General features: G+C 47.2%; 1 protein-coding gene across 1 annotated transcript; it reads right to left on the bottom strand.

The window, feature by feature from the left end:
* Positions 1-14,195: 14,195 nt before the first annotated feature.
* Positions 14,196-50,199, bottom strand: znf653 (zinc finger protein 653). Its single transcript, XM_080216631.1, has 8 exons — positions 49,211-50,199; positions 46,043-46,092; positions 42,688-43,617; positions 38,022-38,106; positions 32,684-32,795; positions 28,216-28,330; positions 17,829-17,928; positions 14,196-15,064 (listed from the first exon to the last, which is right to left on the bottom strand). The coding sequence occupies exons 1-8, from the start codon at positions 49,471-49,473 to the stop codon at positions 14,887-14,889; spliced, it is 1,833 nt and encodes a 610-aa protein (XP_080072757.1). The 5' UTR covers positions 49,474-50,199; the 3' UTR covers positions 14,196-14,886.
* Positions 50,200-72,089: the final 21,890 nt, after the last annotated feature.

The raw sequence follows: 72,089 nt of genomic DNA, 5'->3' as shown, positions 1-72,089 counted from the left end.
AGAGGAAATCCTTGCAGACACAGGGAGAATGTGCAGATTCCCCAGTGCTACAACTCTCCCAGATCTCTGAGCTCCTCCAATTCTGCCCTCCCAATTTCCAGATCCCTGGAGCTGTGAAGGCTAACCACTGCGCCACCCAACTTTACACCCAATCTGTTGCCTTGCCCACTCAGCAAAGCTGTAGGCATCTCAAATCTCTCTGTGTCCTCCCTACGACACCCATCTGCTAAATTTTAACCACAGGCCTCAGCGAGAATTGAACTCACGACCCTTGGGTTTACAAAGACCAGCGCTCTAACCACTGAGCTATGGAGCCAGTTCCTTGGTGACTACCTTATGTTGGCAGCCTCTAGTTAGGCTCTCTCGGAAGAGGATACATCCTCTCTGCATCCTCTCAATGGAAACCTTTCATAATTTTAAAGACCTCTACTAGCTCACCCCTCAGTGTCCTCTTCTCAAGAGGACAGAGAGACAGTCTGTCAATCATTCCTGGTGTGAATAATCCCACTGAGAAGAACGGATACCTCAACGCGATGCAGAAAGCATCAAGGCAAAGACGACACAAAGGGCCTCAGTAACTGAAAGATAATGTGAACAACACAATCGAGTCCCTGAATATAGAATGTGAGGAGCATTCTGAACAAGGGGATTGAAATAGAGGCATCAGGACATTTCCAAAAATGCGCCGTTAAAATGGTGAAGGCGTTCGAAGAAGCAGGCACGGGGAACATTTCCATTACGTTCGTAGTCATGTAGAATCCCTATAAAGCAGAAAGAGGCCATTCGGTCCATCGAGCCTGCACTGACAACAATCCCACCCCAGGCCCTATCCCCGTAACCGCACCTATTTTATTTATTTAAAGCTTGTTTACTCACAAATAGGCTTACATTTACACTGCAATGAAAATCCCCTAGTCGCCACACTCCATTGCCTGTCCGGGTACACTGAGGAAGAATTTAGCACGGTCAATGCACCCTAACCAGCAGGTCTTTCAGACTATGGGAGGAAACCGGAGCACCCGGAGGAAACCCATGCAGGCACTTAGACAACCCACAGACAGCGCACGCAGTATTTACCCTACTAATCTACCTGACAAAAAGAGCAATTTAATATGGACAATCTACCTAAATTATGCTTCTTTGGACATTATGAGACAATTTAGCATGGCCAATCCACCTAACCTACACATCTTTGGACACTAAGGGGCAATTTAGCATGGCCAATCCATCTAACCTGCACATCTTTGGACACTAAGGGGCAATTTAGCATGGCCAATCCACCTAACCTGCACATCTTTGGACACTAAGGGGCAATTTAGCATGGCCAATCCACCTAACCTGCACATCTTTGGACACTAAGGGGCAATTTAGCATGGCCAATCCATCTAACCTGCACATCTTTGGACACTAAGGGGCAATTTAGCATGGCCAATCCATCTAACCTGCACATCTTTGGACACTAAGGGGCAATTTAGCATGGCCAATCCACCTAACCTGCACATCTTTCGGACTGTGGGAGGAAATTGGAGCACCCAGGGGAAACCCATTCAGACACAGAGAACATAAGAAATAGGAGCAGGAGTAGGCCATCTAGCCCTTCGAGCCTGCCCCGCCATTCAATAAGATCATGGCTGATCTGAAGTGTCTCAGTTCCACATTCCCGCTTTCTCCCCATAACCCTTAATCCCCTTGCCTACCAAAAACCTATCCACCCGTGACTTAAATATATTTAGCGAGGCAGCCTCCACCACTTCAACGGGCAGAGAATTCCAGAGATTCACCACCCTTTGAGTGAAGAAGTTCCTCCTCAACTCCGTTAGTCCTGAGCAAACACGCGGACTCCACATAAACACTGACCCAAGCCGGGAATCGAACCCGGGTCCCTGGTGCAGCGAGAGGCAGCGGTGCTAACCAACCGCCGTGCCGCCCTGACACATTCCACCTTCCTTCCGCTCTGAAGAAGTGCCGGTCAACTCGAAAACTCTCTGCGTCCCTCCGCAGACGCTGCCAGACCTGCTGAGCGCTTCCAGCCTTTCCGTCTTTACCTCGGGCTTCCAGAGGGCCCCGGGACTTTGCGTTTATTTAAGAAGATTGCGCTTTGTTTGGCAACATCTCGTTGACCTCTCTCCCTCAGCCCCTTGTCTTTGTTTCCCTCCCCCCTCCCCCCTCCCCACCCCCCTTCCCCCCCTCCCCCCCCGAGCCTGCTCAATGTTCTCTGTAAAAGGGTTGCTAAATTGCTTGTAATCGTCAAAGAAAAGGCCTCCTCTGACTGTACCTGCGCACACACAATAAAGGACACGCTTGTTTGAGCCATCTTGGCACAATGGCGCGGTGACCCAGGTCGCTGCAATTAACTAGTCGTTTGCCTATTTGCTTCCGCCACAATGGGCTAATGGGCAAACAGCCTGTCGCGGGCTCTCTGCCTCCCACTCCAACGCCAGCCCTTTTCAAAGATAGATTCTCGCATTTATTCACTCCAAATAAAACCTTTTATTAATGGCATCCCCGCCGCTCTGAATCCAACCTTTAATATTCAGCAGTTATCACAGGCAGCTGGGCTTTTAAAAAAAAAATCACTTTAATTGACATGCTAATTTACATCCTTCACATCAAAATAAACCACTATCTTCCGGGGAGTATTTGCATAATGTATTGAAGTGGTGCTTTCTGCTATTCAGATGTTATGGCAGTGGAGGAGCTGTGTGGTAGGGAGGTGGAGGTGGGGGGAGGGAGAAGGTGGGGGTTGACTGTGCAGGGAATCCAATCACGGTTGGATTTTTCTCATTCTACCCCCACCCCCAGCCCCGCCGTGTTTCCCCCCCCACCCACCTACCACCCTCCCTCCACACCCCCCCCCCCCCCCACCCCGGTTGCTCATTTTCGGTTAAAGTGACATCTCCCTCGCTTGTCCCCCTTTGTTCTTTTTTGATTTGATTTGATTTGATTTATTATTGTCGCACGTATTGGGATACGGTGAAAAGTAGTGTTTCTTGCACCCTTTGCAGACAAAGCATACCATTCATAGAGTACACAGGGGAGAAGGAAAGGAGAGGGTGCAGAACGTAGCGTTACAGTTTTTGATTTGATTTATTGTTGTCACGTATCGACGTGCAGTGAAAAGTATTGTTTCTTGCACGCTATACAGACAAACATACCATTCGTAGGGAAGGGAAGGAGAGAGTGCAGCATGTAGTGTTACACTCTTTGATTTGATTTATTATTGTCACATTTATTGCGATACAGTGAAAAGTATCGTTCCCTGCGCACTATACAGACAAAGCATACCATTCATAGAGAAGGAAAGGAGAGAGTGCAGCATGTAGTGTTACAGTCTTTGATTTGATTTATTATTGCCACATGTATTGGGATACGATGAGAAGTATTGCTTCTTGCGCACTATACTGACAAAGCATACTGTTCATAGAGAAGGAAAGAAGAGAGCGCAGAATTTAGTGTTACAATCTGATTAGATTTATTGCCACATGTATTGGGATATGGTGAGAAGTATTGCTTCTTGCGCACTGCACAAAGCATACAGTTCATAGAGAACAAAGGAGAGAAGGAAAGGAGAGGTTGCAGAGTATAGTGCTACAGTCTTTGATTTGATTTATTGTCACGTATTGGGATACAGTGAAAAGTATTGTTTCTTGCGCACTATGCAGACAAAGCATACTGTTCGTAGAGAAGGAAAGGAGAGAGTGCAGAATGTAGTGTTACAGTCATAGCTAGGGTGTAGAGAAAAATAAACTTAATGCGAGGTAGGTCCGTTCAAAAGTCTGATGGCAGCAGGGAAGAAGCTGTTCTCGAGTCAGTTGGTGTGTGTTTAGCGACGCCCACCTTGGCATTGAGCTGTCGCCATGGGTGATATATTTGAGATTTCCAGCGCCTGCAATATTTTGCCTTTATCTGGGTTGGGCCCAATGTCTGTTCTCTTTTTTACCCACAGCACCTCTCCTCTCCCCTTGCTCAAGATTCTGTGTGTCGCTTCAGACTGAACCTGCTGACAAGTGAGCTCCTGCGATACCCGTCTAACCTTCAAGGACTGCTGGCAGCCCACCCTGCTCACTCTGCCTCCAGCTGATGGCTTTGCAATGATTTGAGTTTTGTTTTGATTTGATTTATTATTGTCACATGTGAAAAGTATTGTTTCTTGCGCGCTATACAGACAAAGCATACCATTCATAGAGAAGGAAAGGAGAGAGTGCAGACTGTAGTATTACAGTCACAGCTAGGGTGTAGAGAAAGATCAACTTAATGCGAGGTAAGTCCTTTCAAAAGTCTGACAGCAGCAGGGAAGAAGCTGTTCTTGAGTCTGTTGGTACGTGACCTCAGACTTTTGTATCTTTTGTCCAACGGATGATGGTGGAAGAGAGAATGTCCAGGGTGCGTGGGTCCTTAATTGTGCTGGTTACTTTTCTGTGGGGACAGAGGAGGAAGAGGTACAGAATTTAAACCTGCTGGGTATTGCCCACATTAAATTTTTAAACTTCATTCATTAGTGTCACAAGTGGGCTTTAATTAAGACTGCAATGAATTTACTGTGAAAATACCCTAGTCGCCACACTCCGGCACTGTTCGGGTACACCAAGAGAATTTAGCACGGCTAATGCACACATCTTTCTAACTGTGGGAGGAAACTGGAGCACCCAGAGGAAACCCACAGAGACACGGGGAGAATGTGCAGAATCCACACAGTGACCCAACCCAGGAATCAAACCCAGGTGCTGATGCTGTGAGGCAGCACTGCTAACCACTGTGCTGCCGTGCCACCCATATTTATACCACTATTTGTAACATCTTTAGTCTTTAACACCAGCATGAACACTCCCTTTGTCGTGTGCTCTGTGTTATCTGTGTCCAATCTCTCCTGAGCTCCCATCTATCCCTGAACTTCTATTTCACTCCACCTCCTCGTGAACAGAATAAAACCCATTCCATTACTGCCTCGCTTACCTTTGAAGTAATGCAGACTTGAAAACGTTAACTCTGTTTCCCTCCACTGACCAACTAAGCTCCTCCAACATTTACTGTTCTACTACTCATAGAATCCCTACAGTGCAGAAGAAGGCCATTCAGCCCATTGAACCTGTACCAACTCTCTGACAGAGCACCTTACACAGGCCATTACCAAGGTGGTGTTCCATACCTGGTTAGTGGCTACAGGAACTTTAACCTTTTGTGTGAATATTATCTTCAGTTCCCATTTGGGATCTTGATCTGCTGGGCAAATGTAGCCTTTACTGAGCGTTTGTGTTGCCGTGTTCCTCTGACTGATGGTACCAGATCTTGTATGAATTGAATTGGTTTGATTTATTATTGTGTTGGGATACAGTGAAAAGTATTCGCAGAATCATAGGATCCCTACACTCCAGAAGATGGTCTTTTGGCCCATCCAGCGTGCACCTAAACCAACACCACCCAGGCCCTACCCCCCCATACTGGTAATACTGGGATTATCAGGATCTGATAATCCCTCTGACGCTAAGGGACAACATAGCATGGCCAATCCACCTAAACTGCATATCTTTGGACTGTGGGAGGAAACCCACACAAACACAGGGAGAACGTGAAAACTCCACACGGATAGTGACCCGAGGGCAGAACAGAACCTGGGTCCCTGGCACTGAGGCTTGTGAGTTGTTACAGACAAAACACACAGGTCATAGAGTACATACTTTACGTACTCTACTTTCTCAGGAGGCTAAGGACATTTGTCATGGTGAGTTGTAGCTCACCAACTTTTACAGATGCACCATAGAAAGCATTCTTTCTGGTTGTATCACAGCTTGGTATGGGCTCCTGCTCTGCCCAAAGCTGCAAGAAACTACAAAAGGTTGTGGGAAAAGCCCAGTTCATCACACAAACCAGCCTCTTACCCATTGACTCTGTCTACACTTCCCACTGCCTCGGAAAAGCAGCCAGCATAATTAAGGACACCACGCTCCCTGGGCATTCTCCCCTTAGTACCCAAAGATGTGCAGATTTGGTGGATTGGCTATGCTAAATTGCCCTTCAGTGTCTCAAGATGTACAGGTTAGGTGGATTGGCCATGTTAAGTGTCCAAAGATATGGTTAGGTGGATTGCCTAGGCTGAATTTACCCTTGGTGTCCAAAGATGTGCAGGTTAGATGGATTGGCCATGCTAAATTGCCTCTTAGTGTCCAAAGATGTGGTTAGGTGGATTGACCATGATAAATGTATGGGGTTACAGGGATTGGGCAGAGGGCTGGACTTGTGTAAGATACTCTGCCAACAAGTCAGCAGACCGAATGGCCTCCTTCTGCGCTGTAGGGATCCTATGTCTATGACCTGAATTGACACCTGCACAGATGTTACCTGGCCTCCTGAGTCTATTCGCCATTTTCTACTCATTACATTGACCACAAATTGGATAAAAACTTCAGATTTTTTTTTCCCTCAGAGAGAGTTTGGCCAACTTTAGGTTAGTTTATGATTCTCTTTAATATTTTTGATGTTCCTCTGTGAAAAGGCTGTTGGTGTATTCGCTGAGGACAGGCAATTAGCCTGACTCATTAATGGGGAATAATTCCTTACTGTGCAAGCCACAAAACAATACATTGAAGATGCAGATACATAATAGTTCTTTCATCTGTGCAATGGTTTGAAGGTGAGAGATGTTAGTTCCGTGGGAGGGAACACCTTTTGTACCAACTCCTCATCAACGCTCCAACATAAGGCACAGTACAGGTTGCAAAGATAATGGAGTCTGTTCAACTTAACTTCACACCAACCTGAGACGAGCAATTATTAAAGCAACACTGTAACATCAGTACTACCACTGGCACCACCAACACCAACACCCCCCCCCCCTCACCATCTTCACTGCCTCACAATTACACACCAAGTCATAGAATCCTAACGGGGCAGAGAGAGGCCATTTGGCCCAGGGAGTCTGCACCAACTGTCCGACAGAGCATCTTACCCAGATCTGTAATCCCACATATTCAACCGCTAACTCCCCTCACCTACGCATCTTTGGACACTAAGGGGCAATTTAGCATGGCCAATCCACCTAACCCACACATCTTTGGATACTAAAGGGTAATTTAGCATGGTTAATCCACCTAACACACAGATCTTGGAATATTAAGGGGCGATTTAGCATGGCCAATCCATTTAATCTGTGCATCTTTGGATACAAAGAAGCAACTTAGCATGGCCAATCCACCTAACTAGCACGGCTTCAGAACTGTGGGAGGAAACTGCAGCAGCCGGAAGAAACCCATGCAGATGTAGGGAGAACGTGCAAACTGCACACAGACAGTCACCCAAGGTCGGAATTGAACGTGAATCTCTGGTGTTGTGCTAACCACTGTGCAACCACGCCAGCCCAACAGTCCTCCCCTCCCCTCCCCACGTTGCTTTCCCTTTGTCAACATCTCTGCCAGTCTATTTTTCTACCGATAAGCTTTAAGAAAAGGGCAAAGTACTGAGGGTGCTGAAATTTGAAACAAAAACAGAAAATGCTGGAAAAATCTCAAAACGTTTTTGAAAAGCTCAGAAGTTTTTTCCCAGGGTGGAAGAGTCAATTTACTAGGGGTGATAGGTTTAAGCGGCAGCGGCAAGGTTTAAAGGAGACTATGAGGTAGCTTTTCTACACAGAGGGCAATGGTTACCTGGAACTCACTGCCGGGGGAGGTACTGGAAGCAGATATGACAGTGAGTTTTAAGGGGCATCTTGACAAATACATGAATAGGATGGGAATAGAGGGATATGGTCCCCGGAAGGGTAAGGGGTTTTAGTTTAGTCAGGCAGCACGGTCGGTGCAGACTTGGAGGGCCGAAGGGCTTGTTCCTGTGCTGTAATTTTCTTTGTTCTTTATTCAAACTACTCGATCCCGTACTGCATTGGAGCCAGTTACTGGATACAATAAAAATTGGCACGGTGGCACAGTGGTTAGCACTGCTGCCTCTCAGCGCCAGGAAACCAGGTTCAGTTCCAGCCTTGGGTGGCTTTGTGGAGTCTGCACATTCTCCCCATGTCTGCGTGGGTTTCCTCAGGATATTCCCGTTTCCTCCCACAGTCCAAAGCTGTTTGGGTTGAGTTGACCAGCCATGCTAAATTGCCCCTTAGTGTCAGGGGATTAGCAGGGTAAATATGTGGGTTATGGGGATAGGATGGAATTGTCGTCATTGCAGGCTCAATGAGCTCAGTGGCCTCCTTATACACTGTAGGGACTCCATGAATACTATGCCAAAGACACAGGGGAATTCATGGCACAGAATTTTATGACATAAGTGGCTCAAGAAAGTTAAATTATTAGCCTGGAACATCATGGAGGGAAGGCTGCAGTGTTGGAGATGCTGTCAGATATTAAGGGAAGCCCCCATCTACCTGTGGAGTTAGACACAAGGATCCCATCGTATCGGACTTCTAAGGAAGAGGCTGGAGTTTTCATAGAAGCCCAGAGTCTGCACCAACCACAATCCCACACAGGTCCTATTCCAGAAGCCCCACATATTTACCCTAGCTTGTCCCCCGACACTAAAGGCAATCTAGCATGGCCAATCCCCTTAACTTGCACATCTTTGGACACCAAGGGGCAATTTAGCATGGCCAATCCACCTAACCCGCACATCTTTGGACTGTGATTGGAACCCACGCAGACACAGGGAGAACGTGCAAACTCCACACAGACAGTGACCCAAGCTGGGAATCGAACCCAGGCCCCTGGCGCTGTGAGGCAACAGTGCTAACCACCATGCCACCATAGGTTTTGCTCCAGAAGTCTGGCCAACGTTGACCCCGCAATAGATGTAAGGGCGGATTATCTCAGACATCGAAAAATTGGCCGTCACAGACTAAGCTTCTGACCCTGGCGCTTCCCCAGCACCGAGGTGTCAGCCTGGATTAGGCTCCCGCGACATGTGGCCGGGTTTAAACTCATGACCTTCTGTCTCTTGACACGAGAACAATACAAACGGACCCAGCAAACACGGATACGACAGCTCGAAGCTCTTCAGGCAAAACCAATGAGGACATGCCGGAAATTTTATACCAGTTAAGTGATTAACACAAACACTGAATCAACCCTCTGCTGCAAAGATCTGAGATTTCACTGATATCCTGCAGCACTATCCGGCCCTGTTGGAAATCCTTGCCAAAGAGTGATATGATTGTGCCTGACAACTAGTTCTTGATGGGAACACACTGGGTTCAAGCACACTGAAGTTTCTCTTCAGTTTTTTTTCCTAGCAATCCACTAACTTGCACATCTTTGGACACCAAGGGACAATTTAGTATGACCAACCTACCTAACTTGCACATCTTTGGATACTAAAACCAATTTAGCATGGCCAATCCACCTAACCTACACATCTTTGGACACTAAGGGGCAATTTAACATGGCCAATCCACCTACCTTGCACATCTTGGGACACTAAAGGGCAACTTATTACGACCAATCCACTTAACCTGCACATCTTTGGAGTGTGGGAGGAAACTGGAGCATGCAGAGGAAGCCCATGCTAACATGGGGGATAACGTGCAAACTTCACAGTCACCCAAGACCAGAATCAAACCCGGGTCTTTGAGGCAGCACTGCTAAACACTGCACCACAAAACAGTTCAGCAAAACTTCCTTGCTCTTGTACTCTATGTCCCTAGTAATAAAACTCAGGATTCTGAGATGCTCTATTAACTGTTCTGTCCACCACTAATTTTACAGTAGCCTCATTGCAACGTTAACGTAAGCCTTGCTTGTGACTAATAAACTTAACGTGTCTTGCCACCTTCAATGATCTTTGCACATACAACCCAGGTCCCTCTGCTCGTGCACCCTCTGAAGAATTATACTCCTTATTTGATATCGTCCCTCCATGTTCTTCCTCTTACCTGCTTAGTGTTAGCAGGACTGCAGGTAATTCAATGCATAGAATATCAAAACTCTCTGCCTCCTATTTGACAACCAATCCTCTATCCACGCTAACACCCTACCCCCAACTCCATGTCCCTCGACCTTCTGCAATAACCTCTTGTGAGGCACTTTGTCAAACGCCTTCTGAAAATCTAGAAAGACCACATCCACCGGCTCTCCTCTATCCACCGCCCTAGACACATCCTCATAGAACTCCAGTAAATTTCTCAGACACGACTTCCCTTTAATGAAACCGTGCTGCGTCTGCTCTATCAAGCAATTCCCTTCAAGATGCCTCGCAATTTCCTCCTTAATGACAGATTCTAACATTTTACCTACCACAGATGTTAAACTAACCGGCCTATAATTCCCCGCCTTTTGCCTGGCACCCTTCTTAAACAACGGCGTAACATTAGCCGTTTTCCAATCATCCGGCACTTCCCCGGAATCCAGCGACGTTTGGAAAATAACCACCAAGGCATCCACTATCACCTCCGCCATTTCTTTCAGAACCCTCGGATGCATTCCATCCGGTCCTGGGGACTTGTCCACAATCAGCCCCTCCAGTCTGTCGAGCACCGTCTTTCTAGTAACAGTAATGTCATTAAGACCCTCCAGTCCTACCACCTTTCTATCGCTAACACCCAGCAAATTATTCACGTCCTCCTCCGTGAAGACAGAAACAAAAAAGTTATTCAATACCTTAGCCATATCCCCATCCCCTACCACTAGGTCCCCTTTCTCATCCTCTAAAGGACCAACATTCACCCTAGCCAGCCTCTTCCTTTTTATATATTTATAAAAACTCTTGCTATCCTTTTTTATATTAAGCGCTAGCCCAGCTTCATAGTTTCTCCTACCCTTCCTTATCAACTTCTTTGTCAATCTTTGTTGACATTTAAACCTCTCCCAATCCTCTTCTCGCCCACTACTCTTAGCTACTCTAAATTCCTCCGCTTTTAGTTTAACACTTTCCTTCACCTCCTTTGTTATCCACGGCTTATTACCTCTCCTCCTATTATCCTTTTTGACCATCGGAATAAATTTCCGTTGAGCACCAAGAAAGATCTCCTTAAAGATCCTCCACTGCTCCTCAACAGACCCTCCCTCCAACGCGCTCTCCCAGTCCACATTCGCCAATTCTTCTCTCATCCTACCGTATTTCCCTCTATTCAAACAAAGGACGCGTGTCCGGGAACCCACTTTCTCCTCCTCCATCTGCACCAGAAACTCCACCATACAATGATCACTCTCCCCAAGAGGATCCTTCACCACAAGGTCCCTAATTCTACCCGCTTCATTACATAGCACCAGATCCAAGATAGCTCGCTCCCTCGTCGGCTCCAACACACACTGTTCGAGGAAACTATCCCGGCAGCATTCCAAGAACTCTTCCTCGAGCCCCCCACGTCCAACATGGGTCGACCAATCAATATGCAGATTGAAATCCCCCATAACTACGGCCTTCCCATTCCTGCACGCCGCACTTATTTGCGCGTTAACAGCCCGCCCCATATCCAGATCATTATTCGGGGGCCTATAGACGACACCCACCAGCGTCTTCCTCCCTTTGCTGTTCCTAATCTCCACCCACAATGATTCCACCCTCTGCTCCTTGGCTCCAATATCATCCCTTGCTACCACCGTGATGCTATCCTTAATCAGCAGAGCTACGCCCCCCCCTTTTCCCTCCTGTCTATCCGCACCTGCGCAAAGATATTTTGGCCTTGGAGGGAGTGCAGAGGAGGTTTACTAGGCTGATACCGGAGTTGAGGGGGTTGAGCTATGAGGAGAGGCTGAATAAACTGGGCTTGTACTCGTTAGAGTTTAGAAGAATGAGAGGAGATCTCATTGAGACGTATAAGATGATGAATGGGATGGATAGGATAGAGGTGGAAAGACTCTTCCCGCTCAAAAAAGACAATAGGACTAGGGGGCACAGCCTCAAGATAAAAGGGGGGCGGTTTAGAACGGAGTTGATGAGGAACTTCTTCACTCAAAGGGTGGTGAATCTCTGGAATTCTCTGCCCGTTGAAGTGGTGGAGGCTACCTCGCTAAATATTTTTAAGACGCGGGTTGATGGGTTTTTGATAGGAGAGGGGATTAAGGGTTATGGGGAGATGGCGGGAAAGTGGAAGTGAGCAGCGACAGATCAGCCATGATCTTATTGAATGGCGGGGCAGGCTCGAAGGGCTGGATGGCCTACTCCTGCTCCTATTTCTTATGTTCTTATGTTCTTAATGTGGGTGGCTTCCGCACAGGAGGCGTGGGAATCAGGAAAGACTTTGGCCCCGACACTTCATCCAGACACAAAACTTGACTGCGTGGCCAAATTCCCCTCCAATTTGATTTTCAAGTTTGCCAATGACACCCCCGTAGTGGGTCGGATCTCAAACAATGATGAGACAGAGTATAGGAACGAGAGAATCTGGTGCGGCGACAATGATCTCTCCCTCAATGTCAACAAAACTAAGGAGATTGCAACCAAACGCAGGGATCTGTAAAGGAGAACATGCCCCTGTCTACATCAATGGGGACAAAGTAGAAAGGGTCGAGAGCTTCAAGATTTTAGGTGTCCAGATCACCAACCTGTCCTGGTCCCTCCATGCCGAGACTATAATTAAGAAAGCCCACCAATGCCTCTATTTTCTCAGAAGACTAAGGAAATTTGGTATGTCAGCCATGTCTTCCACCAACTTTTACAGATATACCAGAGAAAGCATTCTTTCTGGTTGTATCACAGCTTGGTATGGCTCCTGCTCTGCCCAAGAAACTACAAAAGGCCATGAATGTAGCCCATCCATTGAATCTGTCTGCACTTCCTGCTGCCTCAGCAACGCAGCCAGCATAATCAAGGACAGAATGTGCGGAGTGCCTGGGGTCCTTGATTATGCTGGCTGCTTTTCCCGAGGCAGCGGGAAGTGTAGACAGAGTCAATGGATGGGAGACTGGTTTGCGTGATAGGACTGGGCCACGTTCACCATCCAAAAGGGTAGTGAGAAACGAGGTGGAAACAGGCTAGGTGGAATTGGATCTGCTCCTGACCTCATGCCTTACCCGCCTGGATAGCTGTCAACTGATCATAGAATCCCTACAGTGCAGAAGGAGGCCCTTCAGCCCATCAAGTCTGCCCTGACCACAACCCAGGCCATATTCCAGTAACACCACACATATTTAACCTGTTAATCCTCTGACACTTAGGGTCAATTTAGCATGGCCAATCAACCTAACCTGCGCATCTTTGTCCTGCCGATCAGGTTTGACGAACGGCGCTACAGTTGGCAGCAGTTACACGTTTACAGGTAACAACTTGCAGCTTCCAGCAAACGCCCAAGTCAGGCCGCAAATCTTCCAGGGGATCACCCATCTGTGACTGCCCCGGGACGTGAGTCACTTAAGGGGGCTGCCGATGATCAATGAAGCTTGGTCAGGTTTTCAACTGCTGTGCTGACAGCTCCATCTGCTGGCGCACCGGCAGACACTGCGAAGGGGAGAAAGCAGGAAAACCTCACCCCACCCCCATTTTAGACAGGCTGGAACAAACGCTTTGTTATGTTAAAAGGTGGAAATATTAGCCCCAGGCATTTCCCTGTCACCTTCGCAGGGGAAAGAGAAAAAGATTAATGCCCCATAACTTCTGAAGGCTTGGATACAAGAATGGAAACAAAGGAAAATTAAACCTGTACAGAAAATGTCGGAGACTCTCAGCTGGTTTGACAGCATCCTTAAGTTTAGTGTCATGAGTAGTCTCACATTAACAATGCAATGAAATTACTGTGAAAATCCCCTAGTCGCCACACCCCAACACCTGTTCGGGTACACAGGCCAACGTGCCCTAACCAGCACGTCTTTCGGACTGTGGGAGGAAACTGGAGCATCGGAGGAAACTCACGCAGACACCGGGAGAAGATATCGCCTCCACACAGACAATTTGGACTCTGGGAGGAAACCAGAGTGTGCTGAGGAAACCCATGCAGACACAGGGAGAAGGTGTGGACTCCACACAAACAGTGACCCGAGGCCGGGAATCGAACCCGGGTCCCTGGCTCTGGGAGGCAGCAGTCGCGGCCTGGATTAGATGCTCTGTCGGAGAGTCGGTGCAGGCTTAACCGGCTGACAGCACTGCAGGGATTCTATAACCCAGGTGGCATTAAGGGCATCACAGCTGGCCCCCACTGTCTGTGTGCGCACCAGGTGAGGAGATAGGTGCAGGGGTGGGCTCCTTGGGCTTCAGAATCCAAAGGCCACGTATAAACGAGTGTGAAACTACAGCCGAAAAAAATAACAAACAGCTTTGAAGAAAACGCAATAAAATCATTGAGATGTGCCGTTTCATTTATTGCCATTGGTTATTTATAGTTTTTTTTCTTAAGTGGTAGAACGTGCCTCTTTCTCTTGCCTGCGTGCACTCTGAACCGGGCAAGTTACTGTTCAACAGAAAGGACTGTGTGGAAACGGCCGTGACATCTTAAAAGGCCAGCCTTTCGACCTCTTGGAAAAGCAGGTGAGTTGGGGGAAGGGAACGGCGATGGGGGGGGGGGGGGAGGAAGCTTGACCAGCAGGACATTGCAGACAACTCACCGGATCTCCAGGCAGAAGGGTGTTCCCCCCAGTGACGGCGCCCGCTGTCTGTCATGCCTCCTCAACCTCTCTGCATGCCACGCAGGCAAGTAAGCATTTTAAAAAAAAAAAAGGATGCCTACCATTTAATTGCAGGACATTTGACAAGTTCAGCACCAAACCCCTCCCCCTACCTTTGTCCTTGCCAGCAGAACGCACCGCGCCCACCTTGGCACCGGCCCAAGATTCAAATAAACTCTTTGCATCCCCGCCACCATCCATTCCCTCCCCCACCCGCCCTTCATTGGGAAGTATTTAATGTCAGAGAAAAGACCGATATTAGTATAAAATTTCATTTTCCGTGGGGGTCACAGTACTTGCACAGAATTTACAGGGAGGGAGAACATGTCTCTCAGGTACCACAGCGTTCCAAGTCCAGTGGCGGGCGTCACATGGTCTGACACTCGGGGTGGCTTTTTAACTTGTGAAATTTGACACTGTCCACCTTTTCGAACTTCTTGCCGCAGTATTCGCAGGTGAAGTTGTACTGTATCTCCGTGTCGTGCTTCTTCATGTGCCAGTTCAGCGACGCCCTCTGTCTGCACTGATACCCGCAGATTTCACACCTTCGAACGGGGGTGGCAGCGGGGGAGAAAAAGACCTAAATTAATACCAACCTCATCAACACCCAGCGCGATTCAACACTGATTCCCACTGCGGTACTTTCCCCATGAGGAGGACTTCGTGCATCCATCTAAGAGCCACCTAACCTCCCTCCCATTGTTGCAGTGACTACGTTGACCCCTTAATGGTTTTAAGAGTTTTGGCAGTGAAAACACTATGTGCTGACCACTCTCTGCAACAGTAAGAGGTCTCTCAACACCAAGTTAAAAGTCCAACAGGTTTACTTGCGGCACAGTGGTTATCACTGCTACCTCTCAGTACCTGGGATCCGGGTTCAATTCCGACCTCGGGTCACTGTCTGTGTGGAGTTTGCACGTTCTCCCCGTATCTGCGTGGGTTTCCTCCAGGTGCTCCTCCCACAGTCCAAAGATATGCAGGTTAGATTAAGTGACCATGCTAAATTGTCCCCAGTGACAGGGAGATTAGCTAGGATAAATGGGAATATGGTTACGAGAATAGAGCCTGGGTGGGATTGTGGTCGGTACAGACTTGATGGGCTGAATGGCCTCCTTCTATACTGTAGGGATAGGGATTCTATGATTTGAAACCATGAGCTTTTGGAGCACCGCTCCTTCATCAGATGAGTGGAGGTTAGTTCACAAACACAGCATATTTATATCAACAGACACAACTGTTTGATAATTACAGATTGGAATGTGAAGAATGGTTGGAACGTGACTCTTTACAGGTAATCAAATCTTTTACAGGTACAGTTAGTGCAAGTGGAGAGAGGGTTAATCACAGGTTAAAGAGGAGTGAATTGTCTCAACCCAGGACAGTTCACAGGACTTTGCAAGCCCAGGCAGCATGATGGTGCAAGCATTCTCCAAGGCGGCCTTCAAGAAAAATGACAACACAGAATCGCTGAAACTGATAGCCAAGTTCTACACGTGTGGAAATGGCCTCAACCAGGACCTTGGGTTCATGTCACAGTACACGTAACCCCTCACCATTTAGCCTGGGCTTGCAAAATTCGTCTAACTGTCCTGGCTTGAGACAATTCACAATTCTTTAACCTGTGGTTATCCCTCTCTCCATGCACATTGTCCATACCTGTAAAGACCTGAACACATGTAAAGACACGCATTCCAATCTGTAACTATCTTGCAATTGTGTCTTTGGCTACATATGTTTGTGAACTAACCTCCACTCATCTGAGGAAGGCGCAGCACTCTGAAAGCTCATAATTCGAAATAGACCTGTTGGACTTTAACCTGGTGTTGTGAGACTGCTTACTGTGTCCACCCCAGTCCAACGCTGACATGTCCACATCATCACTCTTAGCAAGGAAGAGTTTCCTGATATAAGTCGCAAATCTACAGATCATTATAACTTTGTGGGCGCTTGCTGTGCACGTTTTCTATTTATTTATTTAATCTTTCACTGGGTGCAGGAATCCCTATGGAGCAGAAGACAATCATTTGGCCCGTTGAGTCTGCACGCATCAACACTCTGGCATAGGATCCCAGCCGGGCCCTTTCCTGTAACCCCACGTATTTAACCCAGTAATCCCCCTAATCTACACCTAAATTGCCTCTCAGTGCCGGGGGATTATTGGGGTAAATACGGAGGATTTAAGGGGATAGGATCTGAGTGGGATTATTGCTGGGGTGGGCTCAATGGGCCAAATGGCCTCTTTGAGGGATTAAAGCTTATTTATCAGTCAGACTCATAGAGGTTTACAGCATGGCCCTTCGGCCCAACTTGTCCATGTCGCTTTTTTTTAAAACCCCTAAACTTGGCCCAATTGCCCACATTTGGCCCATATCCCTCCATACCCACCTTACCCACATAACTGTCTAAATGCTTCTTAAAAGACAGAATTGTAGCCACCTCCACTACCACCTCTGGCAGCTCATTCCAGACATGCAGCACCTTCTGTGTGGAAAAATTCCCCCTCTGGACACTTTTGTATCTCTCCCCTCTCACTTTAAACCTATGTCCTCTGGTTTTAGACTCCGCTACCTTAGGAAAAGATGTTGACTATCTAGCTGATATGTGCGCCTCATTATTTTATAGACCTCAATAAGATCACCCCCTTAGCCTCCTACGCTCCAGAGAAAAAAAATTCCAGTCTATCCAGCCCCTCCTTATAACTCAAACCATCAAGTCCTGGTAGCATCCTAGTAAATCTTTTCTGCATTCTTTCTAGTTTAATAACATACTTTCTATGATCGGGTGACCAGAACTGTACAAGCTTAAAAACGTTTCAGAGGGGGAAAGCTGTTAGGATGATTCCAGCTTTAAAAACTTTTAAAATAATAAAATGAATTTAAAAAAAAACTAAGGGGCAATTTAGCATGGCCAATCCACCTAACCCATACATCTTCAGACAATAAGGGGCAATTTACCATGGCCAGTCCACTAACCTATATATTTTTTGGACTGCGGGAGGAAACCAGAACACCCAGAGGAAACCCATGCAGACATGGGGAGAATGTGCAGACAGTAGACTCTGCAAATTGACTGGGAAAGGCTGATACCGGAGGACCAGGTTTAAAAAAAAGCAGAGGCCCTTTCCACGGTGACATCTTTTACCTCGAGCAAGCTAAATATACCAATAAATCTAAATGCAATTCAGGTGCTCATCAGCCTACACACCTGACGAGGTTCAAAAACGTCCAAGTGAGAGGCACATGAGACTAAACAACAAGCAAAAAAAACCCTCAGCTCCTGAAAAGAAGTGTAACACAACAGGAAACCTACTGGAGAGGTGTTTCACCCGTGTGCATCCTTCGATGAACTTCGAGATGGTTCTTCCTTTTGAATGACTTTCCACACGTCTCACAGATAAAATCTCGCACACCTAGGTGGTAGGAAACCAAAATTAGAACCAGCAATTTTGAGTTTAATTTTTAAAGTTAGGACTATTTGATTCAAATCCACTTTGCAGTCACCATCCAATAAATGAGGGCTTCTCTTTGATGTCAAATGGTTCATACAATCCCCACCTGTAGGGATTGTATGAATACTGAGAGCTTGTTTCCACTGATCGAAAATCTTTGGAGTTACCGGTCAGCTTCTCAAAGATCTGGCCTTGCTTCTTCACATCTGGGAGCCCAAAACATCTCATGCTGCTGGACAGGACATAGGGAAACCTTTGTCCGATAAGCGAATTATCAAGCAATCTTACCAATGACACAATATGCTCTTCCTGCTAACCTGCTCACTCAAAATTCACTCTCTTACTTCCACTAATTCTTTCCCAGGACTCCAAACATTGAAGCTCCTCACTACACCTCCAACACACCTCCCACTCACAGCTTTTACAACTCATGCTTGGTGCAGACAAGTGAATATACTTTTTTTTTAATTACCTTAAACATCTAGGTGGTAAGGTGGTTCGCACTGATGCCTCAGAGCACCAGGGTTTGATTCCCAGCTTGAGTCACTGTGTGCGAGTCTGCACATTCTGCCCATGTCTGCATGGGTTTCCTCTGGCGCTCTGGTTTTCTCCCACAGTCCAAAAGACATGATGATTAGGGTGCATCAGCTATTCTGCCTCAGTGTAACCGAACAGGCGCCAGAATGTGGCAATTGGGGGATTTGCACAGTAACTTCATTGCAATGTTAACGTAAAACATTGTGACACTAATAAATGAACAGTAAACTTAACTCATCTGGTAGTTCCCCACTCTTATCACAGATTCTCTACAGTGCAGGAGGCCATTTGGCCCACCAAATGTGCACTGACCACAATCCCACCCAGTCCCTATCCCTCATCATCCTAGCTCATTCCCTGAGACTAAGGGAGAATTTAGCATGGCCATTCCACCTACCTGCACATTTGTGGACCATGGGAGGAATCCGGAGCACCCGAAGGAAGCCCACACAGACACAGGGAAACTCCACACAGTCAGTGACCCAAGCCAGGAATCACTCAAGTCTCACCATGAAAACAAAAAGACCTGGAAACGCAGGAAACAAACCCTGCTTTGGTGCTTCTATCAGGTAAGAACATAAGAGTAGGAGCCAGCCATTCGACCCTTCGCTGCTGAATCTTCCATCTCTGTCCTACCCACATACACCTCAGTCCCCTTACTGTCCAAAATCTACCAGTCTCAAAATCTGAGTACACATTTAGTGACCAATAATCCCTGAAATTAGAAAATCTGGAAGATTCACAAGTCAATGGAGGAAGTTTCTCCTCATCGTAGTTCGAAATGACCCTTATCCAAGACTGACATATCCGATTGTCTACTGCTGAATTTCCAATTGGACAATGAACTCTCTGCTCTTTCAGCCCAAACGATCCATTCCTTAAGAGCAATCCAGCCCTACATGCACTCACTTCCTACTTGTCATCAGTATTGCTTGAAGGAATTTGCAAAGTGATAATCCTGAAATTAAACAGGGCCTGCTAATATCATTGTGTTATATAAATTAACAGGACTATGGGGTCAGGCCTGGGTGTTGTATGATTTTGTTTTATTCACGGAATGCGCAGCACAGCGGTTAACGGTGCTGCCTCACAGCGCCACAGACCTGGGTTCAATTCTGGGTCACTCTCCCTGTAGAGTTTGTATTTTCTCCCACAGTGCATAGATGTGCAGGTTAGGTGGATTGACCACGCTAAATTGACCCTTAGTGTCAGGATGATTAGCAGGGTAAATATGGGGGGTTATGGGAATACTGCCTGGGTAGGACCGTAGTTGGTGCAGACTCGATGGGCCGAATGGCCTCCTTCTATGATTCTATGTGGGCTTTGCTGGCTGGGCCATTTATTGCCCAACCCCATTTACATTTGAAGTGGGTGGCTTGTCAGGCTACTTCAAAGGGCAACTTCATTACTGTGGATCTGGAGTCACACAGAGGCCAGGCCAGGTAAGGATAGCAGATTTCCCTCCTTAAAGGGCATTAGTGACCCAGATGGGGTTTTCCAACAACTGACAATGGTTTCATGATCATCAGTAGATTCTTAATTCCAGATATTTGGTGAATATAAATTTCACCATCTGTCGTGGTGGGATTCAAACCTGTACCATTACCCTGTGTTTCTGGATAACTAGCCCAGCGACAATAACACTCTGCTTCTCCATATCTGTGGCCCATGATGATAAAGATTTGTGCCCAGGTCAATATTTTACCACTAGATAGAATCATGAATCCCTACAGTACAGGAGGCAGCCATTCGGCCCATTGAGACTGCACCAACAACAATCCCAACCAGGCCCTGTCCCTATAACACGATGTATTTACCCTGCTAATCCCCTGACATTAAGAGGCAATTTAGCACAGCCAATCCACCTAACCCACACATCTTTGGACAGCGGGAGGAAACCAGAGCACCCAGAGGAAACCCACAAACGTGGGGAGAATGTGCAGACTCCACACACTGGGGGCAACACAGTGGTTAGCATTGCTGCCTCACAGCGCCAGGGACCCGGGTTTGATTGCTGGCTTGGGCCACTGTCTGTGCCGAGGAAGCACATTCTCCCTGTGTCTGCATGGGTTTCCTCCAGGTGCTCCAGTCTCCTCCCACACTCCGTAAGACATGCCAGTTAGGTTTACTGGCCATGCTAAATTGCTCCTTATTGTCAGGAGGGTTAGTAGGGTAAATATATGGGGTTACAGGGATAGGGTCTGGGTGAGATTGTTTTCGGTGTACACTCAAAGCGCCAAATGGCCTCCTTCTGCACTGTAGGGATTCTGTGATTCTATTCTGTGATTCACACAGTGACCCAAGGCCGGAATTGAATCCGGGTCCGTGGCACTGTGAGACAGCAGTACTAACCCCTGCGCCACCGTTACTGGCAGATGAACTTATTCTTGCTGACACTGGGAAGACTATATTTCTTGTTTAAGCCCATTTACTCCAATTTAATTCTGAGCATCTACGAGTTTGATTAGCCCAATTTGGGGGGCAGTAAATTACGCATAGGTTAGACTGGATAAGGATGGCATACCGTCTACACTGACGGATTTCACTGAACAAGTTTTTGCAACAGATTCACAGTCATTTTTCTTGCTGGCCCAAATGTACAGATTAATTAAATTCACTTTAATAACTTGTCATGATGGGACTTAAAAAGAAAAGAGAAAATGCTGGAAAATCTCAGCAGGTCTGGCAGCATCTGTAAGGGGAGAAAGTAGCTGACATCAAGTCCAGATGACCCTTTGTTAAAGCGAAAAGGCTCAGAAAATGATAGCTATTTATACTGCAGGGTGAGGGAATGAAAAATGAGTCATAGCCACAAAACCCATAATCACTAAACCGTTAGTCTGGTATCAAAACCACAGCATTATCATATTAATCCTCAGGTCATACTATGAGTAGATTAAAGACTTTTATTGTGAGCCTGCCAACTCATTCCTTTCTCTCCTGAAGGTAATCGGGGCATTTAATTGTGGCTTGCAGCTTGCTCAAGTGTCTACTCTTCCCACACGAGCCCTAATGAGAAATGACAAGCCACCTTGACCTCTCAATCAGATTTTGGCAGAGATAAATAAGAAGCCATTAAAAAAAATCATAAGACACAGGAGCAGAACTGGGCCATTCGGCCCATCGAGTCCGCTCTGCCATTCAATGAAAAAGCCTCCATTTTCCTGCCTTATGCCCATAACCCTCGATACCTTTACTGAATACAGGATTGAGATAGAGAATCTGGTGAACTAGTGCGAAAAAATAATCTCTCCCTCAATGTCAACAAAATGAAGGAGATTTTCATTGGCTTCAGGAAGTGTAGTGGAGGACATATCCCTGTCTATATCAACGGTGATGAAGTGGAAATGGTCGAGAGCTTCAAGTTTTTAGATGTCCAGATCACCAACCTGTCCTGGCCCCTCCATGCCGACACTACAGTTAAGAAAGCCCACCTATGCCTCTACTTTCTCAGAAGACTAAGGGAACTTGGCACGTCAACTATGATTCTCATCAACTTTTACAGATGCACCATAGAAAGCATTCTTTCTGGTTGTATCACAGCTTGGTATGGCTCCTGCTCTGCCCAAGACCGCAAGAAACTACGGAAAGTCGTGAATGTAGCCCAGTCCAACACGCAAACCAGCCTCCCACCCACTGACTCCGTCTACACTTTCTGCTGCCTCGGCAAAACAGCCAGCATAATTAAGGATCCCACGCATCCCAGACATTCTCTCTTCCACCTTCTTCCATCGAGAAAAAGGCACAAAAGTCTGAGGTCACGTACCAATCAACTCAAGAACAGCTTCTTCCCTGCTGCCAACAGACTTCTGAATGGACCTATCAAGTTGATCTTTCACTGCACCCTAGCTATGATTGTCAAACTACATTCTGCACAGTCTCATTTTCTTCTCTATGAATGGAATGCTTTGTCTTCATAGCGTGCAAGAAACAATACTTTTCATTGTATCCCAATATATGTGACAATAATAAATCAGATCGATTAAAAATCTGTCTCTCAAGAATTCCACAAATTCACTACCCACTGAGCAAAGAGTTTCCTCCTTGTCTCTGTTATAAATGGATGAGGCTTTAGAGATTATGCCCTCTGCTCCTAGACTCGCCCACAAGAGGATACAACCTCTCAGCATCTATCCTGTCAAGTCCCTGAGAATCTGACATGCCTCAATAAGGTCACCTCTCATCCTTCTAAACTCCAACCTACTCAACCTCTCCTCACCGGAAAATCCGCCCATACCCAGGAACGACCTCATGAACCTTCTCTGGAATGCCCCCAACGTCGGTATATCTTTCCTTAGATAAGGGGACCAAAAATGTTCACAATAAAGCCAGGCATTCAATACTGCAGAGGTACTAACATCTTTCCTGTTCATTTTTAATTCTTAGACAATTCTGATGCACCTTGAAGAAGCAGGTACTCACACATACTGTGCTGGAAGCAGTGGAATCGGCAGTACACATTGCCTTGTACTACACCACTTGCAAAATTACAAAATGTAATTAAGATAATTAAAACTTTACAAAATGTACAGCCCTCCTTTAACTGTCAACATTTGGCACAGTGGTTAGCACTGCTGCCTCACAGCCCCAGGTACCTGGGTTCGATTCCCGGCTTGGGTCACTGTTTGTGTGGAGTCTGCGCATTCTCTCCGTGTCTACGTGGGTCTCCTTGGGGTGCTCTGGTTTCCTCCCACAATCTGAAAGATGTGCTGGTTAGGGTGCATTGGCCATACTAAATTCTCCCTCAGTGTACCTGACCAGGTATCGGAATGTGGCAACTGGGGGAATTTTCACAGTAACTTCGTTGCAGTGTTAATGTAAGCCTTACTTGTGACACTAATAAATAAACTTTAAAAAAAATATTTATGTGCCTGCAATTTTCTTATCGCAACTAGAAAAGTCAGAAGCTATATCTGTGCAGGTGTTGAGTTTATAAAATGCCCTTGGGGCCAGATGTTTCCTAAAAGTTTTCAAACTTCTCTGCAAAGTCTGTTAGAACTCTAGCCTTGAAACTGGAGGCCTCTGTCCATTTCCATAAATCACCGGGTCCGACCAGTAGCGATTGCTGTGCCCCGCAGCCCATTCTCCATGTATCAGCTTCGCTGAAGTCAAGTGGAGAAGTAGGTTTTAATGTCATTTATATTGGCTGAAAACACAGCATTATATAATGCTGGCACCGGGAGCAAGTTACAAAGCTGTCGCTCTCATTTTGTCACAGTTCTTTGTTACTTATAAACCACACTCCGCTGTCTGACACAAACTGACCCCCCGATGTGTTGTTTTGATCCTATATGAGTTTACAGACTGGCAACTTTCCCAGGGCATATTATTGTTCAAAAAAAAACATGAGGTTGTTAATTACAATGTTATAACTAACTTCACAAAAGAAGAGGAGCAGGCCATTCGGCCCCTCAAGCCTGTGCTGCCATCATGGCTGATCCAAAAGCAACCTCAAATCTGAATCTTGCCTACCCCCTGCTAACCTATCACCTCCCTACTTAACAATAATCTATCTATAAAATCATACACTGTAGAACAGGCCCTTCAGCCCATTAAGCCCGCACCTACACATTAGAAAGACCTGAACTCCCACAGCTCAAAGGTGTCATGGTCAGGTTGGACTGGCCACGCTAAATTGTCCCTTGGTTCAGGGGGAACTAGACAGGTTAAATGCGTGGGGATGTGGAGACAGGGTCTGGGTGGGAGTGTGGTCGGTGCAGACTCGATGAGCTGAATGGCCTCCTCCTGCAGTGCAGGATGCTATGATTCTATGACTGATCCTTCAACTAAGGGGAACAGCTGCTCCTGATCCACTCAATCCACATCCTTCAACCTTGTACACCTTGATCAGGTCGCTTCCTCAGTCTTCTCTGCTCCAGAGAAAACAACACAAGCTTATCTCTTTTCAGAACTTAAATGCTCCATCCCGGGCAGCATCCTGGTGAATCTCCTCTGTACCCCCTCCAGTGCGATCACGTCCTTCCTATAATCCATCATTGCCTTAAAAATATTCAAAGGCTCTGTTTCCACTGCCTTTGTAGGAAGAGAGTTTTAAAGACTCACCACCCTCAGAAAACATTTAGTTTTGTCTCTGTTCTAAACAGGCCATTATTTATTTTTAAACAGTGAACCCCCCCCCGTTTTAGATTCTCCCACAAGAGGGAGCATCCTCTCCACATCCACCCTGTCAACACCTCTCAGAGTCTGTTGCATTTAAATTAAGTGCCCTCTTACTCTAAGTGCTAGAATCATACAGAAGGCGGCCATTCAGTCCATAGAGTCTGCACCAACCACAATCCCACCCAGGCCCTATTCCCGTAACCCCACATATTTACCCTGCTAACCCCCTGACACTAGGGTCAATTTAGATTGACAAATCCACCTAACCCACACATCGTTCAGACTGGAAGGAGCACCCGGAGGAAACCGGCCGGGATTGAACCCAGGTCCCTGGCACTGTGAAGCAACAGTGCTAACCACTGTGCCACCATGCAACCCCCAGATGACTGACACAAAATGCTTTCTATGGTGCATCTGTGAAAATCAGTGCAAGTCTTAGTGGACATACCAAACTTTCTTAGCCTCCTGAGAAAGTAGAGGCATTAGTGGATTTTCTTAACTATTGTGTCGGCGCAAAGGGACCAGGACAGGAATGGCCGAGCAGGCTCGAAGGGCTAGATGGCCTACTCCCGCTCCTATTTCTTATGTTCTTATGTAAGCTTGAAGCTCTCCATCATTTCCACTTCAGCACCATAGATGTAGATGGGGGCATATCCTCCACTACATTTCCTGAAGTCCATGGCTATCTCCTCAGTTTTACTGACATTTCAGAGAGAGAGATTATTGCCGTCACACCATTTCACTAGATTCTCAAAAAAAAAACCCACACTCTTGTCTGAAGTCCCATAGCTCTAACAGGACACCCTCCTCACCCTACACACCACGACAGTCCCAACTCTTGACCGCACACCTCCTGGTCACCAAATTCAATCTTGTGACTGACCTCAGCGGCCAAGTTCCAGACTTCAACCATCCATGGAAAATCCAGACGAGCCTCAGCCACTTGAGGAAGGGGGTCAGGGAGAATGTGGCCACTTGGTAAGCAGTTGGAACATGAGGATTGCAACAGTGACCATCTAGGTCACACCATTATCCACATACTGAACTCCGGCTCAGAAAGAGGTCCATTTCAGAGGAGATTCACCAGATTGACTCTGGGGGTGAGAGGGTTGACATACGAGGAGAGAGCAAGTATTTTGTGCTTCTACTCGCTGGAGTTTAGAAGAGTGAGAGGGGAGTAGGGAGGCACGATGGTTAGCACTGCTGCCTCTCAGCGCCAGGGACCCAGGTACGATTCCCAGCTTGGGTCACTGTCTGTGCCGTGTTTGCACATTCTCTCCGCATCTGCATGGGTTTCCTCCGGATACTCCGGTTTCCTGCCACAGTCCAAAAGATGTGCTGGTTAGGTGCATTGGCCATGCTAAATTCTCCCTCGATGTACATGAACAGATGTTGGAGAGTGGCAACTCGGGGATTTTCACAGAAACTTCATCGCATTCGTCGTGTTAATGTCAGCCTACTTGTGACACTAATAAACTTTACTGTATCTGATCGAGGTATATCAAATACTAAAAGTGATTGACAAAGTAAATGTAGACCAAAGGTAGACACCTTACAGGGCAATCTAGAACAAGAGGTCACAGGTATAGGTTGAGAGGCGGTAGATTCAAAACTGAGATGAGGGGGAACTACTTCTTGCAGAGGGTGGTGAATTTGTGAAACTCGCTGCCCCATAGCGCAGTGGATTCTGAATCATTGAACGGTTTCAAGGAGGAGACAGATATATTTCTAATACAAAAAAGGATAAGAGGATACGGGGAACAGGTGGGGACGTGGATTTGAGACCAGGGAGAGATCAGCCATGATCTGATTTGAATGGTGGAACAGGCTCGAAGGGCTGAATTTGCCAACTTCTGTTCCTAACTCCTATGCTCCTGGTGGCATCGCAGCCACTCACGCTGAAGCAGAATGGATTGTTTAACCTCGACATTGAGCTATAACTGCTTCCCCAACCATAAAAATAAAATAAATATAACTGGCATATAGCTATTGTCCTCCACGTCAGGCTTCCTAAGGTTTTAAGCCTCCATGGGACAAATCAATGTATATTTTCAGGCCTTGGGTGTCATACAAGAAGCTCAAATACCTGTTCCCATCAATGTGCATGCATTATTTTGCTTATATTAACCAGAACATCAAGATTTGTCAGTTTTATCAGCAAGGCAAAGTCGTCACTCTCAAACCTCCACGACCACAGAATTTAAACAGCACAAATCAGCCAGCGAGAAGGGCAAAGAGGACAAGAGTTGACTTGAGTTTTGACAGTCTGATTATCAGGGCTGCATCAGTCCCGAGGCCAATTGCTCAACACTTGCGTACAAAAGAAAGCTGGAGCGTTTATAATCTTGCCTTGTCATGGCCTAATCACATTTCGACAAGCAGACATGGGTAAAGACGCCCATGTTCCAAAACGCTAACCTACCTCCCGATAACAACCCATGAAAATGTCTCTTTGTGCTCCGTGAACTATTTATCACCTCTACCCACGTGGCTGCTCAAAATCTTCAATCCCATTTCCGTGGATCACTAACTTCACGGCAAAGCTCAAATCTTTTGTATTTACGGACACCTCATACCAACATTCGGTTTATAATTTGGAGAATTAGGTCAGGTCTCGGGCTTCTCCAACCAAAACAATTTCAGGTCCACAGGCCTGCAGTTACAGGAGAAATGGAAGAAGTCCTTCAACCTATCCCCCCCAATTTATAATTTCCTAGTCACAGACATCTCAAAGAGGCTGATCGGATAGATAAGCTTCATAAAATCTACAGTGCAGAAGGCAGCCATTTGGCCCATCGAGCCTGCACCAACAACAATCCTATCCCTGTTACACCACATATTTACATCTCCTAATCCCACTGACACTCAAGGACAATTTATCGTGGCCAATTAACCTAACCCACACATCTTGGGATACTAAGTGATAATTTAGCATGACCGATCCATGTAACCTCCACATCTTTCAACACTAAGGGACAGATTAGCTTGGTCAAATCAACCTAACTCACACATTTGTAGACTGTGGAAGGAATCTGGAGCACCCAGAGGAAACCCACAAATACAAGGGGAGACTGCACACAGTGACCTGAGGCTGGAACTGAGCCCAGGTCTCTTGGCACTGTGAGGCAGCAGTGCTAACCACTGTACCACTACGCCACCCCGAACATCTGGATAATGGGCTGAACCAGCTTGGTCATTCTTCTCTGAAAACCCCCCCACCCACATTCATTTTGAAGACCAAAAAACACTGCACAACGAGTAACGAGGATCTAATTAGCCAATTTAGATTCCTAATTTACTACGCTGGAGACCCAGCCAAGGACTCAAATTACCTTCATGTGCAATAAACCAGCACTTACATACAAAACAGGCTCCTTATCAGTCACAAGAGGTTGCAGCTGGTGACTGGAGATCAAAGCTCACAAGAGCCTTTCGAGTCTGCATTATTCAACACAAGTGGAGGCTTAAAAGAATACGCTTCCCCGGCTTCCAACCATTGTGAGCAGATTGCAACTTAGGAAAGCAATCTTCGCGTTAAGTGGCAGCCAAGATCTCTCACATAATGGCTGCGGCATTTAATCGGCAACCTACCTGAGTGAATGATCATGTGTCTCCGTAAATGATTGGATAAATAAAACCTCTTTCCACAGCCCGGATGAGAGCAGACTTTCGTTTTCCCTTTCCGATGCACAAGGTTGACGTGGTTCTGAACAAGAGGAGTTTTTTTTTAAATTAAACGAGGCGACATTTCCTTTCAGACAAACAAGCAACATTTCCTTTCAGACAAACAAACAACACTTAAAAGCTGTTAAACGTGATTCTTTTTATAACGCTTCTTTATCCCCAGAAGTCAGGTGAAGGTTGACTTTCATATTTAATCACACGTGGGACATGGGCCAACATTTATCGCCCATCCCTGGTTGCCTAAGGGCAGTTGAGAGGCAATCACATTGCTGTGGATCTGGAGTCACATGTAAACCAAATCAGGTAAAGACAGCAGATTTCATAGGATCCTAGAGTGCAGAAGGAAGCCATTCAGCCTATCAAGTCTATACCAACCCAGGCCCGATCCCAATGCATTTACCTTAGGTAGTCCGCCTGACACTAAGGGACAATGTATCACGGCCAATCAACCTAACCTGCACATCTTTGAACCGTGGGAGGAAACCGGAGCAAACCCACAGGCACAGATTTCCTTCCTTAAAGGACATTAGTGAACCAGATGGGTTCTTCCAACAATGGTTTCATGGTAGATTTTTAATTCCAGATATTTTTGTTGAATTCAAATTCCACCATCTGCCATGGTGGGATTCGAACCCAGGTCCCCAGAACATTAGCTGATTTTCTGGATTAATAGTCGAGCAATAAAACCACTAGGCCATCACCTCCCCGTGACCCATTATTTCATATACCAGCTCTGACGAAGGGTCATCTAGACTCGAAACATTGGCTCTATTCTCTCTCCACAGATGCTGTCAGACCTGCTGAGATTTTCCAGCATTTTTCTGTTTCTGTTTAATTCCAGCTTCTGCAGTATTTTGAGTTTACTCTTTATTTAATCATTGGCAAGGTCACAAGAGAGACATTGACTGCCAAGTGTATAATCGTAGCTCTGAATCAGATTTGACCATGCTAAATTCGCCCTCAGTGTACCCGAACAAGCGTGTGGCAACTAGGGGATTTTCACAGTTACTTCATTGCAGTGTTAATGTAAGCGCATGGTGGCACAGTGGTTAGCCTCTCAGCACCAGGGACCCAGGTTCAATTCCTGGCTTGGGTCACTGTCTGCGTGGATTTCCTCCGGGTGCTCCGGTTTCCTCCCACAGTCTGAAAGATGCATTGGCTGTGCTAAATTCTCCCTCAGTGTACCCGAATAGGCACCAGAGTGTGGCGACTAGGGGATTTTCACAGTAACTTCATTGCAGTGTTAATGTAAGCCGACTTGTGACACTAAGATATAAACTAACTTTTAACTTTAACTTTGTGGGTCAACTCACAAAACATGGACTGCTGCGTTCAAGAAGACAGCTCACTGCCTTCTTAAAACTTCATGCAGTGTTAACGTAAGCTTACCGGTGACACTGATAGATAAACTTTAAACTTCCATGCGTAACAAGTATGATAATCGGAGATGCTATTTCTCTTCCACCGTCACCACCCAATTCAAGACCACACACTAAAGCAGGGCAGGTTTTGTGTTTCCAGTCTGCGGAACCGTTGTGGCTAAATTGCCATTTTCTCACGACGCAGACAAATACTGTGCAAATATTTCTAACTGTATGCACCAGAAATGGGAATGCACACCAGAGACATTACCGACAAAATAATGAACTTGCATTTAACTCCTGCTTTTCAGGGCCACAAACCCCCAAATGTTTTACAACTACTTTTCAAGTGCAGTCGCAGTTGTGATGCAGGCAGTGCACAATGTGTACGCAGCCAGCTCCCACAAAGACCATTGTGACAATGACAGGATAACCTGTTTCAGTCAAACAACGAATAGCACTGGAACAGGCCCTTCAGCCCACTAAGCTTGTGCCGATGTGATTTCATAGAATCTACTGTGCAGATGGTGGCCATTCAGCCCATGGATCCTGCACTGCCAGCAGTCCCACCCAGGCCCTATCTGCGTAACCCCACATATTTACTCTCTTAAACCCCGACACTAAAGGGGCAATTCAGCACAGCCAATCAACCAAACCTGCACATTTTTGCCATACTGCCGTTTTAAAAGAGAGAGAACGGGACAATAAGTTATCAATAGGCCACATTGTCTTCATGTGAAAATGATGGATTAAACTATCGATAAGCGTGGACATTAGCCTTTCAGCTCTTTGGGTTTAAACGCAGCAAGGCAATCCAGGTTTCATTGGCGTAACAAAAAAAAATTGGTGACAATCTTCTTACTACATGCAAGTGTGGGAGGAAACAGGAGCACTCGAAGGAAACCCACGTAGACATGGGGAGAATGTGCATATTCCGCACAGTGACCCTAGCCGGGATTCAAACCCGGGTCCCTGGCGCCATGAGGCAGCAGTGCTAACCACTGTGCCCCCGTGTCATTTCTATCCCTCTGTTCGCCTCTCCTTCACGCGTTTATCAATATATACCTCGAATGCTGCTAATGTGCCTCCTTCCATCACACTCACTGGCAGCGCATTCCAGACACCCTCCACCCTCTGAAAAACTTTCCCCATGCATCTCCCCAAGACTTACCCTCCCCTCTTACCTCAAACACATGCCCTCTTGTAAAGATAAACTTTCCACCCTGGGGGAAAAGCCTCTCTAACTATCCACCCTGTCTAATGCCTCTCATAATTTTGTACACCTCTTCTCAGATCGCGACCCCCCCCCCCCCCCACCCCACCACCTCAACCTCCATCTTTCCAGTGAAAACAATCCCAGTTTATCCAGCCTCTCCCCAGACCTGAAACCCTCCAGATGTATTTGGCTTCAGTGGCTTGGGGTAGCTGAAATTTGAGCGGAAAATGAGGCACTGGTGTGGCTGCAGGACTGTCACTGGGGATAGCAGCAGCAGCAGCAATCGAGGAGATGTATTAAGAATTACTGCACTAGAGGCATGCTGGAACATTAAAACGGATCAAATTAATTGCACTTTATCCACTAGTGCATTGGTAGTCATTTAATAAACTAGCGCAGTGATAATATTGTTTGTGACAATTGTCAAATTCACTTCAATAATTGAACGGTAATGCAAGTTGGACATCTCCTTGTAACTTAATCTTCCTGGTTTTATACAGAATTCTCGCATTCAATGACTGGAATACATACAGCATGCAACAGAGGAACAAAGAGAATCAAATCAGATCAAGTAAAAAACCACCATGTACTTGCTTGCTGACAATTGACACTGGGACAGCACAGTGGTTAGTACTGTTACTTCGCACTGCCAAGGACCTGGGTACGATTTGGGTCACTCTGTGTGGAGTTTGCACATTCTCCCCATGTCTGTGTGGGTTTCTGCCTGGTGCTCCCGTCAGTCTCCTCCTCTCTCTCTCTCCACACACACACACCCCACACCCCCTCCCCACTTTACAGTGCAACTCATATTGCCAAATGAAAATTATGGGCTACTCTTTTTTTAAATTTATCTTATTAATGTCATAATTAGGCTTACGTTCACATTGCAATGAAGTTGCGGTGAAAATCCCCCTAATTGCCACACTCTGGCGCCTGTTCGGGTACGCCAAGGAAGAATTTAGCATGGCTAAAGCGCCTAACCAGCACTGTCTTTCCAACTGTGGGAGGGAACCAGAGCACCCGGAGGAAATCCATGCAGACACGGGGAGAACGTGCAGACTCTGCACAGTCACCCGAGTGGGAATCGAACCCAGGTCCCTGGAGGCAGCAGTGTTGCCATGCTGCCCTTTTTAAAGTGAGAGAACGGGACAATGAGTTATCAATAGACCACATTATCTTCATGTGAAAATGATGGATTAAACTATCGATTAGCATGGAGATTAGCCTTTCAGCTCTTTGGGTTTAAACACAGCAAAGCAATCCAGATTTCATTGGTGTAACAAAAAAAAATTGGTGACAATCTTCTTACTACATCCAACCATATCATGGTCTCTTTCACAAAGTGTGACTGCCTTGCTCCCATTATCAAATTCCTACAGTGCAGAAGGCGGCCATTCAGCCCACTGAGCTGCACTGACAACAATCCCACCCAGGCCCAATTCCTGTAATGCCACACATTTACCGCGGCTAGTCCCCTTAACACTAAGGGTCAATTTAGTATGGCCGATCCACCTAACTCGCATATATTTGGACTGTGGGAAGAAACTGGAGCACCTGAAGGAATCAACACAGGTATGGGGAGAATGTGCAAACCCCACAATGACCGTGGCCCGAGCTGGGAATTGAATCCAGGTCCCTGACAAGTGAGACAGCAGTGCTAACCACTCAGCCACCTTAACACCTGTCTTGTGCACAAAAGGCAGTGAGAATTGGTCTCCCTGCCCCTCCCCTTGAATTACTGACAAACCACTGGCTATTTAATCTTCCAAGGAGGTTATTGCTAAAGGTTAGTGTTTACCTGGAAGCTGTTCAGCGTGATGTACACCTGGCTGCATCCCTCGTGTGGGCAGTGGAAAAGCTGAAACATCCCGTCTGCATCAATAATGTGGCCCCGCTTTTTTCTCTTTGGTCTGTGGAGAGGATGCAGGGTTTAGATCGTGATGACAGAGAAATCATCTGTGTGTTGAGGCATCAACACGTTGTGGTGAGCACCTTAAGCTAGACTGTGTCTGGAGTTTGCACGCTCTCCCCGTGTTTCCTCCGGGTGCTCCAGTTTCTTCCTACAGTCCAAAGATGTGCAGATTAGGTACATTGGCCATGCTAAATTGCCTCTTAGCATCGGGGGACTAGCAAAGGTAAATACACAGGGTTACAGGGATAGGCCCTGGGTGGGCTGGTTGTCAGTAAAGGATCGATCGGCTGAATAGCTTCCTTCTGCACTGTAGGCATTCAATAATTCTATTCTATTCCAGACAGATTGGGCAGCATGGTGATAGTGGTTAGCACTGCTGCCTCACAGCGCCAGGGTCTCAGGTTTGATTCTGGCCTCGGGTCACTTTTTGTGTGGAGATTGCACATTCTCCCCACGTCTGCATGGGTTTCTTCCGGGTGCGCCGGTTTCCTACCACAGTCCAAAAATGTGCGGGTTAGGTGGATTGGCCATTCTAAATTACCCCTTAGCATCAGGGGGATTAGGAGGGTAAACTCATGGGGTTGTGGGGGTGAGGCCTGGGTGGGATTGTGGTTGGTGCAGACTGCATGGGCCGAATGGCCTCCTCCTGCACTGTAGGGTTCTATGATTCTAGATGGATTAGACCACTAAACGCTCCCAGACTTGAACCACAGTTCAGCTGATCTCAGGTTGGTTGGCAATGTGGCAGTATGGTTAGTCTTGGCAGAGACTTTCATACTAGATCACTGCCGAATTAATTTGAGTATTGTTGCAAGTATTAGCATACAGCGAAAAGTATTGTTTCTTACGTGCTATACAGACTGAACATACTGTTCAGAGAAGGAAAGGATAGGATGCAGAATGCACTGTTACAGTCATGGCTAGGGTGTAGAGAAAGATCAATTTACTATAAGGTAGGTCCATTCAAAAGTGTGATGGTAGCAGAGAAGAAGCTGTTCTTGAATCAGTTAGTGCGTGACCTCAAGCTTTCCTCCTGAAAATGAATGTGCGCACCATGCCGGCACCGGGGCAAGAACTTCACAGGATTTGGATGTGATGGGCCCTTTTGGTCAAACAGCTTGATACTGGCAATCCCAAGAGCCAATATAATTTGCAAAGACTTTATATGAATGAAAATTGGCTGAAAGCTAGGGGTAAGAAGTCTCACAATGCCAGGTTGAAGTCCAACAAGTTTATTTGATAGTAAACTCACAAGCTTTCGGAACGCTGCTCCTTCGTCAGGCGAGTGGAAGGTTCTGATCAGAAACAGGACATATAAAGGCACACACAGTTTACAGAATACTGATTAGAATGTGAGCCTTTACAGCTAATCTGCTATTCAAGTCTTAAAGGGGCACACAACGTGACAGGAGATAGCATTAAGCATAGGTTAAAGAGATGTGAATTGTCTCCAGGTATGGGTCCATAAATCCAAAAGGAATGTGGGAGAAACTCCCTTTATCCTGGGAGTGGGTGGGAATATGTAACATGCCAGCAGGTGGAGCAGATGTGGTTAACAGCAGATAAGATAAACACAAAGGAGAAAGAGACAGAAGTGTATGTTGAGGAGCAGACATGATGGGCTGAATGTCCTCCTTCCACACTGAAATAATTCTGTGTTAATATAGTGGGATGAGACTCGTGGAGCACAAACACTGGCGTAGAGTGGTAGGGCCAAATGGTCTGTCTGTTCCATGAATTCAAGGTAATTCTCCATTCCATAATACAGCCAAACAGTTCCTCCTGTAGCTGCATATTGTTACCACAGGATGGAGCTCAGCAAGCTGCCGTTACTCAGACACATGGCCTTACAAATCTGGCTTTCCTTACCAACGTGTGCACGGATGTGAAGCTTTGACACATCAATGGCTTAGACAGGTTTCACCATGGACAGCTCTGTTACTCAGTACGTATTAGATAGGGCAGGGACAATGTATAAGCCAATTGCCCCTTAGTGTCGAGGTGGGATCAAGCAGCGTTAAGTATGCAGGGTTATGGGGATAGGGCCTGAGTGGGATTGTGATTGGTGCAGGCTCGATGGGCCAAATGACTCCTTCTGCACTGCACAGATTCTATGATAACATATGTTCACGGCTATAATAAATGGTCAACACTGTGGGGCTGGACACGGACGATACACATTTGCAAAGCAGGTGCTCTCATGCTCGGTGATGGCACAGTGGGTCAGCACTGCTGCCTCACAGCGCCAGGGACCCAGATTCGATTCCCAGCTGGGGTCCATAAGACGTGGGAGCAGAATTAGGCCAATCGGCCCATCACGTCTGCTCCACCATTCAATCATGGCTGATTTTTTTTCATCCCCATCCTCCTCCCTTTTCCCCCATAACCCCTGATCTCCTTATTAATCAAGAGCCTAGCTATCTCTGTCTTAAAGACACTCAATGATCTGGCCTCCACAGCCTGCTGCAGCAAAGAGTTCCACAGATTCACCACTCCCTGACTGAAGAAATTCCTCCGCATCTGCGTGACTGTCTGTGTGGAGTCTGCACATTCTCCCTGTGTCTGTGTGGGTTTCCTCCAGGTGCTCCGGTTTCCTCTCTCAGTCCGAGAGACTGAGAGGTGAGGGTGCACTGGCCATGCTAAATTCTCCCGCAGTGTCCCCGAAGGGGTGCCGGAGTGTGGCGACTGGGGGATTTGCACAGGTAACTTCATTGCAGTGTAAATGTAAGCCTACTTGTGACACTAATAAATAAAGAGATTTGTTGCAGGCTCCTGGAACTCTCTCCTACCTCTGCTATCAAAGGCAATAACCTTCTGCTGTCAAACTGACCAATCCTTCTGGCAAATGGTGAGCAACTAAGCAAGATTATTTTTTAAAGGGATAACTTGACTGGAAACCTCACTTCAATCATCAACTCACTGATGTTAAACTTAAATGTCTGGCTATTGAAGTTGTGTAGTTTGGAGTCTGCCACCCACCAAATTGTCAAAAGCTCCCAGGAAGAAAAAAGATAAGGTCCTTTTCATGTCTTCTCCTTCCGAACTGGAATGAGACATTCACAGTCACTTGCCAGACTCAAGAACAGCTTCTTCCCTGCTGCTATTAGACTTGTGAATGGTCCTGTCATATCACAGAACGGAATCATAGAACCCCTGCAATGCAGAAAGAGTAAGTAGTCTTACAATACCAGGTTGAAGTCCAACAGGTTTATTTGATAGCACGAGTTTTCGGAGCGCTGCCCCTTCATCAGATTGGACTTTAACCTGGTGTTGTGAGACTACTTACTATGCTCACCCCAGTCCAAACATCATGTGCAGAAAGAGGCCATTCAGCCCATTGAGCCTGCACCTACATCAATCCCACCCAGATCCTATTCTCGTAAGCCAACCTATTTACCCTGCTAGTCCCCCTACACTAAGGGGCAATTTAGCCTGGCCAATCCACCTAACCTGCACACCTTTGAATACTAAGATGCAATTTAGCATGGCCAATCCACCTAACTTGCATACCTTTGGACACCAAAAGGCAATTTAGCATGGCCAAGCCACCTAACCAGCATATCTTTGGGGATATATTAAACTAATGTTTCTCTTCATCCTACCTGTTGTTGCAACACTCTATTCTGCACCTCTCCTTTTCCTTCTCCCCGATGTACTCTATGAATAGTATATTTTGTCTGTATAGTGCACAAGAAACAATACTTTTCACTGTATTCCAGTACATGCAACAATAAATAAAATCAGTCAGTTGCCAATTCCCCTCATCAAAAAGCAAGTGATCTCAGTACCCCGTACTGGCGTCGGTGCTTAATCTGTAAATGTAACCGCAGTCAAACAAAGCTGTGCCTTAGCAACAGAACAACACGTGTGTGTCATTAATAATAAGCATATGCATGTCATGCGATCAGGCTTATTCTGGACAATGCCTTACCAAAATAAACCAAACTGTGAATGAAAAATGCCCATCCACCTATGTTATTCATCACCATCCCCCCAACCCTCCCCAAATGGGACGGTGGCACAGTGGTTAGCACTGCTGCCTCACAATGCTAGGGACTCGGGTTCGATTCCCGGCTTGGTCACTGCCTGTGTGGAGTTTGCACATTCTCACTGTGTCTGCGTGGGTTTCCAACAGGTACTCCAATTTCCTCCCACGCTCCAAAGATATGCAGTTTGCCCCTTAGTGCCCAAAGCTGTGCAGATTAGGAAAATGCATGGGGCTATAGGAATTGGACGCAGGTTGGGTTTATTTAAGATGTCAGTCGGTGCAGAATCGATGGGCTGAATGGCCCCCTTCTGCACCATTGGAATTCAGTGATTACTATTTGTATTCAAGCCTGGATAGCGGTGTCAAGAAAAGCTGACCATAAACCAAATTTAACAGGCCCTCACCATGGAAGGATTGCTGGAGCGAACAGATACAGGAACTGCACATGATGGCTCCCCATTTCCTTAATCCATGGAAGTGGACGCCAGATGCTGCATGTTTGGCGTCTCCAGTTGAGATCAGCCGACTCAGTTAAAGTTCAGGATCCGTAGCCAGGATCTCCCAGGACACAGTCCTGAGTCACACAATGTGCTTACCCAAAAGAGAAAATGTTGGAAAATCTCAGCAGGTCTGGCAGCATCTGTAAGGAGAGAAAAGAGCTGATGTTGAGTCCAGATGACCCTTTGTCAAAGCTAAAAGACGCAGAAAGTGGGAGATATTTATACTGCAGGGGGAGGGAATGGAAGGTGAGTCATAACCTTTAAAACATCTCTGTCGTTTGGCCATTCACGCCTTCTGTTCTCTCTATGGACTGCCATTAACAGCCTTTCCTCTTGTTTTTGTGGCTTTGTCTCATCTTTCATTCCCTTACCCTACAGTATAAATATCTCCCACTTTCTATGTCTTTTAGCTTTGACAAAGGGTCATCTTGCCTTGAAACGTCAGCTCTTTTCCCTCCTTACAGATGCTGGCAGACCTGCTGAGATTTTCCAGCGTTTTCTCTTTTGGTTTCAGATTCCAGCATCCGCAGGAACTTGCTTTCATCCGATGCATTTACCCATTGGGCCAATGGGAAATATCACCTGCTTGTTCCAGAACACCTACAGTACCAGTCCACGGTCCTTCATTCTGCCTTACCTTACCATCGGACAGAGAAAGACAACAAGACCGATGGACATCAAAAAAAGTCACCAGTATAAAATACCCAGACACGAGGAGCGGGTACCAAACACTCACTTGTGTGGCACGTCCTGTGCAGTTTCCCTTGGTTCAGATGCTGGCAACGTAGGGCCTTCAATGACAGTTCTCTCTCCTAGCACACCTAGAAGAACAAAGGTTTCGGTCACCGAGAGCTGCCACCAATTCAATCCCAAGGTCTGAAGCTTGTTCAAGAAGTTAGTGGAAAGAAGTTGTTACAGCAAGATGGTGTTACTACCTGGTCAAAGCAGAGTGCCCTGCTGCTCCAGAAGGCCATGATGCGGTCTTGCCGGCGTTGGGCTGGGATGGGCACAGTATGTAGTCTCACAACACCAGGTTAAAGTCCAACAGGTTTATTTGGTAGTATGAGCTTTCGGAGCGATGTCCTTTCATCAGGTGAGATAAGACTCATCTGCTGAAGGGGCAGAACTCCGAAAGCTCGTGCTATCAAATAAGCCTGTCGGACTTTAACCTGATGCTGTGAGACTTCAACAGGCAGCAGAGTTCAGACCATTGTAGATACCAAGCTGCTAAACTGGGAATTCAATTTGAAAAATCACATTTCAAAACATGTTTTGGGGTGGCACGGTGGTTAGCATTGCTGCCTCACAGTGCCAGGGACCTGGGTTTGATTTTGGGTCACTGTCTGTGTGTTCTCCCCATGTCTGTGTGGGTTTCCTCCTGGTGCTCCAGTTTTCTCCCACAGTCCAAAGATGTGTGGGTTAGGGTGCATTGGCCATGCTAAATTGTCCATTAATGTCCTGGGATACGTAGATTAGAGGGACACTAATGGACTAATTGGCAGGGTAAATATGTGGGATTACGGGGATGGGGCCTGGGTAGGATTGTTGTTAGTGCAGACTCAATGGGCTTCTTTTGCACCGTAGGGATTCTATAATAATTTTATTTATTAGTCACAACAAAGACTTACATTAACTCTGCCCTGAAGTTACTATGAAATTTCCCTGTTCAGGTCAAACCACCTAACCCACATATCTTTCGGACTGTGGGAGGAAATCAGAGCACCCGGAGGAAACCCACACGGACACAGGGAGAACGTGCAAACTCCACACAGTGACCCAAGCCGGGAATCAAACCCGGGTCCCTGGCGCTGTGAGGCAGCAGTGCTAACCACTGTGCCACCCCCACAAACATCATAGCATTAAAGTTTTCTGCGTTAATTCTGAACATTTCTTGAAAAATGCACCATATTTATCATTGGTGGGCTTGAGTATAGGGATTTGTTTTTGTGTTTTCTAACGGCAGATATCTATCGGCATTCAGCCTGGCACATCTCCCCAGCGAATCTTAACTCTCTCATACTTAATTCACTCTGGTTGGCCTCCATAGTTACAGGCAAACAAATTGAAGAAATCCAGCCTCTCAGTATCTGCATCAAATGAGTGTCTGACACACACACACACACACAATATCAAGTTCTGCCGATCTACATCAGTTTGAGGTTGCACACTCGCATTGGGACAGTCAAAACTCTGCAACTCCTGGGAAGCCGCTACGGTGTTCATCGAAACCATTTAGAGTGGACTACAAGATCAGACCATTGGGTTGGCTGCTGTGTACGAAGTTGCACAGGTTTCTGGAGTGACGTCTAATGAGAATCACTGCATCTTTTGTTTCTGTGTTCCTGCTTTTCCGAGGGGACGAGGAACTGTGTTTATTTTACTTTTGTCCGTGGGCATCCCTGGCCGGGCCAACACTTACTGCCCATATCCCGAGTGCAGTTAAGAGTCAATTCATCGCTGTGGCTCTGGAGTCACATGTAGACCAGACCAGAAGGGCAGATTTCCTTCCCTAAAAGGCACTGATGTTTAACGTTTATTTATCGATTAGTGTCACAAGTAGGCTTACATTAATACTCCGGTTTCCTCCCACAGTCCGAAAGACATGCTGGTTCGGGTGCATTGGCCGTGCTAAATCCTCCCCCACTGTACCCGAACAGGGGCCGGAGTGTGGCGACTAGGGGATTTTCACAGTAAACGCATTGTGGCGTTAATGTAAGCCTACTTGAGCAATTTAGGTGGACTGGCCATGCTAAAATATCTCTTAGTGTCTAAAGATTTGCAGGTTAGGTGGATCAGTCATGATAAATGTTTGGCGTTAAGGGCATTGGCTGGAGCCAGAGGGCCTGGGTAAAACGCTTTACCAGAGAGTGCCGGTTAGGTGGCAGAAAGTTCTCAATAACATTGAGAAAAATCACTGGAAACTAATGTAGATTTACACACAGTGCTGAACTCATTGGCATCAGCACTTTGCCGCCATGTCAGTTCACTGGCAAAAAACGTTCAATTATTATGAGAGAAACGATTGGATCTTAAAGAAGAGAAACTTTGGAAACCATTTGTGGATTTTGTGAAAAATGCATTGTGTGGCAGAGGGCCTGGGTAAAACACTTTGCCAGAGGGTGCTGGTTAGGTGCACTGGCCACGCTAAATTCTCCCTCGGTGTGCCTGAACAGGAGCCAGGAGTGTGGCGACTAGGGGATTTTCACAGTAACTTAATTGCAGTGTTAATGTAAGTCTACTTGTGACACTAATAAATAAACTAAATCCAGACTAAGCCATCAGTACAAATTCTGGAATCCCACGCAAGTTGTATAAATCATAAGCTTACTTCAAGTGAGTGATGAAGCTACTGCTATATATAGGGGCAGCTGGAGGCATTGCGGTAATGCCACTGGACTAGTATTCCAGAGGTGCATGTTAATGCACCGACCTTGAGACTCGGGTTGAAATCCCACCCTGGCAGATAGTGGAATTTTCAATTTTAAAAAAACCAATCTGGCTTTAAAAGTCTACTGATGATCACGAAACCATTGTCGATTGTTGGAAAAATCCATCTGGTTCAGTAATAGATATGCCAGTTAGGGTGCCTTGGCCTCTTCTGCACTGTAGCGATTCTGCGAGGTTGTGAAAGCAGGAATCAGTGAATGCATTCGTCATCTCGTCACGAATGATTGGTAAGGAAAGCAGAATGTTTTGTGCACCTGTCTTCTTCTTTTCTCCCCCCTCCCAAGACGTGCAAAGCTACAGCAGATGGGCTGAGGATTTCGTAAACGTGGCTTGACACCACAATGGACCCCAGCCACATGGTGTGCAATGCAAGCTGCCCCCGTCAGGTCGAAGCTTCAGCATGCCAGGCTGCTGGAAGACAGCCCGTTTGCATTCCAACACAAGAAAGAGAAGGTCGGAGAAGGTCAAGCGGGAAACTGCACTCCTCCATTTTTGCGTCACCCAGGAGCGCTAACTTTTTAATAACTGTGGAACAGGCAGCCAGGAGAAGAATTCCAGCATTCTGCCAGTCCAAACCTAATAACATTTGCAGCACGTCTAACCAAGAATTGTTTAACACTGCCACGAACAAATAAAAAAGACTCCCTGGGTTAGATTTAACAGCAATATTCTTATAACACCCCCTCCCACAGTATAGCCTCCTCGAAGCTCTCCTTTCCTCTCTCACACTCTGAGTACAGGAAGAATACTCTTCAATGAGAATGTGATATCTCAAAGCTGGGGCAGCACAGTGGACCTGGGTAAGATACTCAGTGCAAACTCAATGGGCCGAATGACCTTCACTTATTTGTCAATAGCATCATCCACCGCCCTGCACCCCCCCCCGCCCCGCCCATCTCCTTCTGTATCCATCAATACTATTTGCTTCATACTCCATGATCACACTCAGGGCGGTACAGTGGTTAACATTGCTGCCTCACACAGCCAGGTTCGATTCCCGGCTTGGGTCACAGTCTGTGTTGAGTCTGCACACTCCCCCCGTGTCTATGTGGGATTCCTCTGGGTGCTCTGGTTTCCTCTCTCAGTCCGAAAGATGAACAGGTTAGGTTCAGTGGTCATGCTTAGTGTCCGGGGATATGTAGGTTAGAGGGATTAGTAGAGTAAATGTGTGGGGTTGTGAAGATAGGGCCTGGGGTGGGATTGTTGTCGGTGCAAACTTGGTGGGCTGAATGGCCTCCTTCTGCACTGTAGGGTTTCTATGATTCTCTCTGTGTCTGCGGGGGTTTCCTCCCAGTGCTGTTGTTTCCTTCCATGGTCCGAAAGACGTGGTTAGTTGGATTGGCCGTGCTAAATTGTCCCTTAGTGTCATGGCTTTAGGGTAAATACATGGGGTTACAGGGAAAGCGTCTGGGTGGGATTGTTGTCGGTGCAGGCTGGATAGGCTGATGGCCTCCTTCTGCACTGTAGGGTTCTATATTTCTCCCAGTGTCTGTGTGGGTTTCCTCCCATTCTGAGAGACGTGTTGGTTAGGTGGATTGGCCATGCTAGACTGTCCCTTAGTATCAGGGGCATTAGGGTAAATACGTGGGGTTACAGGGAAAGGGACTGGGTGGGATTGTTGTTGGTGTAGGCTGAATGGGCCAAACAGCCTCATTCTGCACTCTAGGAAGTTTATGATTATGCAATTTAAATAGCAGCTTATCAAATTACAGGCAGAAGGATATTCTATTCCATGTCTCGAATCTTTCAGTGCTTACCCAGGCCAGATAAGCCTCTCATCAACTGGCTCAGAAGAACAGTTTACATAAGTGACATTATGGTTTCAATAGCACGGAAACCTACTTTGCTCTAAAGCAGTTTAGTCAGCACACTGATAACTTCACCAGTAACTCGTGCAAACTCCAGCGGAGGAGGTGAAGAATGATCCGTCGCAGGGGGAACACAAATAAAATTACCTGGATGTTCACTCCACTCTGTGACTTCGCTTTGCCCCTCGATGGTATAGCACTCACTCACTGGAGTCACGTAAGACAACTGTTCGGAAAAGGTACAAGTCATTTCTTCGTATTCAGCGGGATTTACCGGCTGCGCCGTATCCAAGGGCACTTGCCCAAACTCGGAATCCGTGATGCTGGTGATTTCCGAGCTCTGCACTGTGGAAATCTGCACAGTTACAGGACAGTTGGCAGACAAGGAGCTCAACGCATCCTTCTCAGCGGTCTGGGATAGATTGTTCAGTGTGGGAAGCTCCGACGATAGTGGAAGGTGGTTGCCTTCACCGGCGGTGCTCTTGCACGGGGACTGGGCTCCACACGAAGACGCCAGCTCACCGGTTTCAGCCCCCTGCCCGTCTCCATCCTTGTCCGCCTCTTCGGAAGGTTTGCCCACCGAACTCAAGGCCTTGCCGTCCACGCCGCTCTCCTTGTTCCCGCCGTTGTAGGCGGGTCCCCGGGGGTCGACGTCAATGAGTTTCACGTTGAAGTACTCCTCAAATTTCTGATCCGAGTCAGACTCATCGCAGGTTGAGGTCTCCGATTCGCACTTCATGTACAATTCGTTCGGCTGCCCCGCTTTCCTCCTGCTCTTGTCCTTCCTCGCTTTCTTCTCCAAGGGACAGCAGCGTGGCCGACTCCGGTTCTCCTCCGAGCTGCTGACCGTCACTCTGTCCTTGGCGGCAGGCTCAGCCTCCGGGGTGTGACAGCTCTTGCGGACGGGTTCCAAACACTGCAGGTACTGGTGGCCCGCCTCGCACTGCCATACGATGGCCACTGAGCAGTCGCACACCCGCTGCAGCTCATACAGAACAGGCTCCTGTTTGCACGTCTGCATGTGGTGCTCGTACCATACGACCAGAGTCTTCAGTGAACCAACTGCTTGCTTCTTCACTGTGCGTAGGGAGGGTGGGGGAAAAGAGAGAAAACTCGTTATAACTGGGTGAGCTGGTAAACTGCCTTGCGGCTAAAAGCAAAATCCCGCGGACACTGGAACCTGAAACAAAAAAAAACAGGAAGTGCTGGGAAAATCTCAGCAGGTCTGACAGCGTCTGTGGAGAGAGAACAGAGCCAATGTTTCGAGTTGGGATTGAGTCATCCAGGCTCAAATCGTTGGTTCCGTTCCCGTGATTTTCCAGCACTTTCTGAAACTGTTTGTGGCCACTATCCAGTTGATGAAGATCATTGTTCCCACATTCAGAAGGCTACAAAACTTCAGAAAAGTTGGTCCACAGCCACCGAGTACCAGAGCAGAGAGCTGCAACTGAGTGTTGAAGTATTCACCAAAAGATCGACAGAGTAGAATGACCAAAATTTGTGACAACAGGAGATTTAACAGCCGGTAAACCTGAAGTGCAGGGGTGAGGTGATGGCCCAGTATATTATCACTAGACTATTAATGTAGAAACTCAGCTAATGTTCTAAGACCCAGGTTCGAATCCCGCCACGGCAGGTGGTGGAATTTGAATTCAATAAAAAAAATCTGGAATTAAGAACCTACTGATGACGGTGAACCATTGTCGGAAAAACCCATCTGGTTCACTAATATCCCTGTGGGAAAGAAATTCATAGAATCTCTACAGTCTGCACTGACCACAATCCCACCTAGGCCCTATTTCCGTAATCCCACATATTTACCCTGCTAATCCCCCAACACTAGGGTCAATTTAGCATGGCCAATCAATCTAATCTTCACATCTTTGGACTATGGGAGGAAACCCACACAGACACAGGGGAGAACGTGCAAACTCCTTATAGATGGTGATCTGAGGCGGAATTGAACACAGGTCCCTGGCACTGTGAGGCAGCAATGGTTGTGGGTGGAATTTAAATTCAGTTGATTAAAATATGAAATTGAAGGTAAGTTTTACTAACAGTGACTCCAGATCCAAATGGGGAACAAATGCTGGCTCTGTCAGTGATGCCCTGCTCCTATGGGTGGATAAAAACAAAATGCCTCAAGTAATTTCTGCCAAATAATATTAGAAATGTCAGGAGTTAGCAGAGGGCAAAATGTTCATACGAATCCTTAGGGGGAAACTAGAACCGCATAGTGGCACAGTGGTTTGCACTGCTGCCACCCAGCACCAGGGGTCCCGGTTCGATTCCAGCCTTGGGTAACTGTCTGTCGAAGTCTGCACGTTCTCCCCCATGTCTGTGTGGGTTTCTTCCGGGTGCTCCCACACTCCAAAGATGTGTAGGTTCGGTGGACTGGCCATACTCAATTGCCCTTTAGTGTCCAAAGATGTGTCGGTTAGGGGGATTACTGACAAAAATATCACTATTACGGAGATTGGGGCTGGGTGGGTTGTCGTTGGAGAGTCTGTGCAGGCTCAATGAGCCGAACAGCCTCTTTCTAAACTGCGGGGACTCAATAATTGCATCAATGGGTGGCACAGTGCCTAGCACTGCTGCCTCACAGTGCCAGGGACCCGGGTCACTGTCTGTGTGGAGTTAACACAGTAAAAAGTCTGACAACACCAGGTTTCAGTCCAACCGATTTATTTGACAGTAAACTCACTAGCTTTCGGGTTAGCCCCTTCGTCGGTGAATGGACCTGATTCACCTGACAAAGGGGCTAACCCAAAAGCTAATGAGTTTACTATCAAATAAATCGGTTGAACTGAAACCTGGTGTTGTCAGACTTTTTACTGTGTTTACCCCAGTCCAACACGGGCATATCCACATCATGTGGAGTTTGCACATTCTCCCAGTGTCTGCATGGGTTTCCTCCCACAGCCCAAAGATGTGCGGGTTAGGTGGATTGGCTGCGCTAAATTGACCCGAGTGTTAGGGGTGGGATTAGCCAGGGTAAATGTGTGAGGTTACCAGAATAGGGCCTGGGCAGGATCGTGGTTGGTTCAGACTCGATGGGCCGAATGGCCTCCTTCTGTAGTGTAGGGATTCTATGATCGTAAATTGGTCCAATCCCCTGAGCAGCAGAATGTTCTGCGTCACAAGGTAAAGTGGGAGATCCCACCCAAGATATTCTGGTTTGACGGCTAACGTATTCTAAATAAATTGAAAAGCTCACAAAGCTGAATTCTATTAAGGGCCTGGAAAATGCAGATTAGAATAGTTTAAAGGCAAACCAGTGGCGCATGTTCCTTTATTCATTGCCAGCGTAAATCAATGGAAGCACAAAAATTGATTTTCTCACTTTATACTCACGCCAACATTTTCACTATAAATTAACTAAGGGAACAAGCTATACCCCCCGGTGTGTAATGCTGCAAGCTCCGTGCTAAGTCGCTACAGATCTCCAATTTGCATAGATATCACTGCAGAACACCCACCCACACCTAATCAACAGGCTTACCTTTTTGTGAGGAATTAATTTTCGAGTTCTGCTCCTCTGTCCCAGATTTGCTGCAACAAAATAACATCATTATGAAGACAGAGCTTGTTTTTTTTTTGGCTATCCTTGCACCCAGAGATTTATTCTTCAAGCAATAGCGGTGACGCAGTGGTTAGCGCTGCTCACAGCGCCGGGGACCCGGGTTCGATTCCGGCCTCAGGTCACTGTCTGTGAGGAGTCTGCACGGATTTCCTCCCACAGTCCAAAGATGTCCTAATTAGGTGCATTGGCTAGGCTAAATTCTCCCTCAGTGTACCCGAATAGGTGCCACAGTATGGTGACTAGGGGATTTTCACAATAATTTCATTGCAGTGTTAATGTAAGCCTTACTTGTGACGCCAATGAATAAACTTTAAATACCCCAGACACAAGAATTTGAATTTTTTTTTAAATCAGAAAATTCTGGAAATCTTCAGGTCAGGCAGTCTCAGTGGAGAGAAAAGCAGTCAATGTTTCAGATTCATGGCATGTTTGCAGAATTGAATCCCTACTGTGCAGGAGGCCATTCTGCACTAATCACAATCCCACTCAGGCCCTGTCCCCATAACCCTACTTATTTAGCCACTGACACTAATTTAGCACGGCCAATCCACACCCTAAGCTGCACATCTTTGGAACTGTGAGAGGGAACCGGAACACCCAGAGGAAACCCACACAGACACGGGGAGAATGTGCAAACTCTGCACGGACGGTGGCCCAAGCCAAGGAATTGAACCCCTGTCCCTGGCGCTGTGAAGCAGCAGCACTAACCACTGTGCCACCGTGCAGCCCTGTATTTCAAATTCCACATTCCTAGCTTACCCGCCCCCCCGGCCGATAACCTCTGATTCTCTAATAAAGAATATATCTGCCTCCGGCTTAAAAATATTCAGTGACTCCACCCCCTCCTCAGGAGCAGAGTTCCAATGTCTCAAGGTCACAGAATCTCTGCAGTACAGGAGTCCAGTCAGTCCATATAATAATATCCTCATAACTCCACATATTTAACCGACTAATTCCACTAACCTGCACATCACTGGACCGTGTGAGGAAACAGGAGCATCCGGAGGAAACCCACGCAGACACAGGGAGAACGTGCAAACTCCACACAAGCTGTCACCCAAGCCAAATCATTTTCAGGCCATGCCTGCTTTAGTTAGCACCATCCCCCCCTGCCCAATATCTGGCCCCTCCCCATGCTGTCTACTCTCTCATACCCCATCTCCCAACCCACCCATCTCTGACACAACCCACGCCCACCCACCCTCCACCTCCCTTTCTCCTACAACCCCACCTCCTAAGCTCCCACAAACGACCCCCCCACCTCCCATCTCCATCGTCTTAAACACCTCTCACCCTCTGTCCCCCACCTCAGTTTGTATCTCTAGCTCTACCCTTCCCTCAGGGGTTCAGAACTTCTAGAGTCTGAGTGGGATTGTGGTCATTGCAGACTCGATGGGCTGAATGGCCTCCTTCTGTACCAAAGGGACTTTATGATTCTCTCTAGGGCAGCCCTAGTGCAGTTGGCAACTGTCTTTCCACGTTAACGGGGACAAAGTAGAAATGGTCGAGAGCTTCAAGTTTTTAGGTGTCCAGATCACCAACAACCTGTCCTGGTCCCTGTGCCGACACTATAGTTAAGAAAGCCCAACAACACCTCCACTTTCTCAGAAAACTAAGGGAATTTGACATGTCAGCTACGAGTCTCACCAACTTGTACAGATGCACCGTAGAAAGCATTCCTTCTATTTGTATCACAACTTGGTATGGCTCCTGCTCTGACCAAGACCGCAAGGAACAACCAAAAGGTCGTGAATGTAGCCCAATCCATCACGCAAACCAGCCTCCCATCCACTGACTCTGTCTACACTTCCCGCTGCCCTGGAAAAGCAGCCAGCATAATCAAGGACCCCACACACCCTGAACGTTCACTCTTCCGCCTTCTTCCGTTCGGAAAAAGATACAAGTCTGAGGTCACGTACCAACCAATTTAAGAACAACTTCTTCCCTGTTGTCATCAGACTTTTGAACGACCTACCTCGCACTAAATCGATCTTTCTCTATACCCTAGCTATGACTGTAACATTACATTCTGCAACCTCTCCTTTGCTTCTCTATGAACGGTATGCTTTGTCTACATAACATTCAAGAAACAATATTTTCACCATATGTTAATACATCTGACAATAATAAATCAAATCCCCGGGGAGCAGTTGGTAACTTCTAGAGCACAGGTGGATTGTGAAAGGTGCCGAGTCGATGGGCCGAATAGCTTACTTCTGCACTGTCAGGATTCTATGAGTCGCTCCCACCCCCCATACCCCCCTCCCGGGAGTAGTTAGAACCTCCCCCAACCTCAACCCCCCACCCCCCTCTCCCAGGAGCAGTTGGGAACCCACACCTCCCCTTCCTGGCAGCAATTGAGAACCCGCCACCCCCCCCCCAATTCCTGGGAGCAGTTGGGAACCCGTCCGCCGCACCCCCCTTCCCGGGAGCACTTGGGAACATGATCCCCCACCCCGCACCACCCCCCCCCCCGCCTCCCGGGGGCAGTTGGGAACACGTTCCTCCCTCCCGGGAGCAGTTGGGAAACCCACCCCACCCCCATCCCCCCTCGCGGGAGCAGTTGGGAAACCCACCCGGGAGCAGTTGGGAAACTCACCCCACCCCCCTCCCCCCTCGCGGGAGCAGTTGGGAAACCCACCCCCCCCCTCCCTCCCGGGAGCAGTTGGGAAACCCACCCCCCACCTCCCGGGAGCAGTTGGGAAACCCACCCCCCACCTCCCGGGAGCAGTTGGGAAACCCACCCCCCACCTCCCGGGAGCAGTTGGGAAACCCACCCCCCACCTCCCGGGAGCAGTTGGGAAACCCACCCCCCACCTCCCGGGAGCAGTTGGGAAACCCACCCCCCACCTCCCGGGAGCAGTTGGGAAACCCACCCCCCACCTCCCGGGAGCAGTTGGGAAACCCACCCCCCACCTCCCGGGAGCAGTTGGGAAACCCACCCCCCACCTCCCGGGAGCAGTTGGGAAACCCACCCCCTCCTCCCAGGAGTAGTCGGGAACCCGCCCCCCACCTCCCGGGAGCAGTTGGGAAACCCACCCCCCGCCTCCCGGGAGTAGTTGGGAATCCGCCTCCCCTCCCCTTTACCTGCGGCCCTGCTCCAGCTGCACCAGGTACAGCGCCAGCCGCTTGTCGGACCAGCCGTAGCGCTGGCGCAGGGCGGCCCACACTGCGTACGACTCGCCGATGTAGATGCGCCGGTTGTCGTACTTCTTGCGGCTGTTGAGGCGGCGCTGCAGCCGGTCGTTATCGCTGAGGCGCGGCCGCCCGCGGCCCCGCTTGGCCGCTTCCCGGTCGCCGGGCGGCGGCTCCGAGTCCCCCCGAGTCGCGGGCTCCATCCCGTCCGCCATGGACACAAACCCCAGGCCGCTCTGCCCTCACCAAGATGGCCGCCCACCAGGACCGGAAGCCACTGCGGACAACGCGCCGGAAGTCCACCCGTATGGAGCCGGGAGAGTAACTGCGCATGTGCCGCCACAAGAACGGGACTACGCATGTGCTCCCACTGGATCAGGGCTGCGCATGCGCTACCATTGGATCATGACTGCGCATGTGGTACCACTGGATCAGGACTGCGCATTCGCTGCTCTGGGGCCGCGAGTTCGAATCCTCTCACTCTCAGATGGTGCAATTCAAATTTAACCAAAATTTGGAATTAAAATCTAAATTATTAATTTGTCCAAAAAAATTCTGGTTTATTAATTTCCTTCAGCGAATGCAAACCATAGGATCATAGAATGCCTACAGTGCAGAAGGAGGCCATTCGAGTCACACCAAGTCTCTGACGGAGCATCTTACCCATGCTCTACTCCCCATTTACCGTCGTTAATCCCCAGCTCACTTATTTTGGGACACTAAGGGGAAATTTTAGCACAGCCAATCCACCTAACTCGCACACCGTTGGTGTGTGGGAGGAAACCACAGCCCACGGACGAAACCCACACAGACACAAGAAGAACATGCAAACTCCACACAGGGCGGGACCTAAGGCCGGAATTGAACCTGGGTCCCTTGTGCTGTGAGACAGCAATGCTAACCGCTGTGCCACAGTTGTTATGTTTTGCTTGTAAATGATAGCAATTATTGCTAATTTTCTTTCTATATATGTTAACTATATTCTCCAATAAACGTTGTTTGATAAAAGCTCCCTAGTGGTTCATTTGAATCATACCTGAGGTGCAACTTATCATGTTTATCCTAGCCAAATTCAAGATGCAAAAACTTATACTCTGGAGTTTCTGACCTGAACCATAATACCCTGCTGACATCAGACTTTCGAATGGACCTACTACATTGGCCAACACTTTCTCTAGGGTATAGAGAAAGATCAACTTTCTCTATACCCTAACTATGACTGTAACACTACATTCTGCACTCTCTCCTGTATGAGTGGTATGTATAGCACGCAAGAGACAATACTTTTCACATTATCCCAATACATGTGACAATAATAAATCAGTAAAGGAAAATACAATAGAACATGGAAATTAGTGGTTCCCATTAAACCTATCTAAGATTGGTCTTGTACATTTTAAAATGGAACTCCAGCAATCAAAATCACATATACAAGTAAAGATGGCTTAGCTGATTGGTTTGTAGTGCAGAGTGATACCTACTCTGACCCGCCACATGCCCCTCGCCTGAGGTGCGGTAATCCTCAGATTAAATTGCCACCAATCAGCTCTCCCTGCTCAAAGGAAAGAGTAGCCTATGGTGATCTAAAGGATTTTACCTTTACGTGCAACCTAAGAATGACAGGTTTGGGTGGAAGGAGAAACATGACATAGCCTTACTTCTAACCCATTATCAATCTAATTACAGCTACATGTCTTTTTTGGGGGAGGCTGAGTGAGGGAGCTTCACTTTGTATCAAGCTATACTGTGGGCAGCACAGTGGCACAGTGGTTAGCACTGCTGCCTCGTAGTGCCAGGGACCTGGATTCGATTTGATCACTGTCTGTGCGGAGTCTGCATGTTCTCCCCGTGTCTGTGAGGGTTTCCTCCGGGTGCTCTGGTGGTTAGGGTGCATTAGCCGTGATAAATTCTCCCTCAACGTAACCAAACAGGAGCCGGTGTATGGTGATTAGGGGATTTTCACAGTAACTTCATTGCAGAGTTAGTGTAAGCCTACTTGTGACAGTAAACTTTAAATTGCCTCTTAGTCTCCAATGATGTGCAGCTTAGGTGAATTGGCCATGCTAAATCACCACTTAGTGTCCAAAGATCTGCAGGTTACAAGAATTAGTGGGGTCAATACATGGGGATAAGGTCTGGTAAGATGCTCTCTAGGAGAAAGTCAGTGCACACTCAATGGGCTGAATGGCCTGTTTCTGTAATGAAGGGTTATATACTGCACTAGACCATGAAGGAAGCTTTACTCTGCATCTAAATTCTCCCCCACCCAATACTGAGTTGCTTGGTGCTTGATATTGGAGAAGAATAGGTGTAGTGATTGTGGAGGTGTAACATGAGGTCACTTGGGAAGTTGGTACCAGTAGATGGTGCTGTAACAACAGTGCTCTGTGAAAGAGTTCTTGTCACTTACAATCAGGGTTCCATCCTTACTGCCTCATTGGTAAACTGGATGGTCTAGAGCACTGAAAACATTATTGACTCCAGACACCAGACACTCCCAATCACCCCAGCCCCCCAGAGAGCAGTTTCCAGCATCGGAAGCAGCCCACATTGCCCAGCAGTTGGATTTCCCAGTCCCGCCGACAACCGCAGGGTTACGTGTGACCCACCACCTTGAGGAACACGCCACAGTGGAACTGGAAGATCCCACGGCAGCAAGGTCTGGAACATCGCGGCCTAGGTTTTAAGCAAAACCTGATCAGGAAGTGATGTGGAAATGCTACTGTCATTAAAGAATCCCTACCATGCAGAGGGAGGCCATTCAGCCCATCAGGTATTCCCCAACTCTCTGACAGAGCATCTTGCCAGATCCTTCCCCAACACTGCTTAGTGTCCAAAGATCTGCAGGTTACAAAGATTAACGGGGTCAATACATGGAGATAAGGTCTGGGTAAGGTGCTCTCTCGGAGAGAGTCAGTGCACACTCGATGGGCTGAATGGCCTGCTTCTGTAATGTAGGGTTATATACTGCACCAGTATATGAAGGAAGCTTTACCCCATGCATTTACCCCACTAATCTGTCTAATCTGCACATCTTTGGACACTAAGGGGCAACTTAGCATAGCCAATCCACCTAACCTGCACATCTTTGGACATTAAGGGGCAATTTAGCATAGCCAATCCACCTAACCCATACATCTTTAGACACTAAGGGGCAATTTAGCATGGCCAATCCACCTAACCTGCACATCTTTGGACATTAAGGGGCAATTTAGCATCGCCAATCCACCTAACCCATACATCTTTAGACACTAAGGGGCAATTTAGCATGGCCAATCCACCTAACCGACACATCTTTGGATGCTAAGGCGCAATTTAGCATGGCCGATCCACCTAACCCACACATCTTTTGACTATGGGAGGAAATCGGAGTACCTGGAGGAAGCCCACGCAGACACGGAGAGAATGTGCAAACTCCACACAGACAGTGACCCAAGGCCAAAATTGAACCCAAGTGTCTGGTGCTGTGAGGCAGCAATGCTAACCACTGTGCCACCATGCCGCCCTTGGGGGTGTGAGACAAAGCAGCACCAGGGAAATGGGCAAATGGGACTTGTTGTGAGTTGGAATCCAGACAACAGATTTTTCAGGTTTAAAGGTAAAAGGTCGGAGGTCAGATTGGTTTTGTCAAGTCTGGAAGTTACGAAAGAATCGGTGAGTGTCGCAGGCACAGGCAAGGAGCGATGTGGGGGGGGGGGGCAGTGGGGAGGTGGTGGCATGTGAGGAGGGGGAGACACAGTTCATATTAAGGATGTGGATTGATGTGAAGTTGAGTATCGGATCTTCATGTTGGGGTCCAGTAGAATGCCGGTATTGTCCCATTGTAGAGGTTGATGTTTGATATGGAGATGGTTATGTATCAGAGTGAATGACACAATACATTATACAAAGATTGTGATGTAGAGCATTACAGTGAGGGAAATAATGTTTAATACAGTGGTATCATTTAACTGAGATGCAGCGAGAAGGTGGCACAGTGGTTAGCACGGTTGCCTCACAGCGCCAGGAATCCGGGTTTCGTTCTGGCCTCGGGTGACTGTATGTCTGGAGTCTGCACATTCTCCCCTTGCCCCAGTGTCTGCGTGGGCCTCCTCTGGGTGCACCGGTTTCCTCCCAAACTCCAAAAATGTACGGGTCAGGCGGATTGGCCGTGCTAACTTCCCCATTGTCAGGGGGACTGGCAGGGTAAATACGTGGGGCTGTGGGGATAGGGACTGGGTAGGGTTGTGTTTGGTGCAGACTCGATGGGCCAAATGGCCTTCTCCTGCACTGCAAGGATTCTATGAGTATTCGCTTTATCTTCGACTGTTCGCAGTGAGTTTATTAAAAAATCCCCCCCATTCCTCCACCCCCACCTCGATCTGGGGAACAGCTCAGTGGACCTTAGGTCTGATATTGGCCTTTCTGCAACTTATTCACCACTCCCATCTAGAAGGACAGGGCAGCAGAACACCACCACCTGCAAGTTCCCCTCCAAGCCACCCACCATCCTGACTTGGAAATATATCAGCCGTTCCTTCACAGTCAAAGAACAAAGAACAGTACAGCGCAGGAACAGTACAGCCCTCCAAGTCTGCGCCAATCATGATGCCTGCCCAAACTAAAACCTTACAGAGTCCATATCCTTCCATTCCCATCTATTCGTGTATTTGTCTGATTGTCCCTTAAATGTCACTATCGTATCTGCTCCCACCATCTCCCTGGGCAGCACGTTCCAAACATTCACCGCCTTCTGTGTAAAAAAACTTGCCTTGTACATCTCCTCGAAACTTTCCCCCATGCACCTTAAACCTACGTCCTCTAGTACTTGACCTTTCTACCCTAGGAAAGAGCATCTCACTCTCCACTCTGTCCATGCCACTCATAACCTTGTACAACTCTATCAGGTCACCCCTCAACCTCTGTCGTTCAAGTGAGAACAATCTGAGTTTCTCCAACGTCTCCTCATAGCTAATACCCTCCAGACCATATAGTTAACTTTCCATCATTGTTGCTTGACTGAAGCAGTTCATGTCCAAATGCAGCAAGAAGTGGACAATATCCAGGCTTGGGTTGGTAATTAGTAAGTAACATTCTCACCACACTAGTGACATCACCAACAAGAGAGAATCTAATGACTGCTCCTTGACGTTCCATGGAATTGTCATCATTGAATCCCCTACCATCAACATCCCAGCACATTACCAGCTGGCACTGCCCCTCTGGTGGATGGGGAGGTCTGTGGAAAGGGCTCCCATGTCAATTGGGGAATTCCCAATAGAAACCTAGAAACATAGAAGTTAGAAGCAGGATTAGACCATTCAGTCCCTTGAGTCCACTCCACCACTGTTGTTGGGTCAAAATCCTGGAATTCTCTCCCTAATAGCATTATGGGTGACAGGGTGGCACAACGGTTAGGGCTGCGGCTTCACAGTGCCAGGGACCTGGGTTCGATTCCCAGCTTGGGTCACTGTCTACGCACTCTCCCCCCATGTCTGTGTGGGTTTCCTTCGGGTGCTCCGGTTTCCTCCCATAGTCTGAAAGACACGCTGGCTAGGATGCATTGGCCGTGCTAAATTCTCCCTCGGTGTACACAGGAGTGTGGTGACTTGGGGGCTTTCACAGTAACTTCATTGCAGTGTTAATGTAACTCTAATTGTGACACCAATAAATTAATTGACTTTATCTTTGGGGGTCAACCCACAGCACAGGGACTGCAGTGATTCAAGAAGGCGGCTCACCACCACCTTCTCAAGGGGCAACTAGGGATGGGCAATAAATACTGGCCCAGCTGGCGACGCCCATGTCCCACAAATGAATTAAAAAACACCTATTCCCATCAACAATGCGGTTTACTTACCAGCACGGCAGGGGACTGGGAAGTTCAAGTCATTTTTCTTCCTCCGTTCAGTAATATTCACATATCCCACAGCTCCACACTGAGCAATCATGACAAGGAAACACAGGAGGTGTTCCCGCATTATTTCATTGTGAACGAATTAACTTCAAATTAAGCAAGTTTAAATTAAGAGGAATCGACTGCGTGTGTGTTTTGGCAATGTTCTGGGCTCCTGTGAAAGACAGTAATAATAATTCTTCTCATCTTTAATTTAAAAGGTTTGCCAACCCTTTGTAGAATTAGCTAATTTGCAGTTTTGATTACGTGCGTGTGTAATTTCTGTAACCTGCCTGAATGAATAGGAGAATTTGTTGATTTTATCCATTGACAGGACGGTTCGGTTCCCCCCCCCCCCCCCCCACCTCTTCGCCGCGTGGGTGAAGCCATCTCCCCACAGTTAGGGGGTGACAGTCAGGACTCTATAATTAACCTCAAGGTCGCTGGTTCAGGAAGAGAAAACTTAGCCACAGATTCCTTGCTCCCATTCCGAACACAGAGTCCACCATCAGAAACACAACTTCATGGATGGTGGTTGGGAGTGACATTGGCGGGGGGGGCGGGGGTGAGGGTAATTTCCCCTGTCATCCCACCATGGGACTCGTAGTGGTCGGGGGGTGGGGGGGTTGCGCAGTGAACCACACAAAGGTCCATTGAGTTCGTGAGGGATTCTGCGTGGATTTCCTCCAGGTGCTCTGGTGGCTTGGAATGTGTGAAGGTTAGTTGGATTGGCCATGCTAAATGGCTCCTTACTGTCCAAAGAGGTGTAGGTTAGGTGGATTAGCCATGCTAATTTGCCCCTTGGTGTCCAAAGGTGTGCAGGTTAGGTGGATTGGCCATGCTAAATTGCCCCTTAGTGTCCAAAGATGTGCAGGTTAGGGGGATTCGCCATGCTAAATTGGCCCTTAGTGTCCAAAGATGTGCAGGTTAGGTGGATTGACCATGCTAAATTGGCCCTTAGTGTCCAAAGATGCGCAGGTTAGGCAGATTGGCCATGCTAAATTGTCTCTTAGTGCACAAAGATGTGCAGGTTAGGTGGATTGGCCATGCTAAATTGCCCCTTGGTGTCCAAAGATGTGCAGGTTAGGGGGATTGGCCATGCTAAATTGCCCCGGAGTGTCCAAAGATGTGCGGGTTAGGTGGATTGGCCATGCTAAATTGGCCCTTAGTGTCCAAAGATGTGCAGGTTAGGTGGATTGGCCATGCTAAATTGCCCCTTAATGTCCAAAGATATGCAGGTTAGGTGGATTGTGCGTGCTAAATTGCCTCTTAGTGTCCAAAGATGTGCAGGTTAGGTGGATTGACCATGCTAAATTGGCCCTTAGTGTCCAAAGACGTGCAAGTTAGGCGGATTGACCATGCTAAATTGTCCCTAGTGTCCAAAGATGTGTAGGTTAGGGCAATTAGTGGGGTAAATGTGTGGGGTTATGGGGATAGAGCAGGAGATGGATCTGGGTAAGATGTTCTGATGGAGCAGATACTTGGGCCGAATGGCCTCCTCTTGCTCTGTAGGCTTTCTATGATTCTATGAATGTCCTGAGCTTGTGAAAGGCGCTATATGGATGCGAGTTTCTCTTTCGTTTTCTTTTCCAAAAGGGTTAAAAAAGCCAGCAAAGGAAGGTTATAAAAACAGGATAAACATTCACTTATTCTTATTCCCATGGAGCCGAGAAGGATGAGGGGCTGTGAGCTGGAAAGTTATGGGAGATTATGTCAGGATAAGGAGGGAGATATTGGAAGGCTCTAACAAAATAACACAAATATTAGTACAAATTAAAACAAGTTGGAAAAAAAAACACTTTGCACAGAAGTTGGTTAGAATTTGGAGTTCTCCCCAACAAACTAACTGAAGGGGACTCCTACATCCTTCTTATGTGCTTTTAGAAGGAGGAATATTAGAGGGTGTGGGGAGTGAGCGAGAGAGTGGGATGAGCACAGATAGATTACATATCAGAAAGTACCAGCACATACTTGATGGCGGGGTTGGCAACTCTGGGAAGACGATGGCCTAGTGGTATTATCGCTGGACTATTAATCCAGAAACACAGATGATGTTCCGGGGACCCCGGTTCAATCCCACCATAGCCGATGGTGAAATTTGAATTCAATTTAAAAAGTCTGGAACTAAGAATCTACTGATGACCATGAAACTATTGTTGGAAAAAACCATCTGGTTCACTAATGTCATTTAGGGAAGTACACCTGCCCTTATCTGGTCAGCCGACATGTGACTTCTACATCAGACTTCTTACTGTGCTTACCCCAGTCCAACACCGGCATCGCCACATCATGACTACGTGTGACTCCAGAGCCAACATTTCGCGTCTGGATGACCTTTTATCAGGGCTCGAAACGCTGGCTCCATTCTCTCTCCACAGATGCTGTCAGACCTGCCGAGATTTTCCAGCATTTTCTGTTTTTGTTTGCAGTTCTAATCTGCCCTGGAGCTCCAGTCGTTACCGTAAGACCATAAGATATAGGAGCAGAATTAGGCCACTCGGCCCATCGAGTCTGCTCCGCCATTCAATCATGGCTGATTTTTTTTTTCATCCCCATTAATAGAACATAGAACATAGAACATTACAGCGCAGAACAGGCCCTTCGGCCCACGATGTTGCGCCGACCAGTTAAAAAAACAATGACCCTCTAACCTAAACCAATCCCTTTTCGACCATAAACCTATCCACGGATCTCTTAAACGCCCCCAAACTAGGCGCATTTACAACCGCAGCAGGCAGGGCATTCCAATCCCTCACCACCCTCTGGGTAAAGAACCTACCCCTGACATCCGTCCTATAACTACCCCCCCTTAATTTAAAGCCATGCCCCCTCGTGCTAGCTTTCTCCATCCGAGGAAAAAGGCTATCACTGTCCACCCTATCTAAACCTCTAATCATCTTATATGTTTCAATAAGATCCCCTCTTAGCCGCCTTCTTTCCAGCGAAAACAACCCCAAATCCCTCAGTCTCTCCTCATAGGACCTCCCCTCCATACCAGGCAACATCCTGGTAAACCTCCTCTGCACCCTCTCCAAAGCCTCCACATCCTTCCTGTAATGTGGGGACCAGAACTGCACACAGTACTCCAAGTGCGGCCACACCAGAGTTGTGTACAGTTGCAACATGACGCTGCGACTCCTAAATTCAATCCCCCTACCAATAAACGCCAAGACACCGTATGCCTTCTTAACAACCCTATCTACTTGATTCCCAACTTTCAGGGATCTATGTACACATACACCTAGATCCCTCTGTTCATCCACACTATTCAAAGTCCTCCCGTTAGCCATATACTCGACATTCTCCTGCCTTTTCCCCATAACCCCTGATCCCCTTATTAATCAAGAACCTATCTATCCCTGTCTTAAAGACACTCAATGACCTGGCCTCCACAGCCTTCTGCGGCAAAGAGTTCCACAGATTCCCCACTCTCTGGCCAAAGAAATTCCTCCTCATTTCTGTTTTAAAGAATCGTCCCTTTAGCCTGAGGTTGTACCCTCTGGTTCTAGTTTTTCCTACTAGTGGAAACATCCTGTCTATATTATATTGAATATTATATTACAGAGTATATAAGCATATTATATATTAGGATATATATATACTATATATAGTCATAGGATCCTGCAGTGCAGAAGAAGACCATTCGGCCCATCAAGCCTGCATCAACCGCAGTCCCATCTAGGTCCTATCCCCATAACCCCATGCATTTACCCTAGCTGGTCCCCTTGATGTAGAATCATTGAATCCTGCAGTGAATAAAGAATGATTTTATCTTGCTAAGAAAAGACTCCTACTGCCCCCAACCTCTCCCTCAGCCCCCTATACCCTCCCTTCCCCCATTGGCTGTCAAATTCTTTGGGCGTCCCAAAGTCACGCAAGGGTGCTACAGAAATGCAAGTTTCTCCTTTCCCTGTGCACTACTGTTCTGGCAGAACCGGGACGCAAACCGAAAGGGTTAAAGGAACAGCCACGCTGATTTTAATGGGAGATACAATATTTAAACCATGGGTTTTTAATTAGTTGCGGGTTTTTGAATTAGTCCCCGTCTGTACAGCAGATTTCCTCCGCAGATAAATCAAGCAATACTATCTATATGTTGACAGCATCAGACTGCAGAGCCTCCGCGCTGTTTAGGTCAACCACTCGGCATACGAAATCTATGAATTGTCTGCATTCTGAGTGGACCCCCCCCCACCATCAACGACCTTCCCCTCAGCCCACACACATTAAGAACACTCCCAAAGGAGAGAGTGAACACGAACCACAGGAAGTGTAGGAGGGAGACAACAAAGGCCTCCATTAAGCTCGTCGAATATCTTCCAAATTTCTTAATATATCCTCCCCCTTGTTGTGTTAAAGAAAACACCAAGGATACAGATCCTGGAGATCTGAGCTGCTTCTCCTTTCCCCTGCCAAGCGTGGCTTGTTTTTAATGGACTGGCTTTTGGGGTCTGGGTGGGTCGAGGCCACATTCCTCGGTGCAGGTTCTCCCTATCGCAGGAAAGCCGATGAGGTGGGTGGAGCAGTCAAATGTTACAGAGAAACCAGAGGCAGGAGTAGGCCACTCGGCCCTTCCAACCTGCTCTGCCGTTCACGGCAAATCATCAAATTCAATATCCTGCTCCCCCCAACATCCATGTGGCTTTCCTCCATGTGCTCCGGTTTCCACCTTTCAGCCTCCCATCCATTGACTCCGTCCACACTTCCTGCTGCCTCCTCAAAGCAACCAGCATAATTAAGAACTCCATGATTCCCGGACATTCCCTCTTCCACCTTCTTCCGTCTGGAAAAAGATACAAATGTTTGAGATTACGTACCAACCGACTCAAGAGCAGCTTCTTCCCTGCTGCCATCAGACTTTTCAATGGACCTACCTCGCATTAAGTTGATCTTTCTCTATACCCTAGCTATGACTGTAACACTACATTCTGCACCCTCTCCTTTCCTTCTCTATGACTGGTATGCTTTGTCTGTATAGCGTGCAAGAAACAATAATTTTCACTATATGTTAACACGTGACAATAATAAATCAAATCAAATCAACTCAAAATCACAGTCCAAAGATGTTGGGTTAGGTTGATTCGTCACATTATATTGATCTTTAGTGTCAGGGGGATTAGTAGGGTAAATGTATGAGGTTGCAGGAATAGGGCCTAGGTGGAACTGTGGTCAGTACAGATTCAGTGGGTCGAATGGCCTCTTCTGTACTGTAGGGATTCTATGATATCCCTTCATCCCTTTAGCTTCAAGAACTATATCTAATTCCTTCTTGAAATCATACAATTTTTTTTATTCATTCATGGGACATGGGCGTCGCTGGCCGGGCCAATATTTATTGCCCACCCCTTCTTGCCTGAGGGCAGTTGAGAGTCAACCACATTGCGGTGGCTCTGGAGTCACATGTAGGCCAGACCGGGTAAGGACGGCAGATTTCCTTCCCTGAAGGAACCAGATGGGCTTTTCTGACAATCGACAAAGATTGCATAATCATCAGTAGATTCTTAATTCCAGAGATTTTTGTTTTATTGGATTTACATTCCACCAGGAGTCATGGTGAGATTCGAACCCAGGTCACCAGAACATTAGCTAAGTTTCTGGATTAATAGTCTAGCGACAATACCACCAGGCCATCGCCTCCCCGCCTCAACTACTTTCTGTGGGAGTGAATTCCACACATGCACCACCCTCTGGGTGAAGAAATTTCTCCTCACCTCAGTCTTAAAAGGTTTACCCCTTATCCTCAAACTATGACCCCTAGTTCCCCCACCGGGAACTACATCCCCCACATCGGGAACATTCTTTCTGAATCACACTGTCTGACCTGTTAGAAGTTTCTATGAGATCCCCTCCCACTCTTCTAAACTCCAGTGAATATAATCCTCACCATCTTCTCATCTCCTCATGTGACAGACCTGCCATCCCAGGAATCAGCCTGGTAAACCTTCACAGAATTTGGGTTTTAAATAGGTCCAGGGGAGGGAAGACAGAGTGAGGTATTCCACGCATCTGAAGCCCCAGCGCATGTTTTATCGTAACACCTCAACTCCAGCATTAAGGTAAGGCAGAAATTCATCCATAGAAATCATACATTCCCTACAGTGCAGAAGGAGGCTATATGGCCCATCATTTCTTCACTGGCTCTTTCCTAAGCTATTTACCCTGCTAATCTACCTAACTTGCACATCTTTGCACATTATGGGACAATTTAGCGTGGTCAATCAACCTAACCTGCACATCTTTGGACACTAAGAGACAATTTAGCATGGCCAATCCATCTAACCCGCACATCTTTGGACACTAAGAGACAATTTAGCATGACCAATCCACCTAACCTACACACCTTTGGACATTAAAGGCCAATTTGGCATGGCCAATCAACCTATTCTCACATCTTTGGACACTAAGGGGCAATTTAGCATGGCCAATCCACCTAACTTACACATGTTTAGAGTATGGGTGGAAACCAGAGCACCCGGTGGAAACCCATGCAGACGCGGGGAGAATGTGCAAACTCCACACACACGGTGACCCAAGGCTGGAATTGAACCCAGATCCCTGGCGCTTGTGAAGCAGCAGTGCTAACCACTGTGCCATTGCAGTGAGAAAAAAAAGACAAATGGAATAAATCCTAAACCTCTGTTCTGACCCTTTGGGTATGTATTATTTTACAACTCTCTATATAACAAGAAAATACGGTAAAAACTGGTTAATTTTCATTGACATTACCATAATCAAAACCAGGTAAAACCAGCTCGCCACATAATCGGAAACAGCCATGGTTAAATAAATGACAATATTGCTGCACGCTAATTGTACTAAATAATTAGCAACAGATTGGCAATCCCATACAATGGCTTTACAGCAGACAATATTGTGCAAAGAACTGTGTCTGCGCTGTTACAATGCCCTTCATCCAGGGCTATGGAATATTGGGCAGGGTGTCCCACTTTGCTGCATCCGCACCTTGGCCCCATAAGACCAAAGACCCACTGACCTGTCACATAGAATAGAACCATCAAACCCAACAGTGCAGAGGGAGGCCATTCAGCCCATCGCACCTGCACCAACAACAATCCAACCCAGGCCCTATCCCCATAACCCCATGTATTCACCATGCTAATTCCCCTGACACTCAGGGGCAATTTAGCATGGCCAATCCACATAACGTGCATATCTTTGGACACTAAGGGGCAATTTAGCATGGCCAATCCACATAACCTTCATATCTTTGGACACAAAGGGACAATTTAGTATGGCCAATCCACCTAACCTGCGCATCTTTGGACACTAAGGGGTAATTTAGCATGGCCAAACCACCTAACCTGCATATCTTTGGACACTAAAGGGCAATTTAGCATGGCCAGTCAACCTAACCTGCATATCTTTGGATACTAAGGGGCAATTTAGAATGGCCAATCCACCTAACTTGCACATCTTTGGACACTAAGGGGCAATTTAGAATGGCCAATCCACCTAACCTGCACATCTTTGGACACTAAGGGGCAATTTAGTATGGCCAATCCACCCAACCTGTCCATCTCTGGACACTAAGGGGCAAACTAGCATGGCCAATCCACCTAGCCTGCACATCTTTGGACCCTAAGGGGCAATTTAGTATGGCCAATCCACCTAACCTGCATGTCTTTGGACACAAAGGGGGCAATTTAGCATGGCCAGTCCACCTAACCTGCACATCTTTGGAGTGCAGGAAGAAACCAAAGCACCCAGAGGAAATCTATGCAGATACGGGGAGAACATGCAAACTCCACACAGCCAGTTACCCAAGGCCAGGATTGTACCCGGATCTCTGGCACTATGAGGCAGCAGTTCTAACCACTGTGCCAGTACGATGCACTCCAGAAAAAGACAGATACTTCAGAGGACATTTTTTCAGCTCACCCACACCAGTCACAGGACGGTGTACTATCTACTGTGGGGGGGATTCGAGCCTGGAATCCCAGAGCATTGCTATAGGTTTGTGCATGACCAGTGCATTAACATCCTTGAGGTTATCATTGACCAGAAACTCAACTGGACTCGCAACATAAGCATAGTGGCTGCAAGAGCAGGTCAAAGGTTAGGAATACTGCAACGAGTAACTCACTTCTGGACTCCCCAAAGCCTGTCCACCATCTACAAGGCGGAAGTCAGGAGTGTGATGGAATACTCCCTACATGCCTAGATGGGTGCAGCTCCAACAACACTCAAGAAGCTCGACACCGTCAAGGACAAAGCAGCCCCACTTGATTGGCACCACATCTACAAATGTTCACTCCCTCCACCTCCGACGCTCAGTAACAGCAGTGTGTACCATCTACAACAGGTGCCGGAGTGTGGTGACTAAGGGATTTTCACACTAACTTCAAGTCTACTTGTGACATTAATAAATAAACTTTAAACTTAAAGAGCAATTCACCAAAGATGCTTTGACAGCACTGTCCAAACCCAGGTCACCTTCCATAGAATCATTGAATCATAGAATCCTACAGTACAAAAGGAGGCCATTCGGTCCATCGTTTCTGTATTGAGCACAATCCTACCTCGGCTCTATTTCCGGAATCCCACACAGTTAACCTGCTAATCCCACTAAAAGTAAGGAACAATTTAGCGTGGCCAATCAACCTAAGAACGCACACATCTTTGGATATCTTTCCATCTGGAAGGACAAGGGCAGCAGATACGTGGGGAACACCACCACCTGCAAGTTTAGCTCCCAACCACTCACCATCCTGATGTGGAAATATCTCGGCCATTCCTTCACAGCCGCTGGGTCAAAATCCTGGAACTCCCTAACGGCATTGTGAATTAACACATGGCACGTGGACTTCAAGAAGGTGGCTCACCGCCACCTTCTCAAGGGGCAGCTAGGGATGGGCAATAAATGCTGGCCCAGCCAATGACGCCCATGTCCTACAAGTGAATAAAAAAACAAGTTCAGTGGCCTATACCACTAGGCCACAAGAGGAACGCGCCAATATTCAGGGGAAACTGAAGTTCGAATGATGCCAAGTGACCAGTGACATCTCCCTCACCGATCACCACTCATCTCTTTATCCCCGAGCATTTCATTTCCAGTCTCTTCCAAAGGAACTTAGCAAATACCTTCAATCAACATATCAAACAGCTACCAGATTGCCCTTCTCCCCAATCCTCCTTCTCCCTTTGAAGTTCGTAAGGCATGATCTACTTTTTATAAGCCCACACTGGCTCGCAATTATTGCTTAATACAAACTCCTTCCCTTAAAATAGACCCCGATGTTTTTCCTGCCACACAAGTTAAGCTAACAGTCCTGCAATTCCCCAGATTGTTTTCCTGACCTTCTTTGGAAATTGGAACGAGATTAGTTAGTTTCCAATCATCTGTTACTGCTCCTGGGTGTAATGAGCTGTGAAACCTTTCATTCACAACTCCTCCCATGCCCTCTCTCATTTCCTTAAGTACTACTCGATGTAATCCATCTGCTCCTGTTGTCTTGTGGACCCTTAGTGCTCCAACGGCTGTTTCATTACCAATTGCTATTATTTCTATAAGCCTTACTTTTTATTTATCTTAATGGATAATTTCCCAGTCTGTAAATGGTACAAGATGATCGCACTGTTTTATACACCCACCACTGCAAATCCCTTAAAAGTTTCAGTTGTTCTTTAATATTTCTGGACTTTGCACTTGGGGCAAAAAGGAATCAAATGTTATGGGGTTAGGCTATTGAGTTGGATGATCAGCCGTGCTCATAATGGATAGTGGAGCCGTCTCGAAGGGCCAAATGGCCTCCTCCTGCTCCTATTTTCTATGTTTCTATTGTGGTTAACTCCCACTGACAGTGTTCTTGTTTCCCAAACATCTCTCCAAATTCTTCCCACCTACCTCTTCTGCCCTTTATCACTGAGTCATAGAGTCATAGAGGTTTACAGTATGGAAACAGGCCCTTTGGCCCAACTTGTCCATGCTGCCCTTTTATTTGAAACCCCCTAAGCGAATCCCAATTGTCCGCATTTGACCCATATCCCTCTATACCCATCTTACCCTTGTAACCCTTAAACCTATGCCCTCTAGTTTTAGACTCCCTACTTTTGGGAAAAGATGTTGACTATCTAGCTGATCTAAACCCATTATTTTACAGACCTCTATAAGATCACCCCTCAGCCTTCTACACACCAAAGAAAAAAGTCCCAGTCTACCCAGCCTCCCCTTTTAACTCAAACCAGCAAGCACCATTGTATCCTAGTAAATCTCCTCTGTACTCTTTCTAGTTTAATAATATTCTTTTTATAATAGGGTGACCAGAACTGTACACAGTATCCCAAGTGTGGCCTTACCAATGTCTTATGCAACATCAACAAGATGTCCCAACTCCTGTATTCTATATCTTGATGAAGAAAATCAACCCATGCTGGATTACTCTCCTAGGAATTCTGTAGGGCAGCATGGTGTCACAGTGGTCAACACTGCTGCCTCACAGCACCAGAGATCCGGGTTCAATTCCTGTCTTGGATGACTGTCTGTGCGAAGTCTGCATGTTCTTCTCGTGTCTGCATGGGTTTCCTCCGGGTGCACCGGTTTCCTCCCATAGCCTGAAAGACGTGCTGGTTAGGTGCAAGGTCCATGCTAAATTTTCCCTCAGCGTATCCAAACAGGTGTCCAAAGATGTGCCGGTTAGGGGGATTGGCCATGCTAAATTGCCCTTTAGTGTCCAAAGATGCATAGTTGAGGTGAATTAGCCATGCTAAATTGCCACTTAGTGTCCAATGACGTGCAGTCAAGGGTGGGGAGGGGGAGGGGGTGAGGGAGGTGGGTCTAGGTGCTGTTCCATAGCGGTGCAAATCCGATGGGCCAAACGGCCTCCTGTTGGGATTCTTTGGTTACTTTTCAATCCCTAATTGCCCGTAAACTGAAAAGCTTGCTGTGCCATTTCAGAGGGGCAATTAAGAGTCAACCACATTGGATCTGGAGTCACATGTAGGCCAGACTGGGTGAAGATGGCAGATTTCCTTCCCTAAAGGACATTAGCGAGCCAGATGGATCTTTACGACAATAGTTTCAAGGTTATATTTAGACTTCTAATTGCATATATATATGTGTATAGGCGACACGGTGGCATAGTGGTTATATTCCTTGATCTCCTCCACCTCAATTTTTTTTTATTTGTTCATGGGGTGTTGGTGACGTTGGCTGGGCCAGCATTTATTGCCCATCCCTAAGGGCAACCCTAAGATTCAACTAAGAGTCAACTACATTGCTGTGGCTCTGGAGTCACATGTCGACCAGACCGGATAAGGACGGCAGATTTCCTTCCCTAAGGGGCATCAGTAAACCAGATGGTTTTTTACAACAATCGACAATGGTTTCATGGTCATTGGTAGATTTTTAATTCCAGAATTTTATTGAATTCAAATTCCACCATCTGCCATGGTGGGATTCGAACCCAGGTCCCCAGAACACTAGCCAAGTCCGTCTATTATAAGTCCTGTGACAATATAACGACACCACTGCCTCCCCCGTAAGTGCTTTATCTAACTGCTTCTTGACGGAGAGAGAACGTGAAGGAGAGAGAAGGAGAAAGAGTGAAGGAGAGAGAAGGAGAGAGAGAGAAATGCAGAAGGAGAGAAAGGGAGAAAAGGAGAGAGAGAAAGAGAAGGAGAGAGAGAAGTAGAAGGAGAGACAGACAGGAAAGAGAGAGAGAAAAAGAGGACAGAGCGAGGGAAGGAGAGAGAGAGATTGAAAGAGAAGGAGAGAGAGAGAGAGACAGTGAAAGAAAGAGCTGGATGGGTGGTGTGGGGACACATTTGTTAGCACGCCAGGGTCCCAGGTTCGATTCCAGCCACAGGTCACTGTATATGCGGAGTCTGCATGTTCTCCCCGTGTCTGCATGGGTTTCCTCTGGGTGCTCTGGTTTCCTCCCACAGTCCAAAGAGACGCGGGTTAGATCAATTGGCCATGCTAAATTGCTCCTTAGTGTTAAAGGGATTAACAGGGGTAAATACATGGGGTACGGGGATCGGGGCTGAGAGGGATTGTTTTTGGTGCAGGTTCGATGGGATGAATGGCCTCTTTCTGCACTGTAGGGATTCGATGATTCTAGTAGTGTGGCGCACAGCTCCCATGTTTTCCTGCTCGATGTCCAGTGTGTGAGTCATTGCCGTGGGGATAGGTTGTCAGCCATGATGATAATGTTCATGTGGCAACAGTAGGGAAGTCTCCCAAATAAAAAAGAAGGTAAGTTCGTGGAAGTGCTGGCAGGTTGTCTGTGTGCACAGCTTCTGTGGAAACACTAAGGGGCCAAAAACTGCCTTTGTGGAAAAGTTGACAAGGTGAGAAGAGGAATGTATGCACTTTCACAGCCCAGCGAGTAAACTTAGAGTCACTGGGAGCCAACTGGCTCCTCATCAATTCAGATTCTCCATCAGAAAAGCAAACAGAACTTGAATTTATAAAATGCAGTGTGCTTCCCGACCAGAAAAGCACTTCTGAAGGCTAGTCGCTGTTGGAACGTAGGAAGCTTAACTGCCAATTTATCCTCAGTAAACTACCACAAGAAGCAATGCGATAACGACCAGGTCGTGGGCACGATCTTCACGCCCCGCTGCCAGCGAGCATGGAAAATTGGGCCGTCAGCCAAATCTCTGTCTGCTGCAGCGGGACTGGAGAATCCCACTGGCGTGAATAGCAGAAAAACTCACCACCCACCATAATTAAAGTTTTAAAGTTTTTAAAGTTTATTTATTAGTGTCACCAGTAAACTTACATTAACACTGCAATGAAGTTACTATGAAAATCCCCCAGTCGCCACACTCTGGCACCTGTTCGGGTACACTGAGGGAGAATTTAACATGGCCAAGTCTAACCTCGCACTCACCTGAAATTTGCACATGTGCATCTCCGCACATCAACTGCAATCCTCTTCATTACATGGGTCATAAGAAGATTTAGGAGAAGGAGTAGTCCATCCGAATGGACTACTCGACCCTGCTCCGCCATTCATAGAATCATAGAATCCTTACAGTGCAGAAGAAGGCCATTTGACCCATCGAGTTTACACCAACAATAATCCCACCCAGTCTCTATCCCCATAATAGCCTCATATTTGCCCCGCTGATCCCCCTAACTTACACACTAAGGGACACCAAGGTGAAATTTAGCATGGCCAGTGCGCCCTAACCAGCACGTCTTTCGGACTGTGGGAGGAAACCGGAGGAAACCCATGCAGACATGGGGAGAACGTGCAGACTCCGCACAGATAGTGGCCCAAGCCGGGAATCGAACCTGGGTTCCCTGGCACTGTGAGGCAGCAGTGCTAACCACTCTCCCGTCCTGCCTGCCACGGGCACCATACTGTGGGTGGGGTGGGGGGGAGAGGTAAGGGGGGACCATGCAAAGGTGCATTGATCCCTGGTGGGAGTCTCTGGTTTTGGGGCGAGTGCGGCCGGAACGTCCCACCCACTGTTTTTGATGTTAACTCACATATGCCGAGGGTTATACATTAGTCAGATCGGTAGGGTTAACTCCACTAATCTCTGAAACAGTGCCGTGGGATCTATTACATCCACCTAAGAGGGCACACAGGAGCCCAGTTTAATGTCTCATCCAAGAGACACTGGGGAATTTTCCAGTCACTGGTGAGATTTTCCAGTCCTGCTGCAGTGAATGGAGATACAGCTGATCGTCATAATTCCCCATACTTGCTAGCAGCGGCAACGGGGTGTGAATGGCCAGTAAGGTTGCACCCGCCATTTCTGGTGGTGCCGTGTTGTACTGCGCTGATGTAGCAGCTTGAACCTTGCAATTAAGGGGTGGCACAGTGGCACTGCTGCCTCACAATGCCAGGGATCCAGGTTCAATTCCGGCTTGGGTGACTGTCTGTGCGGAGTCTGCATGTTCTCCCCGTGTCTGGGTGGGCTTCCTCCCAGTGCTCTGGTTTCCTCCCACAGTCCAAAAGACGTGCCTGTTAAGAATCACAGAATCACTACAGTGCAGAAGGAGGCCATTCGGCCCATCAAGTGTGCACCAACAGCCAATCCCACCCCGGGACACCACATTTTTACCCCGCTAATCCCTCTAACCTACACACCCTAAGACACTAAGGGGCGATTTAGCATGGCCAGTGCACCTAACTCGCACATCTTTACATAAGAACATAAGAAATAGGAGCAGGAGTAGGCCATCTAGCCCTTCGAGCCTGCCCCGCCATTCAATAAGTTCATGGCTGATCTGTCGTGGCTCAGTTCCACATTCCCGCCCTCTCCCCATAACCCTTAATCCCCTCTCTTATCAAAAACCCATCAACCCGCGTCTTAAAAATATTTAGCGAGGTAGCCTCCACCACTTCAACGGGCAGAGAATTCCAGAGTTTCACCACCCTTTGAGTGAAGAAGTTCCTCCTCAACTCCGTTCTAAACTGGCCCCCCTTTATCTTGAGGCTGTGCCCCCTAATCCTACTATCCTTTCTGAGCGGGAAGAGTCTCTCCACCTCTATCCTATCCATCCCATTCATCATCTTATACGTCTCAATGAGATCTCCCCTCATTCTTCTAAACTCTAACGAGTACAAGCCTAATTTATTCAGCCTCTCCTCATAGCTCAACCCCCTCAACTCCGGTATCAGCCTAGTAAACCTCCTCTGCACTCCCTCCAAGGCCAAAATATCCTTGCGTAAGTACGGCGCCCAAAACTGCACACAGTACTCCAGCTGCGGCCTCACCAATGCCCTATACAGCCGCAGCAAGACCTCCCTACTTTTATATTCAATCCCCCTCGCCATGAAGGCCAGCATCCCATTCGCCTTCCTGACCACCTGCTGCACCTGCAAGCTGGGTTTTTGCGACTCATGCACAAAGACTCCGAGGTCCCTCTGCACCGTCGCCTGCTGCAGTTTTTCGCCACGTAAGTAATAATCCTTCCTACCATTATTCCTACCAAAGTGGACCACCTCACACTTGCCAACATTAAATTCCATTTGCCATTTCCTGGCCCATTCGCCCAGCCTATCTAGATCCTTCTGTAGACTTTCCACACCCTCCGCACAATTTGCCGTTCCACCAGTCTTGGTGTCATCAGCAAATTTCAGCACCCTACACTCGGTTCCCTCCTCCAGATCATCTATATAAATGGTAAATAGCTGAGGCCCCAGCACTGACCCCTGGGGCACTCCACTAGTCACCATCCGCCAATCCAAATAGCACCCATTGACCCCCACTCTCTGCCTCCTATTTGACAACCAGTCCTCTATCCACACTAACACCCTACCCCCAACTCCATGTCCCCTGACCTTCTGCAATAACCTCTTGTGAGGTACCTTGTCAAACGCCTTCTGAAAATCAAGAAAGACCACATCCACCGGCTCTCCTCTATCCACCGCCCTAGACACATCCTCATAGAACTCCAGTAAATTTGTCAGACACGACTTCCCTTTAACGAAACCGTGCTGCGTCTGCTCTATTAAGCAATTCCTCTCAAGATGCCTCGCTATTTCCTCCTTGATGACGGATTCTAACATTTTACCTACAACAGATGTTAAACTTTGGACTGTGGAAGAAAACAGGAGTACCCAAACAAAACCCAGGCAGACAAGGGGAAAGCGTGCAGACTACACCCAAACACTCGATGGGCTGAATGACCTTCTTCTGCACTGTAGGGATTCTACAATTCTTAACCAGGGGAGGAAACTGGAGCACCCAGAGGAGACCCACGCAGGCGTGCAGAGAATGTGAAAACTCCACACAGACACTGGCCCAAGCCAGGAATTGAACCCGGGTCCCTGGAGCTGTGAGGCAGCAGCGCTGATCACTGTGCAGCTTGCCGTCCATTGGTGCATTGGCCGTGCTAAACTCTCCCTCAGTGCAACCTGAACAGGTGCCGGAGTGTGGCGACTGGAGGAATTTCACAGTAACTTCATTGCAGTGTTAATATAAGCCTTACTTGTGACACTAATAAATAAAAAATAGAACTTGAATTAAACACACAACCTTCTGATCAAAGCTAAGAGTGTCACCACACAAAAACCATGGACACAAAAGATTTAACACTGTCCTGCATAAGAAACAAATTAGGGAGGAAATATACCTTAAATGTTACAAACAGAAATTGATAAATTGATCTAATTTCTTGAGCTGTTAAAAGGTGAATTGGGAGATAATTTGCTTTAAGCAATGCAATTTGGACAGGAGGAGAGAATTTAATGATAAAATTCATAAGTAATCAAATTATTTTTTAAATAACAAAGTTATTTAACAAAGGACTTCATTTGGGAGACTTCAAATCGCCACTAAGAGCTCAGGAAGAAAAGTTAGAAGAAATCTTGCAAAGGCAATTGGATTTTGCGATGCTTTGTCAGAGTGTATGGTTGAGGCAGTGATTGCTGTGCCTTGTATGAAAATATTGGCTGGCCATTTGAGGAAGATACAGGGTTTTGGGAGCGTGTGGGATGGGTTTGGGATTGTTAGAGAAAGTGTTAAGCACAGCTATGCGAGGCTAAATTGGTTCCGTATGCTGCGTTATCTATGATATCGTAACTTGAGTTGGGTGGTTTTTAATTAAGGGTAGACTGAAACTTTTATTTACAAGAGATGCTCTCTGGTAAGGCATCACACTAGTTAAGAAAGACCAGCAAAGTCTATTTTCTCAGGAGGCTAAGGAAATTTGGCATGTCCCTTATGACTCTCACCAATTACTTTACAGATGCATCATAGAAAGCATTCTTTCCAGATGTATCACAGCTTGGTATGGCTTCTGCCCTGCCCAAGACCACAAAGAAATTACAAAGGATTGTGAACATAGCCTAGTCCATCACACAAACCAGTCTCCCATCCATTGACTCTATCTACATTTCCCGCTGCCTCAAGAAAGCAGCCAGCATAATTAAGGACTCCATGCACCCCGGAGATAAGCTCTTCCGCCTTCTTCCATCGGGATAAAGATACAAAAGTCTGAGATCACTCACAAGCTGACCCAAGAATAGCTTC

The sequence above is a fragment of the Carcharhinus amblyrhynchos genome, chromosome 33 (genome assembly GCF_965287045.1).
Source record: "Carcharhinus amblyrhynchos chromosome 33, sCarAmb.v2.hapA, whole genome shotgun sequence".
In the NCBI taxonomy this organism is placed as follows: domain Eukaryota; kingdom Metazoa; phylum Chordata; class Chondrichthyes; order Carcharhiniformes; family Carcharhinidae; genus Carcharhinus; species Carcharhinus amblyrhynchos.
Note: the sequence above shows the minus strand (reverse complement) of the source record. Positions and strands in the feature narration are given on the sequence as shown.

What these genes read in the sequence shown, in the direction of transcription:
- znf653 (XM_080216631.1), bottom strand. Translation starts at nt 49,473, where the DNA reads ATGGCGGACGGGATGGAGCCCGCGACTCGGGGGGACTCGGAGCCGCCG. An exon ending in GCACAGGACGTGCCACACAA is followed by an intron (nt 32,796 to 38,021) that starts GTGAGTGTTTGG and finishes TCCTCTCCACAG; the next exon opens with ACCAAAGAGAAAAAAGCGGG. An exon ending in ACACATGATCATTCACTCAG is followed by an intron (nt 17,929 to 28,215) that starts GTAGGTTGCCGA and finishes CCTACCACCTAG; the next exon opens with GTGTGCGAGATTTTATCTGT.